The 72,089-nt window shown below is 32.0% G+C and overlaps 1 protein-coding gene across 1 annotated transcript; it reads left to right on the top strand.

Annotated features, from left to right (window-relative positions):
* The first annotated feature begins 35,783 nt into the window (after nucleotides 1–35,783).
* Nucleotides 35,784–52,392, top strand: LOC134699468 (uncharacterized). Its single transcript, XM_063561058.1, has 8 exons — nucleotides 35,784–36,124; nucleotides 38,921–38,947; nucleotides 39,564–39,677; nucleotides 40,487–40,519; nucleotides 41,976–42,008; nucleotides 46,539–46,571; nucleotides 49,566–49,595; nucleotides 52,241–52,392. The coding sequence occupies exons 1-8, from the start codon at nucleotides 35,812–35,814 to the stop codon at nucleotides 52,291–52,293; spliced, it is 636 nt and encodes a 211-aa protein (XP_063417128.1). The 5' UTR covers nucleotides 35,784–35,811; the 3' UTR covers nucleotides 52,294–52,392.
* Nucleotides 52,393–72,089: the final 19,697 nt, after the last annotated feature.

Genomic DNA, 72,089 nt, shown 5'->3' with positions numbered 1-72,089 from the left:
CATCAAGTTGATTCTAAAGAACCAGTATCATCTTTGTATTTTCATCAGCATTATCACCGACCAGTCGAAGGCTTTTCCTGAGTGCTATTGGCACACCATTCCCGGGTTTCAAAACCTTCAGAAAATAAATAGTATACCCCTCAATTACTTACTTTATCTACACATTTACGTACTAAACCAATTAGTCAGACATGCTGGACCGCGAGTAAGAAATGACATCTAGACAACAAAAAAGATATCAATGTACTCAAAAAAATAAGAAGGTATGCCTAACCTGAGTGTTGAAATGATAAGCCTTGGGTTATTCATGTCCTTAACTAACAATTCAAATACCTAAACGCTATTTTCACGAATTCTTAACTAAGTACAAGCGTGTCCTTTACTCAATCGCAATGTGTCGACTGATTTGAAGCTCACCCTTGGAATGTGTCTACTCACGACACACGAAAGGTCTGAATGACTATACAGTGCAGTGTTAGCGAAAATAGTCAATAAGATAAACTATAGTTCTATGTGAAATATATACTTCACATAAAGAAATAACTGAAATTTGTTACAGTGTTACAGCTCAGCAATAGACATTTGCGAAAACTCGCATACACCTACGATTAGGATTACGATTACACTTACAGTAACATTTAAACTTTGGTCGTCTCAAAGTGTAAATACAAACTGTCGTTCCAAACCAATGCTATCTCATTTATTATGATTTTAAATGTTGAACAATTGAGTTTTTAAGCAAAACATGTAACTATAATTAAAATATTTAATATCGGTCGTTATGTTAAACTATAGTTTAAGTATGCAACTCTAAAGTATGCATATGTTGAAGGCCGTACATTGACCCATAATGGTTTACTTTTATAAATTATTGTTTGGATGGATAGTTGTCTCATTGGCACTGATACCACATCTTCATATATCTTTATATGAAAAAATGAACGAACATCATTTCATAAAATGATTTGACAACTGAGATTTTTTTTCAGGAGAATGAGATTCAACAAGTTGTTGTTTAAGAACTACATGTACATGTATATATATTATTTTTTTTCGTGGTATTTCATTTCCCTTTCCATAAATTTTTATAATCTTTAAATTTATCTCAATCGAGAAAACAGTTTGTGTACGTTTCCTCTATCAATAAACATTCAAAAGTATACGAAAAAAAAAAAAAAACATTTTTTTTTTGGTGATTATTTTTATGTCGATCTTTTAAGTACAGAATTTGAACTATAATTCATCATCGTCAGACTCTGACGAAGAGACACCAAGACTACGTAGCAACTTCGGAATTAAAAAAATATAAAGTTATGGGGACTTTGTGGAGAAATCCAAGACAACGATTAACATCTGTTGTGACCATATGCGCTGTCTTCGTTTGCCGCCGTAAAGACTTATTTACATAATGAAAAAAAACATTTTACTATGTATCTTATTTGTTTTGTTTTTTTTTTCATTTTGAGATGACCTTTTGTTTTTTTTTAACTGTAATCGTAAGTCTAAGGTGTAATCCTAGATGTAGACCTAGTTTCCGCAAATGTCTAATAAAATAACATTACACACAGAAACATATACAGGAAAGATACCAAGTAATTAATTCCTTGTTTTCAACATAAAAACGGTAGCATACCCTAGTATGTCTGTTTTGTTCACGAATCGTTGTAAATATAATGGAATTTGATACGACTATCATATATGTGAGAACTGGAGCGCTATAAAACCAGGTTCAATCCACCTTTTTTCTACATTTGAAAATGCCTGTACCAAGTCAGGAATATGACAGTTGTTGTCCATTCGTTTGATTTGTTTATCATTTGATTCTATCATTTCATAAGGAACTTTCCGTTTTGAAATTTTTTCGGAGTTCAGTATTTTTATGATTTTACTCTTCATTAAATTGGGATATCATACAGCATAATTGTTAAAAGTGAACAAGAAGGTAAAGCATGCTACAATTTTGTTCATACATTGTTGTCAATATAATGGAATTTGGTGCGACTATCTTACAAGTGCGAGGTTTAGCTCGCTTAAAACCAAGAATAATCCACCAATTTCTACATAAAGTTATGCCTGTACCAAGTCAGGAATATGACAGGTGTTATTTATTCGTTTGATGTGTTGAACTTTTGATTTTGACATTTGATAAGGTTTTTCCCTTTTTAAATTTTCCTCGGATTTCAGAATTGTTGGGATTTTACTTTATTGCAGCATTCGTGATCAATCTCCAGTAAACAATGGTAAATGAAATGCCTTAATTAAAAATATATTTTATTGCATATATTATTACGAAATTGTTCATGTCAAGTTTAATTTTTTAGTATGACTTTGCTATTGAAATAAAAGCTATAAATTTCTGGATAAAAGTCATAATATGAGAAAGACTTTACTGTAACTGTTGTATCTGTTTGGTAGGAGTAGTATATACATGTTTTTGCTTGATTATAGTTGTTGTACCATTACATTTAACCCAACCTTGTAGTATATATTTCTGTGTTATTACTTTGTCAATTCTGGAATACATCTTGTGGTGTGAATTTATTCTATAAATATCAGTGGGTAGTCGGGATGTACAAGTATCCGGCATCTTCCACTTGTATGTTTGTCCATCTGATGAGTTAAGCTTTTTTCAACTGATTTTTATACTAGTTCGTTCTTATGTTGTACTGTTATACCACTGTCCCAGGTAAGGGGAGGGTTGGGATCCCGCTAACATGTTAAACCCGCCACATTATTTATGTATGTGCCTGTCCAAAGTCAGGAGCATGTAATTCAGTGGTTGTCGCTTGTTTATACCTTTATACCTGTATACCTGGATTCGCGTCGTTACATAAACCAATGGCTTCTACTGACTTCTCATCTTGAATTGTCGTATATGATCTCTCATCTCATAATAATATATTTATATATAATATATCAAACTTATCAAAAATGCTTATTTAGGTGTGCGCAGGTGAAACACTTAACACGGACATATGAATGTATATGGGTTTCAATTTTCGCCATTTAATGCAGACTTACAATTATTCAGAGTCTTTGTCGTCACAATTAAATCTGACAGGACTGAGGTTATTCCACTGATCCACTACTCTTATTGAAAAAGTATTTAGTCTATATGTAGTCGTAGACTGTTTTTCTTAAATTTTAAGGAGTGACCTCTAGTATTATTAAATGGTGCTAAAGTAATTAGGCTCATCCAGTCGATGTCATCTATACCATGCAACGCTTTGTAGACTTGTATCATATCATTCCTATCCCTCCGATATTCCAAGGTTGGCAAACCCAATGAACGTAGCCTGTCTTCATAATTAAGATGACAAATATTTTTTACCAGTTTTGTGGCCCTTATTTGTACAGATTGCAGTTTGCTGATGTCTTTTTGTGTTACATATTTTTTTTTTTCGTTCATTTTTTTATATAAATAAGGCCGTTTGTTTTCTCGTTTGAATTGTTTTACATTGTCATATGGGGGCTGTCTATAACTGACTATGCGGTATGGGCTTTGCTCATTGTTGAAGGCCGTACGGTGACCTATATTTGTTAATGTCTGTGTCATTTTTGCCTCTTGTGGACAGTTGTCTCATTGGCAATCATACCACATCTTCTTTTTTATATATACCGAAAAAAAAACCGAAATTTCCGAACTAAACTGAAATAAAGAAAGCATGAAAATAGATATAGGAAGATGTGGTATGAGTGCCAATGAGACAATTTTTCATCAGTGACACTTTATAAAAGTGAATCATTATGAACAAAGTACGATATTCAACACGATACAATGGCTTACTCCGATCAACCAGTCAAAAAGCGCCCCAAAAATTAATAGTATGAAACCATTTGAGCAGGAAAAACCAATGGTAGATATATATAGGATGCCGTGGTATGCGTTAATTCTCCATCCAAATAACAATTTATAAAAGTGAACTAGTATAGATATAGGAAGATGTGGTGTGAGTGCCAATGAGACAACTCTCCATACAAATAACAATTTAAAAAGTAAACCATTATAGGTTAAAGTACGGCCTTCAACACGGAGCCTTAGCTCACACCGAACAACAAGCTATAAAGGGCCCCAAAATATATATATAGGTCAAGGTATGGCCTTCAACACCGAACAGCAAGCTATACAGGGCCCCAAAAATTAATAAAGAGAAACACTTATTAACCACACCAGCACATAACAACTACTGAACAGCAGATTCATGACTTTGGACAGGTGCTAACAATTGCAGCGGGTTTAAACGTTTAAATGGTAACGAACCTACAGCTTTATCTGAAACAATAGTTAAACATCACAGCATAGAAAGACATACTATAAAATATCAATTAAAATGGCTTAACTCTATTAAAAGACAAAGTAACACAAGTACACATACACTTAACGAATAAATTTGATCTGTGATACAATTTCAATACAACATCAATACCATTAGAGAAGAATAATGAAAGTAACAGTATTACACTGCGTGAAATGATATACAATTTCAGAAATATTGCCTTGAACAATAATCCGCCTTAACACTAATATTATACACAGGTAAATGAAAATAATGTATACACTTCGACATATCTGATTTGGCTTACATTTTAAAGATAATTATAAATAATGTTGAACACACACACGTAATGCATGCGGTTATATCAGAAAAAAAAGGCCACCAAAAGATGAATGAATACAACTGAGGCAAACTTTACTGATATTTATATATATATATATGTAACACTCCCAAACGTGTCCTTCCCCCCAAACGTGTCCGATTCCCCCAAACGTGTCTATTCTCCCCAAACGTGTCCATAATATTCAATATTCCCCAAACTTGTCCGATACTATTGCTATTCGCCCAAACGTGTCCACTTTTAAACACCAGAACGTCTCGCGTCTTTTAGCGCTAATACATGTCCTAAACGCGACATCAATAACGTTCACGGTAGTTCTATGATGGGGGACACAGTTGATGAAGTGGTATTTTATTAGCATTAACTTGTTCAATGCCTGTTGTTAATGATTATCATTACTGAAAATTTAATATGTAACATATGCATTAACTTAATTTGCTTATTGTCCAGTTGCAAGTATTTCATGTTCATTTAAAGCGAACATACACATAATTCTAGTACAGTTGAATTAATCGTTTACTATGTAAATTATTTTATACTAATAAACTCCGATGATGCCTTTTATGTTAATCAGAATATTGCACGGTGGACTTTCAGTGGAATTGACCTCCCATCTTTTTTTAACAGTTTTAATTTTTAATAAATTTTAGGTTACGAGCATCACTAAAGACACACGAACAAGAGAACTAACGTCCAGTGCCAAATATTTCATTCGTTTTTTGAACGATATCATGTTAACGATATATACTGTAGATTAGATAGGTTATATTATCAAACCGGGAATTTAAAATTGGGTATTAATTTTTACGGTTATTTGGGATGACCACTTGTTTGGATTTTAATCTAAAGAAAAATAAATGCGAGTTAATGACTTCAGTAAGAAACTACTTCAAAGTCTGTTATGTAATATAGAGGCCGTTTTAAATTAAAGTAGCAGAAATTTAAAAAAAAATGTTGCCTTTAAAATAAGTATTTTTTTTTTTATCTTTTAATGAAATAGTAAAAGATCGTAAAATGAGTATACAATGATAATAATAATAAAAAAAACCACACAAATAACCTACATTTTTATAATATGAACACGAGCAATAGTTCCAGTAAAATAAAAAAACTTGATATGGACACGTTTGGGGGATTGGACACGATTGGAGGTTTATTAAAAAATGGACAAGTTTGAGCGTTTATACAAATGACACGCTTTGGCGCCCTTTGACAACTAGACATGTTTTTGCTGTACGTTTGGGGGAATCGGACACGTTTGGGTGGAAGGACACGTTTCTGAGTGTTACATATATATTACATTTTGCAGTTCATTCGTTATTCTTAGGATTACATGTCTCTGATATAGGAATTCCATCAAGGGTCATCCCCCCCTCCAAAAAAAAAACAACATAAAAACAAATCTAAAGCGTATATTGTTCGAACACCCATCACCATTATCATGTCAAATCAAGTGTTGTTTTTTTTAACAAACACACAATTGTGTCACAAAGTCCATGACTATTCGATTTGAATATCTAAGCTGTAATTGGACACACAGCATATAAAAATTATCATGGAGTGAATTCAACTAACTATACTTCTCATTGCCATATTTGATATTAACCTACATGTAAAAACAAACAAGACTAATAAAGTAGTAGGTCGTACTTCATAATCTGATTTGAATAATTGTGTCAATAATATTTTTGGTTTGCTTTGTTTTTTTCTTGTCAATAGTTATCAAACCAATATCAAATTAACAAAACCATTATAAAACACGTGCACGCAACTTGTCAAATGTCACTTGAAATATTGTTTTCTATTCTAAAGTCACATTTTTCAAATTTAAAAACGACATTCTCACACCGATCGACTTTTATAAAGATAAAGATGAGATAACAACTTCGCGTGAAAACTAAAACGCAGAAAGATTTATAAAGTACTTTTTGGACTTTTAATATTTATAATAAATAATAGTTGTGACATGACAGTCTTATTATTTCTCAGCAACTATTTATATAGTGGGTAATTAAATTTGAAAATCGACACATCTAAGAAGCTTATTACAAAGAAAAATGTCCGGGTATAATAAAACAGGTGTTACATGTATCACAAAAAAAACTAGTGACAATAAAAAAAAACACAACTGCATATTCAGTGTCAAACTCATTTGATGTTGACTGATTTAATGACGGTTAGAAATAAACATAATATGTTGGTTGTACATTCAACTTATAAACTACGTTTTTTAATGAAAAAGAAGGGTTGATCATTTGAATAATATAACAGATAAACAAAGACTAGCCGTACGTTGGTATAGTTATCGTTGTTAAAACATGAAGATTAAATCACGCAATTTACATAGAGTTTCACATCTCTTCAAAATAATACAAACTAAAACATGTAAAAATAAGATTAACTTTAAAAATACGCATATACGTCTAAGTATGTCAAGGATTTTGCTGGATAAAGAAAATATCTTCCTACAAAGAAATATAAAATTGAGAATGTTCATTATATATACAGTTTATCAATATTGTAAGCCACTGCTGTAACATATGTCCTTGAAGAAACCACATATGCAATATTAAATGTTTCATAGATGGCTTCTTCAAGTACTGATCATAAATGTACATCTTTCGCCTCTCTTCTTGTAAAGTTTACATAACAATGCTGAACAGGCTGGATTTATGTGAGTGTCTATACTGGATATCTTGCTGTAGACTACTAATCCTGCAAGAACGATACTGTTTACTTTTTTACTGACGATACGTCAAAACGAAACACTCTGAAACCTAATGGTAATGGTTACTTTTTGTTATTTTAATTTGTCATTAATAATGATGATAGTGGTTGTCTTGTAGTTCTTTTGTGTCGTTTGTTTCCTCTTATATTTGAGTGTGAATTTGCATTATTATCAGATTATAAGACGTGTCACATTCTTTTCTATCCAAAATTCATGTATTAAGTTTTGATGTTGTTTTTGTTATTCTCATCGGATTTTGTTTAATGCTTAGTTCGTTTCTGTGTGTGTTACATTGTAATGCTATGTCGTCATTCTCTTGTATTTAATGCGTTTCACTCGGTTTTGGTTTGTGACGCGGATTTGTTTGTTTTCTTTCGATTTATGAGTTTTGAGTATCGGTATACTACTGTTGCCTTTATTGAATATGCTGCAATATTGCAATTTCAAGTTGTGTTCATATTTTCATTGTTCATTGTTTATTGTTTTATTGATAAAGTAGTACTACCATGCCAAATTTGACCAACTGTAAATCATATATGCTCATTTTGATATTGCATTGTGGCTGTCTTCAAAAAAAGTATCCAAATTGAATTTCAAGGTAATATCTTAGCTTAAACTGTACAAAACAAAAGAACTACTACCATTCCAAATTTTGCTTCACATTTGTCTTCATATAAGTGATATTTGTTGATTTTGATACTTTATAGTTGCCACAATTGCAAGACTTATATGGTTTATATTGTTTGATACACCAAACATTACAACCATGCAAAATAATATGTGTTTTTTCTTAAACAAATCCAAAAGTCTGTTGTCACGAAATAAAAGTTTCATTATAAAACAAAGACTATCATGTACTGGGGTTAACCAACCAAGTACCACTACCATGGATAATTTTACCAAATATGACTGATAATTTGTTCATCTTTATATTCCATTGTGACCCTTTGGAAATAATGCCACGATGTTGAATTTCATTGTGGGCTCATAGCTTACATTGTTCCAAACACGTAGGGTGGATATAATGCCAAATTTGATCATACATTGACATACATAAGTTATTCTTGTTTACTTTTCGATATGTTATGCCGACCATCTTAAGAAAATCTGCCATATTTAAAATTTCAAAGTAGGTCTATTGCGTATATTGTTGAAACATTTAGCACTACTTTCAAACAAAACATTCGTGCTTTAATCATCAAACTCACAATTGTGTCACTAATCTGCATGAGTAAACGATGCGTAAATCTAAACTGCAATTGGACACACTGCATGTTATCATGGACTGGGTTTAACTGACTTTATTTACCCTTGCCATATTGGATACAAACATACATTTGAAAAATTGACCTCTTGGGCGATATATTTTCATGTATTTTAAAGCTGTTATTTTTAATTTTTGTTTTGTCATCCTCCCACCGATTAACTTGTAAAGATTTAGATGACATAACTATTTCGCAAAATCATTTATAAAGTATTATTTGGAATTATAATATTTAAAGTAATTAGATAGTGTTGACATGCCAGTCTTATAATTATAAAACATTATTCTTTTATTGGATATCTATATTTGAAACCCAACCCATCTCAAAGGTTTATCACAAAGAAAAGTGTTAAGGTATTAAATTAAATGTCTCTTTAATATAAAATAACTTGTGTCATAAAAAAAACACATCTGGATATTCAATGTCAAACCACTTTTGTGGTTGAATGAATTAATGAAAATAAGAAATAAACATAATATGATTTTTGTACATTCAATACATCAATACGTTTCTTCATAAAAAGAAGGGTTTATCAAATGTATAAAATAACAGGTAAACAAAGACTATCCGAACGAAGGTATATTTATCTTTGTTATAACATGAAGATTAAAGAACGTCATTAACATAGGGTTTCACATCTCTTCAAAATAATAATAACTAATACGTATATACGTCTAAGTATGTCAAGGATTTTGCTGGATAAAGAAAATATCTTTCTATATAGAATGTGTTCATTATATTGTTTATCAATTTTTTCAACCACTAATAGTTAAAAAATAAAGGCAACAGTAGTATACCGCTGTTCAAAACTCATAAATCCATGGACAAAAAACAAAATCGGGGCAACAAACCAAAACCGAGGGAAACGCATTAAATATAAGAGGAGAACAACGACACAACACCGAAACGCAACAGCACACAGAAACGGACCAAGCAACAGACAATACACCACGAGAATAACAAATATAACATCAAAACCAAATACATGAATATGGGATAGACAAGTACCGTGCCACGTCTTATCTCAAAAATAAGAGAAAACAGAAACGACTCAACGTTAAAATGCAACACACACACAGAAACGAACAATATTATAACAATGGCCATCTTCCTGACTTGGTACAGGACACTTTTAAAGGGAAATAAAAGTGGTGGGTTAAACCTGGTTTTAAGGCATGCCAAACCTCGCACTTTAATGGCACAGTTAAATATAACATTAAAATGAAAACAAAAAATTACAGGACTACAATACAAATAAAAAGCAGAACATATTAGACAAAGAAAAGCATGATCAATAGATAACAAAAAGCATCAGGTTTAAAATTCAATACGCCAAAAACGCGTCTAGTCCACACGAGACTCACCAGTGACGAAAAAAATACAAAATTGTACAGCACTGAAGATCAAAAGTTGAAAAGGTTTTGCCAAATACGGCATTGTTTGTATGCCCAGGATAAGAACATTCATATTATATAAAACAATTCACACTATTGCAAACAGTTAATTTTAACAAATGAATATGAAAGAGATATACATAATGAAACTGAAGTAAAAACTAATTACAGAAAACTAAACCCGAATACATAACGCCCAGATATACAAAAAACAGTTGTCACTGGAGAAACAACATATGCAATGTTAAATGTTTCAAAGATGGTTTATGCAAGTACTGTTAATAATTGGATATTTGATTAAACATTAAAGACAAAAGAGGGACGAAAGATACAGGGAAACAGTCAAACTCATAAATCTAAAATAAACTGAAAAAAATATAGCTTAAAATGAAAAAGACAAACAGACACACAATAATACACACGACACAACATAGAAAACTAAACAATAAACAACACGAACCCTACCAAAAACTAGGGGTGATCTCTGGCGCTACGGAGGGGTTAGCAGTTCCTGCTCCACATGTGGCACCCGTCGTGTTGCTTAAGTGATTACAAATCCTGTAAATAGTCTAATTCCGCAGGTCACATTCATGAAATGGAAGGGGGTTGTAGTTACGACGTAAGGAACATAAACGATATCATTTGTGAAACGGTTTTTGCATAACCTACTCGTGATGGCGTCCGTAAAATTTACGAAGTGATGATTTCAACTTCACCATTTGGAACTCTTGATTTAATAGCTTCCTTGTGAGCAACAACCCTCTATCAATGCAAGCACGGGAATATCGTATCAATTGGGAGATAAAAACACCGTATGCAGGTGCTGCTGGAATGTTGCTACTTAGAAATGGAAAGTGCACAATTGGAAGAGTGAAATCATCTCTTTTGTCGTAATGTTTTGTTTTCAACCGACTCTCATTGTCAATTGTTAGATGTAAGTCAAGATATGAGGCCGACTTAACTGTATCTGTTGTATCCTTTGTCTCTAGTTCGATGGGATGGATGCGTTCAACAAACTAATCTGTAGTCACCAATTTTTTAATCTTTTGTGAAAGAACATCATCTATATAGCGGAACGTAGAGTTAAAGAATATTGCTAACTTCTTATCTTGTTTTTCTAATGAGTTCCTGTCAGCCTCAAAATAATAAAGAAACAGGTCGGCAAGAAGAATTTTTTCCCATTGGAATGCTACAGTCTTTTAAAAAAGACGTCCTCCGAACGTAACACATATGTTGTCAATCAAGAAATCAAGCTACTTGATAATATCAGTTTCAGAGAATTTTTTGTTTGAATCAGAGGAGTGATCCCTTACAAAGTAGGACAAACGTTCACAGTAAATTTGCCATTTATTACCTCATTTCCTTGTACTAGGTAGGTCCCAGTTATAGTTTTTTTTCTATGTTGAATGTAATATTAAAAAAGAAAAGAAAAATGATACACGAGATATTGGTTACTGTATCTGAATATATATATATATAAGTTGTTTCAACTGATATCTCTAATGACCGTAATTCTACCTCTGTTTTGTTCAATTGAACTACCTTTATGCACAGCTTTTTATAGTATTATGGTCATACTTGTAGATTGTTGCATTTGTCGGTTCAATCCCCCCCCCCCCCCCCCCCCCCGCAACACAAAACAAGACTGAAGAGGCAAGCACCGCGTTAAGAAAGGCATAATTTAGATAACTGAAGGGATGCAAATGTTAAGTTCTTACTTTAGACTCCTGTTTTTGATCATACATTAATTTGCTCCAGTCGAGAAGAATACATTACGTCTTTTTTTCTCTATGTTGTGCTTTATAAACTGTTTATTCTTTGGGTATTTATCCTTATATTTTGACATAGTGTTGTCAGCTTATTTTGAAAGTCGATTTGGAATCTTTTGCCTGTCTTCTTGATAAGTTTACCTAAAAATGCCTCACATGTCTGACTTATGTCAGTGTCTGTACGGAATATCTTGCTACTCTGCAAGAACGATACCGGTGTAACGATTACCTACACTTTCATCTCAAATCTGTTGATGCCTGACTTTAGTATATTAATGTGGCACACTTATGATATGCTAATGTACTTTATATTACTGAAAATACGTCAATTGACGGAATAAATCTGCTATGATAATGTAACCAATATGCATGACAATAGATGCTTACATTTAAAGTACAAGTGATCACTCAGAATATTATCATGTACTGGGTTTGACCAACCAAGTATATCTACCAGGCCTAGTTTGACCAAGGATAATTGATACTGAATCATTTTTATATTCAATTTCGGCCATTTTGGAAAACAACCAACATATTGAATTTCAAAGTGGGCGCATAGCTTACATTGTAACATAAATTGGACCATAAGTTTGACATACATAAGTGATAATTGTTGACTTTTCGATATTTTATGCCGGCCATTTTTAGAAAAGCTGCCATATTTAAAATTTAAAAGTAGGTCTATAGCTTATACTGTTCAATATCAGCACTACTATCAAACAAAATTCGATTATACAGTAATGACAAACGTTAATTGTGAATTTGTCATTTAGTACATCATTTTCTGGTCCTAGCAACCAGTAATAGTTTTTTTTAATGTAATATTAAAGAAGAAGAGAGAAATGAATCCCCAAAAGAACAAAATTAAACTGAAGAAGAAAGTATCGTTTTAAGAATGGTATGACAAGCCTAAGACTATTGCAGGGATGCAAATATGTAGGCCTTGACCGTGCCCTCTTCTATTTGATCATACAGAAAATTGCTCCATTTGAGAAGAATACATTCAGTCTTTTGTTCTCTATGTTGTGCTTTATAAACTGTTGTTTATTCTTTTGGTATTCAACCTTATATTTTGACATGACCATGATGACGTTGTCAGATTAATGTGAATGTCGAATTACTATCTTTCACCTCTCTTCTGGTTAAGCTTACATAACAAAGCTGAACAAGCTGGACTTATGTCAATGTCTACAACTGATCCTTTACAAGAACGATACCGTTGTGACAATTTTCTACACTTTTATCGCAAATCTGTCGGTGCTTGGCTTTAGTATGTAAATTTAACATACATATGGTATGATAGGGTACTTTGTTTTACTGAAGATAAGTCAAAACGATACACTTTGAAACCTAATGTATTGTAATGTATCATAGCGGCCGTCTTGAATATTATGCCATATTGCCTTTTAAAGTTGTGTTCATTTCTTTAATGTACGAAGCATCAAGTATTACTACCATACATAATTTGACCGACTATACATGATATTTGCTCATTTTGGTATGGCATTGGGGTTGTCTGGAATAAAAACCGCCAAATTGAATTTCACGGTAAGTTCTTAGTTTAAACTGTTCGAAATAAAAGAGCTACTATCATGCTTAATTGTTCTCCACATTTGATCTTATATAAGTGTTATTTGTTGATTTTGATAATTTAGGATTTCCATAATTTCAAGAAGGGTCTATAGCGCAAAATGTTTGAGACACCAATATTCTGATTTGAATAAGTATGTGCATAACATTTCCGGTTTGCTTTTTTACCTGTCAATTGATGTAAAACCAATATTTAATTCCTGTTTTCTGCACATACCATTTTCTTTGTTGAACAAACTCATTATAAACACGTGCAGACAACTTATCAAATGTGACAAAATAATTAAGTATTGCTTAATTTTATAGTGTTTTCTTCTTGTTAGAGAAAAATCAAACACAATAATCAATATTAATGTAAATAAATTTTTATGTTTGGAAAATCTATTGATCAAAACACTTTTAATTTTAGTGAAGAAGTTCGATGTAAGTCACTCCATGAATCAAATGATTAAAGATTTAAGTAAAATCTGTTATCACATGATTTATTAAAACGGTATAATTTTAAAAGAATGATGTGTTATTGATGTTTACATCGATAGCAATAAAATGATCGCAAATCGACTTCTTGTAATATAATTTCATGTCGCTTTTTTCAATTATTGTATTGGCATTCAACTTGTAAAGATTAAGATGATATAACTATTTCGCAGAATCATTTATAAAGTAGTTTGTGAATCTGATGATACTGTTTATGGCAATTAGATAGTTTTGACATGCCAGTCTTATAATTATTCAAACATTATTCTGTCATTGGATATCTAGTTTTGAAACATTTCAGAGGTTTATCACCAAGACAAGTGTCCGGGTATAAACATACAGGTATTAAATGTCTCATTAATATAATATAAATAGTGACGAGAAAAAACAAATCTGTATATACAGTGTCAAATCAATTTTGATGTTGACATGTTTAGAAATAAACATAATATGATATTTGTACATTCAACACATTAATTACGTGTCTTATAAAATAGAAGGATTGCTCATTGGTATAAAATAACAGCTAAACAAAGACTAGCCGTTGGTATAGTTATCTTTGTTAAAACGTGAAGATTAAATCACGCCATTTATATAGGGTTTCACATCTTTTCGAAATAATACAAACTAAAAATACGATTGATTTGAATAAAACACATATACATCTACGTATGTCGGATTTTGCTGGATAAAGAAAATATTTATCTAAAAAGAAATGTGTTCATTATATATATTGTTTATTAATATTTTCAACCACTGTTGTAACAGATGTCCTTAAAGAAACCACATATGCAATATTAAATGTTGCATAGAAGAGGGACGAAAGATACCAAAGGGACAGTCAAACTCATAAATCCAAAACAAACTGACAACGCCATGGCTAAAAATGAAAAAGACAAACAGAAAAACAATAGTACACATAACACAACATAGAAAACTAAAGAATAAACAACATGAACCCCACTAAAAACTAGGGGTGATCTCAGGTGCTCCGGAAGGGTAAGCAGATCCTGCTCCACATGCGGCACCCGTCGTGTTGCTTATGTGATAACAAATCCGGTAAATAGTCTAATTCGGTAGGTCACATTCAGGGTAGGGAAGGGGATTGTAATTACGACGTAAGGAACATATCCTAAATCATTTGTGATACGGTTATTCCATAACGGTCAACCAACTCGTGATGGCGTCCGTAAAATTTACGAAGGGATGATTTCAACTTCACCATATGTACAAAAAAAACACACAAAGTCACGCGTACAGAACACACCAGTAAAAATGAGAGGTAATAAAAACTCATTGACGGGATGTATAAGTACCTAGCCACGTCAAATGGATATCACAGAAATCAAACCAAACACTAAAAGTTATAATAATAATAATAATAATAATAATAATAATAAAACAAGGACAAAAAAAAAGAACAGTATGACATGTTATTAAGATAATTAACAACGTCAGTACGCAGAATCTATTTATCAAAACCATCTATATTTGATATAGGAAAGTCAATTTGTTATATATACAACTATATTAGACGTAAAAAAATATGTCATACCAAACATGAATTTGTTTTAGTATTAAAAACGTTGCATTTTATACTAATTTTAAATGTTCAACATGATATATAATAGTGGAAATCTTTTGTTGAACTGAAAACAAAATGATTTCATGATCATGAATAACAAAAGATGAAACAAAAATGTTCAGATAATATTTTTTTTTTCATTTCTGCTTATTACATTTTCTCTAACATATAGTTATAGTATCCCAGATATAATCAGACAAAAAATTCCAAGTATCCAATATCCAATGAGTCCTGAAACAAATTAAATTATTCGAAATTTTGTATATTCAATTGTTTATCGACTTACATAATATATTTCATTAAATATATGTGTGTAGTACCTTTAAATTGGTATCATGTTGCTATAAAATAAAATAATACAATCTATGAATAATACGTTACTTATATATTTTTTCTAATATTTTGAATACTGATATGATTATTTTAATTTCATTGACTGTGACATAAATTGTTCTGTGTTATACTTTTGGAAACGATCTATTATTATCTACAAATTATTATCAATTATTATATATTAGTATGTATTCAAATAAGAATCCCAACTGTAAATAATGTGTTGTAAGATCAAATTAACTGTATATTTTGGGAATCAGTGTGTAAAAAAACTTTTACATTAAACATGATCTAGCATTTCCTAAAACGAAAGTACCCAATCATGTCCCTTTTAATAGGCAAACGTATGTGTAAACCATTTGTTTTTAATCGCTGTAAATAAAGCTATCAAATGAGACCGGACGCGACTTTTCCTAACCGGTAACTGGTATTTATTTCCTTTCTTTCAGGAAAAAATATACACAAACAAGTTGCATTTTTTGCGCCTGTCCCAAGTCAGGAGTCTCTGGCCTTTGTTAGTCTTGTATTATATTACTTTTAGTTTCTTGTGTACAATTTGGAAATTAGTATGGCGTTCATTATCACTGGACTAGTATATATTTGTTTAGGGGCCAGCTGAAGGACGCCTCCGGGTGCGGGAATTTTTCGCTACATTGAAAACCTGTTGGTGACCCTCTGCTGTTGTTTTTTATTTGGTCGGGTTGTTGTCTCTTTGACACATTCCCCATTTCCATTCTCACTTTTATATCATACATATACTAAACTCTGGAAAAAAATCAGAAAGAAAAGTCCCTAATAAAACAATTTATTAAATAAATTAGAACAAAGTTACTTTGAGTAAACCAGAAGTAGCTACTTTTCAATAAATAAAAAAAAATTAATGTTGAAAGTCCTTCAATGGTTCACTGAACAATCGGTTTTTATCTTATTTTAGGTGTTTGTTTTAAAATACGTGTACCCGTTTTTTTTTCAAACAGTTGTTTGACTAAAGTGTAAACATCAACGTCACCTTTCTATTTTCGAAATTGAATAATTGTATTGACTGAACTTCAAATCTTTTGATTTTTTTCATACCTTATGATGTTGCAGGTGAAATTGTTTTTAAACTATAGGGTGTTGTGTCAATAAATTTCGTGTAAAATACATCTGATTATGCCTTCCTACCAAGTAATCAAATAATGTTCGTGTCATGACATTTTGACCTCAAATTTTCAAAATATATCCCAACAAGCTTTTCTCCGGCATGTTAAAGGTAGGAATATACGTAGAAAAAAATAAGTAAGATCATCTGAATATCTCGTTGTTTGTGAAAATATTTCCGCCCGATACAATTTTGTTATGGATTGTTCTGTGCAGTTATAATGCATTATTATATTTCACAACAATAATGTGTATTAGATCCGATCATTTAAAGGTTATCAAGTATTTATAACATGCTAAATTAGGTACTAAATACTACTAGTATTGATTGCTGTCTGTATCCATTTAAAGCTATCACTTTCTTTACACTATACTTTCGTACCTGAATAAGTCTGTGTTCCAACTTTTCCCGAGTTGATATTATCATCATCTGAATCTTTGTCTGCGTTAGACTTGTGCTTTATAAATACTAGAATTACAAAATTCAAGATGGAATCTATCGATAACTTTGATTTCTATCTAGAGGGTCGTAACTGCATATTAAGTGTAAATAAGTCAAAAAAAAAAGTCCCTAAAAGTGTTAATAACTTGGACATTTGGCTTTACAAAAGTTCCTAAAATATATATACACCTTATTGTGTTATCTTTTTAATTCCAAACTTAGCTTATCAAATATATGACAATTATTTAGCAAACATCCTTTGAACTTAAGTTCATTTTACTCATTTTGAATATTGAAATTATATTAGAGACAAAAGCATCAAATAATGAAGAAAAGTGGAACTAGAATATTAAAGAAACGAAAAACAGCACATTGTCAAACAATGTCACCAATTTGACGGTCTTGTTGCTATCCAAATTATAATGTTATGAAAGCTTTACCACTCGACATATATTATCTAATTTATAACCAAATTGTGTCTTTTTAAACATTTTGAATTTCGGAGATGGATTATTTGGACATTATGTCATATAAGTTTTTTTTAACAATGTAGATGAAAGTAGAAACAACAAATTTTGTTTATAAAGTACTACTAGCTACATGAATCATGTCCTCTCATTTAAGTATTGCTAACTCATATATCCCACTGTGCAGAAAATGACGGATACGTTTTTGATAAGTATGTGTAACTGTTTACAACATAACATTTAAAAAACAAATATGTAGTTTTTTACTTGATTGTTTTAATACGTTTGCGGTTTTTATTCTATTACATATACATGATATAGTCTATGATATTGATAGAAGAAGAAAATATATATAGAAATTACCTGTTCCATTAAACGTTATGTCTGCTTTTTGATGGACATACATAGCTTTTATTTCGTCCTTGAATCTCATTTTACATGTAAACGTAATATTTGACAAATCACTTATGTAAGCCCAAGTAAAATTTCGTCCTTCGGCTGAGCAGGTGCATATTTGTGGTGAACATTCATTAAGTTTGTGATAGCATTGACCATCGACGTAGCGAATACTGTCTTCTAAGACATTATTCACAAAAATATCAACACCTTTCGTATGAGGTACCCAACAGGAAAAGCATGCCAGTATAAACCTGTTTCCTCCATCAATTTTCATATTCTCAGCAGATATGTCAATAGCAATCAAAGGACCAATACCTAAATTAAGATCAATACAATTGAACAACTAGAAATGCATAACATTACATGATTAACCACCCAATCCCCCCATCCCCCCGGCCCCCCAAAAAAAGAGGATTGTCGATAGACGCTTGTATCGTTTCTTTCATATATCAACAAAAACATCGTTAGTACTAAGTTTGACCGTCTGAATTTGTATTATGTAAAAATCTTACGGATATCATAACATCAATAAAAGTTTTGTTCATTTTTGAAAGGTTATTTCAAGGTCATGTATCAATTCAAACAAATACTGTATCAATACAGCAACTTATATAAAAGATGAAATTTGTTTACAACTAACAAAAAAGTCAAAAACAAAAAACAATAAGAATGTGTCCCAAGTATCCGGATGCCCGATCCGCACTATCATTTTCTATGTTCAGTGGACCGTGAAAATGGTTTAAAAAATCTAATTTGGCATTGAAATAAGAAAGATCATATCATAGAGAACATTCGTACTAAGTTTCAAATTAATTGGACTTCAACTTCATCAAAATCTACCTCGACCAAAATATTATAACTGAAGCGGAACAGACGGACGTACAGTCAAATAGACGAACGAACCAACAGACGGACGCACAGACAACATAATGCCCATTAATTGGGCATAAAAACAAAAATAAACAACTCAGTTGATACACTCTTTTCTGTACCTTTTTTGGCAAATCGATTCGTTCAATTTTTGATTTATCAACTGTATATCCCTCTTATATAAATCGATACTGGTTTATCAAACGTAATAATCTTATAAATATTACGACACTCACATACACATCAGTCTGATTCTTCACATATAACATTTTTATAACACAACATCACCTAATTGTCCAAACATAAAAGTTGTAAATCTATGTATAAATGCTATGCTCTAGGAATAATTTCTTCTGGCACTTTCGTAAGCGTGAATTTTATTTTCTTGCGTATTTTTCAGAAATCTTACAGACAAATCATAATTTCATGTTCAGCATTTGTTAAGAACAGTTATCATGGTTACTAATAATTTAACAAACAAAGTTTATTGAAATAACTAAATGTTACAACAACAAAAAACAGGCTGGAAACAATATGTTTTTTGCACTAGTTATCAGGTCACGAATCCCGGCTATCGCATACGGCATTTACCTGACTACTCGTGCAGAAAAACTATCCGGCAACGATTGTTACCGGCCTATGTTTTTGTTACCTTTGTATTGTTGCTCATACTTATTACAGATTTTTAAAAAAATACGACCAATGATAGTTCCGTAGTTCATGGTCAATTTAGACAAAGAACGACATTTCGGTAAAAAAACCTTATGAACTATGGAAGAATCATTCTATGGTTATTAGTCGGAATATTATATTCTGAATTTGGAATCAGTGTTTCAAATCAACTTATAAAAAATAACCTTTTGTAAAAGAGACCTGCGATGCTTTTTCCTCGTTCCTGTGTCGACATTTCCACTCCCCTTCAGCCATGTCCTTGACGGTGGTAAACGGAAGGGTTGTTGAATTTTCGAGTTTATCTACATCGTGTGTGAAACGCTGCTGCTCTTGAAAAACAGATTGTGCATGAACTTTACCAGCAGGATCAACAATTAAAATGTCGTGAGACGCAGACGGTACTGAACATTTAACGGTAAGATGTGTGTTCGAAGTGTTCCATGTCAAGCAAATGGGTATTGCTGTACCTATGAAAAGTAAATCTGAAATGAAGACTTTACAATTAAAACATCATACAGTTTACTTGTATGACTAGATAAAGATTGTAAAAATATAGCATGCTACTTTGTTAACATATTACACTTTCGTTGTTTTACAATTTCAATTTACATCAATGGATACAAAGTTGACTTTGATTTATTAACTGATAATTATTGGACACACAATGCTCTCTTGTGATGGAATGTCAAAGATATTTGAAATCAAATCAAAATAATAAGTAAACACTACCTTTTATTAGTATGGCATAAATAGTACTTACCTACTAAATAGCAGGATACTAGTATTGAATGGTGTGGTTTCATCTCAAAATTTTATTAGACCTATTCAAAAGAAAATGATGCAAGGATTATTTAAACATCATGTCACTGCAAACCAGACTTTACGAATTCAACCACATATTGTAATATACAAAAGTGTTTGAAAATGATGCATGCCAAAATATACATTGGATTTGTTTAATCAAAAATGAAATATATTTGACAGTTTAATAACGCTTAGAAGTCTTTATATACTCTGTTTATTGAATTAAAAATTATTTATAAGTATCAGCTTTTTCTGTAAAACATCCTAGTAATTTTATAAGAATAAAGTTTATTTGCTCAATTCTCAACTTATATTTATTTTTTTTTGTTTTTGCGAATACATTATCATAAGTATACAAAACTATTAAATATGACACATTAATAATTGCATGTACATTATTAAAAAAAAACTGTATTTACATTTGTATCGTAAAAATCTTTCTAAAAATCGTGAATGCATTCATACTGATTTACGAGTTAATTAAACACATTTTGAATCCACTTTTCCTTTCGTTCTACAAGCATGACTAGACGTCAAGTTTGGCAATTCAGGGGACGTACGAAAACAATCTACACATTTCTAGAACATACATATAGCCTTAGCTGATTTGTTTTACAGATGATGACCTCTTTTAAAAGTTGTATTCATATTCGCTCTTCTTTTTGTCGTCTCAAAATAAATTTAGATTTTTTTTTTGCTGCTTTCATGTATATCTTAAATATGAGTTAGATTATATACCAATAAGGAGATGTGGTGGGATTGGCAATGATACAACTATCATTAAACCCTTCTGAAGTGTATGTTAGCTATTACAGGCAACCGTATGACATTCAAAAACAACAAAAACATACCGCACAGTCGGATGTTAAAGGCATGCAAAATCTAAAACAATTCAATTAAGAAAAACTAAGGGCCTAATTAAGAATAAAAAAAATTAAGAATAAAAAAATATGATAGTCATGAACCAACCAAAAAGTTAGATCACAAAAAAACGGAACTCCGAGGAACATTCAATCGTAAAATTCCTAATCAAATGACAAAATCACATGATAAAATATATCAAACGAATGGACAACAATTGTCATATTCCTGACTTGGTATAGGCATTTTCAAATGAAAAAAATGGTGGATCGAACCTGGTTTTGTAGCGCTAAATCTCTCACTTATACGACAGTCGCATCAAATTTGATAATGACATTGATAATGATGCGAAAATCAAACAAACAGACACAATAGGTAAAAATGTCACAAATAGGGGTAAAAAGTCGAATTCGGTAGGTCACATTCGTGAAATGGGAACGGGATTGTAGTTACGACATAAGGAACATATCCGATATCATCTTGATAACAGATATTTTATTATGGTCAACCAACTCATGATGGCGACCATAACATTTACGAAGTAATGATTTCAACTTTATCATTGGTAGCTAAAATTAAATCTTGTGTCGTAAATTTTGTTTTCAACCGACCCTCATAGTCAATTTCTAAATATAAGTCATGATCAAGTGGCAGAATGAAGAGCTCAAACTGTCATATTCCTGCCTTGGTACAGGCATTTCCATTATAGAACATGGTGGATTGAACCTGGTATTATAGCGCTGAACTTCTTATTTATATGACAGTTGCGTCAAATTCCGTTATATTTACAACGATGCATGCACAAAACAGACATAATAAATAAAAGTCAAAATATAGGTACAGCAATCATCACTGTGTTGCAATCTCAAAACAAACAATCATTTACAAAAAAGCACAAAACATCTATTAAATTAAAAAAAACATGCATTCCTTCGAGTGTTTGCCGTCAGAAAATGTAAACGTCACAGAAGAAGAAATTTCGTTCAATGTTTATTCAAAACAATTATAATTTCACATTGAAAATGATGGTATACAGGGTAAAAACATCAAAAGTTATGTTAGAATTAATTAAAGAAATAGACCGATACTTGAAATTGTACAGAAGTTCCTTAGAATTTTCAAGAGTCCACATATGGTTAATACCGTTACGCGAGTAAAATAATTTTGTCGTTCAAGGTATTTTCAAACTAATAATAAAACTATAACATAATGACATATAACGGAACGATAACATAATGACGGGATCTTTGAAAGTCACGTTATAAGAACCAAAGAAACACAAAAAGTCGCATAATAAAAACACACCACCCAAAATGAAAGATAGTACAAACACATTGACGGCATGTATAAGTACCGAGCCACGTCAAATGGATATCACAGAAAACTGACCAAACAGTAAAAGTAATATTAATAATAGAAAAAAAAACCAACGAAATAACAATATAGCACGTTGTTAAAATGACAAACAACGTCAGTACGCAGAATATACAGACCGACACCAACATATATCATTTGTGACGTTGATACGGAATATTTATCAACAAGGTCTTGGTACCTTGAAACCACTGAACTACGGGCTACTGACTTGGGACTGGCACATATAATTGCTGAGGTTAAACAAATGTTTTAGTGATCAACTCTTTCGTAACCTAGGACAGTAGTGTAATAGCTCGACTGATCAGTGAAAAATTGAAGTCAATCCCTATTATTCCTAATAACAGAAAGACACTAAGTATAGATCTCATAGTACCCACAGTTACTTGCAGCTAGCTCAAAGTTTATGGAGCAGGATCTGCTTACCCTTCCGGAGTACCTGATATCACCCAAAGTTTTTGGTGGGGTTCGTGTTGTTTAGTTTTCAGTTTTCTATGTTGTGTCATCTCTACTATTTTTTATATGTTTGTCTTTATGTTGTAGCCATGGCGTTGTCAGTTTATTTTCTATCTATGAGTTTGACTCTCCCTATTGTATCTTTCGTTCCTCTTTCATGAACAAATCAAGTAATAAAGCATAATGTAATTAAATCAGTTCACGTCTCATATTTAAAGGCTGTGAATCAAATCACCAATTGAATGAATTTAGGGCTTCAACGGTAGCACGACAATAATATTGCAAGTGATGTTTACAGATTATGATTATTTCAGATTCTAAGTATAAGTATAAGTTTTTTAATTTGTTACACACACATGACAGTTTTAAAAGATCTATACAGTTTGAAATCTTAAAACATAAAAAATATGAAGAAGCTCAGCTGCTGAAAACCTTTAACGTTTTTCCTAAATATTATTTTTTCGTGTATATTGCTGAGTTGCAAACACCATGATTACTCTAGAATCTCAATCTGACAATTTGCTATACTATAAAGCTTGCTTTACGGTATAGGTTTGCTATGGTCATCTTTGAAGCCGGTACACTGACTATTAGTTGCAACAAGTAACATCTATTTAACGTGGTCGTTGATTAAAAGTCATCTAACAGGCACACATACATCATATATTTACAAAAAGAAACGGTACCCAGTTTTTATCAAAAATATTATTATTATATTTTTTAACAATGATATTTTTTTTATTTTTTTTTGGAAAAGTAACATAAAAACAAACAAAATTAAGGCATCAGTAGTATACCGCTGTTCAAAATTTATAAATCGATTTAAAAAAAACAGATCCGAGAAACACATACAATATAAGAGGAGATCTACGACACAACATTAAAATGTAACACACAAACGAATTATAATATAACAATTGCCTTTTTCCTGACTTGGCACAGGACATTTCAATAAAAAATAAAATGGTGGATTGAACCTAATTGTGTGGCATGCCAAAACCTCCCTCTTTTATGGCAATGTAAAATATAACATTAAAATGACAACATTACAATGATAGGACTACAACACAAATAAACGGGAGAACCTATAGGACAAAGAAACACGCGAATCATAGATTTAGAATTGTTATAAGCTTCTCTTACTAAAGGTGCCAAGTTTTAATAGTTGATACGCTAGACGCGCGAATCGTCCACACAAGATGAAAAAAGTTGAAAACCCAACAAATGTACAAAGTTAAAGAGCATTGAGGACCAAAAGTTCCAAAACGTTGTGCCAAATACGGCTAGAGTTATCTGTCTGGGATAAGAACATCCTTATCATTTAAAATAATTCATACTTTTGCAAACAGTACATTTTTATCAAATGACTATATAATAGATATAAATGATAAAAGCAGTGACTTACTACAAAATAAAAACGGTTAGATAAGTGACCTAAACCAGCATATGAAAATTTACAGCCGCGTAAGCCTTATTGATAAAAGCACAAATTAAAGTGACGTCACATTTAAATTTCTAAAAATATCCCCAAAAATAGGATAGAATAAGAATAGAATTCAAGATTAGGTTTGTAATCATAATGAAAATTACAATACTAATAAATATCAAATTTTGGTAGTAGTTAGATAATTAATTTATTATCTAGCTATGTCGATATTTTATTCTAAATCAAACTGTAAACGAAATATATCGTATGAATCTAGTAGGACCAAACTAAAATCTAATAAATGAAGTGGATAATTAATTATCTCTACCATAACAGACGAATACAACAAGAACAAATAAGATTTACAACTACAAACGATAAGACATTTGACAAAATCCAATGAGAATAACAAATATTACCTAAGAATCTAAATACATGGATTTCGGATAGAAAAGTTCCGTGACACGTCTTATAGCAATGCGAAATCACACTCAGCAAAACAGTCACATCGGGAATAAATCACGTTCGGTAATTAAAAGATCAGACGATGTAATGACAAACCACAATCAAACACGTTGTAAAAATGTCCTTAGGTAGTTGGGATAAACACACATCGTATGGATCAACGAATTCGTGATGGTATGCGTGAAATTTATTTTTAATCTGTCCTCCTCATAACTTTGTGGGAACAGTTTCTGCGTTAGAAGGTCACTCCTGTATATAAAATCCTTATAGTGTGAACATGAACGAACACAAGGTATCAATTGAGATATTTAGACACCATCCGAAGGGGCATTGGGTATGTTACAGCTGAGAAATGGGAAATTGATAATTGGGAAGTTAAAATCGTCCCGTTTATTACATATTTTCGTGAGAAGTCGTCCATCTGTGCCAATAGTGAGGCAAATATCAAGGTATGAAGCAAACTTAACAAATCAGAATTGATTTCTCTTATTGAGTAGACTGTGTCGAAACCAAAAGTTTAAGAGTTAATATCGCGTATGACCACCTCTTGCGGTGAGAACAGCAATCAATCTCCGACGCATTGATCCAATTGATTGCTAAATAAATACTTGAGGGATGTTACTCCACTCTTCCAGCCAGATGGCTCGTAGCTGGTTGACTGACTCTGGTGGCCGATGACGTCTGTGTACACGTTTGTCAAGTTCATCCCATAAATGTTAAATGTGTGATAGATTTGACGATAAAGCTGGCCATGGAAGATTGTCTATATTTTATATATCAAAGATATTGTGTGCATACACGTGCCAAATAGCATTTTCTTGTTGGGAAGTATGCCGATTTCCGTGCTTTGCAATGAATCGTTTTTTAATTGGAGAGAGGATTTCGTCCCGATAACGAATTCCATAGTTTTCTCGTTTAAAAGTTTTATATTGTCATTTCGGGGCCATTTATAGCTGACCATGCGGTATGGACTTTGCTCATTGTTGAAGGCCGAGCGGTGATCTATAGTTGCTTATGTCAGTGTCATTTTGTTCTTTTTTGGAAATTTGTTTCATAGGTAATCATACCACATCTTCCTTTTCTATATCCAGTAAGACTTCCATTCATGAACTTCAAGTCAGTGCGTTCACAATGCGTCATTCCTGCCCAAAACATCACACCACTACCACCAAAACGATCACATTCATGCATAGATGCATCTGAATAACGTTCATTGTTGCGTCTGTATACTCTCATACTGAAATCACTCCTACGTAACTAAAATCGTGACTCATCACTAAAAACTACCTTTTGCCGATTTCACGGTTTTAATACAAACGTGCATTTGCCCAACGTAGGAGTGCAGTTTGATAGCGCCTGTTAAGAATGGTTTCTTCTACTGAACGCCGTGGACACAAACCAGCCTATTCAATAAAATTGAGAATGGAAATGGGGAATGTGTCAAAGAGACAACAACCCGACCAAATAAAAAACAACAGCAGAGGGTCACCAACAGGTCTTCAATGTAGCGAGAAATTCCCGCACCCGGAGGCGTCCCTCAGCTGGCCCCTAAACAAATATATACTAGTCCAAAGATAATGAACGCCATACTAATTTCCAAATTGTACACAAGAAACTAAAATTAAAATAATACAAGACTAACAAAGGCCAGAGGCTCCTGACTTGGGACAGTTTGGGCGGATATTACTGGATAATGCCTCCCTGGTGTTTGTCTTTTGGTAATGTAGCTGGCAGAAAACGATCTCTAAGATGAGTGTATCCTTTTTGGCTATCTCGACGTAACGGCGTTTGTCTTAAATGGACATCCACGTCTTTTGTCATCTTGTTATTATCAATTTGGAAACACCAAAGTTGTTTGCGACGTCAATATGACGCATAATAGTACCTGCTTACCATTCCCACTGCTCTATCACGCTTATTTTAGCTTAGATGAAACATATGCAACCGCATTTTTTGAATGTCACCCTCAATCATCTTTTGTTTACCTGTGTTGATCGTACATTTAATCGCTCTCCTTAAATTTAAAACTTGTGTTCGGACGACATAAAAATTCAAAAAAATAAAATGACGTAATTGTCCGGAAAAGCAAAAGTGCATTAACATACAGACTGTTTTCGAACACATACATATTTGTTTGTTAATACAAATTACTTTGTAAAAAGATTGGGTATCGTTTCTTTTTTTTATGCCCCACCTACGATAGTAGAGGGGCATTATGTTTTCTGGTCTGTGCGTCCGTTCGTTCGTCAGTCTGTCCCGCTTCAGGTTAAAGTTTTTGGTCAAGGTAGTTTTTGATGAAGTTGAAGTCCAATCGACTTCAAACTTAGTATACATGTTCCCTATGATATGATCTTTTTTATTTTAATGCCATATTAGAGGGTTTACCCCAATTTCACGGTCCACTGAACATAGAAAATGATAGTGCGAGTGGGGCATTCGTGTACTGGGGACACATTCTTGTTTACTAGTTAAAAAGCTTGTATGACATCACACTATAAAAACAATCTGACCAAAAACTTTGGAAATAGCTTTACTCATCAAATCTTTTTGAGGCATTCAAAACTAACAAACAGGCAAATTTGGGTTGCACATGAATACTAACAGTATTGTGCAAAACTAAAATGTTATACATCAAATATTGATAGTTGTGTAACTTAGTTGTCAAAAAGCAGCTGTGATCAATGGTTATATCAATGAAATTATACTTATAATTATAAATCAATATGCCTGAGAGGTTTACAATGCCAACCTTTAGTAATTGATTTCAAATATCCATGAATTTCAAACGTGATGCGTTGAATCTTTGAAATTATATCAATCCGAATTTAGAGACAAAAATATCAAAAGGACATTCAATTCACAAGTCGAAACTGATATCGCCGTAGTTGAAAAATAAATGACAAACATACTTTACTCAATTTACTGTGTGCTGGTTCATATTCTGGACGCCATTCTTTGCTCCTTTCTAATAAAAATTGGTTCTCAATAATGACGACTTCAGTGTGTATACTGAATAAATTTATCCTGTTGAACTTACTTTAAATAAAGCTAATACTAACAATTACCACTGCCCTTTTCTCGATCTTGATATCTATATCATTAACGGAAAGACTAATACAAATAAAAATTTATGATAAAAGAGATGATTTTTTTATTTCCTATCGTTAATTATCCATTTTTATATGGTGACGTTCCCTTGTCACCATCTTATGGTGTTTATATATCTCAACCTGTACGATTCGCTCGTGTATGTAATAACGTATTAGATTTTAGCGAGAGAAATGTATGTATTAATGAAAAAATATTACACCAGGGTTTTCGATATCACAAACTAGTTAAAACATTTACTAAATTTTATCATCGGTATAAGGAAATAATTCGTAAATATAACTCAACATGCAGACATCTTATACGTTCGGGTATTTCACATCCAATCTTTTATGATAATATTCGTTACAAAGCACAACAATGTCAGTATTCACCTCAAAAACTTACAAAACCTTTAAACAGACTTATTAAGAAGGGATATAGTTACGATACTATTGTCAGGTCATTAAAGATTGCATATTTTGGCTATAATATTGATTCACTTATAGGGTCTTTGCATCGGAACTAACCACATCTATTTAAAAAAAAACAGTTGTTGACATGACAAGGGTTATGTTCTTCTCATATATTTTATGATAGTATGTTACTAAACCAATAACGGGAGGGATTGTGCCTGATATTCATATGATGAAGACATAATCTTTCAATCAGTTTTATGCTGGCATGTCAGTTAACTGCTAGTAGTCTGTTGTTATTTATGTATTATTGTCATTTTATTTTTTATTTTTTTGTTACATGCTCTCACATCGGACTCGGACTACTCTTGAACTGAATGTTAATGTGCGTATTGTTATGCGTTTACTTTTCTACATTGGCTAGAGGTATAGGGGAGGGTTGAGATCTCATAAATATGTTTAACCCCGGTGCAATTTTGCGCATGTAACAAGTCAGGAGCCTCTGGCCTTTGTTAGTATTGTATGATATTTAATTTTAGTTTCTTGTGTATAATTCGGAGTTTAGTATGACGTCCATTACCACTGTACTAGTATACATATATTCTTAAGGGGTCAGCTGAAGGACGACTACGGGTGCGGGAGTCTCTCATTACATTGAAGACCCATAGGTGGCCTTCGGCTGTTGTCTGCTCTATGGACGGGTTGCTGTCGCTTTGACATATTCCCCATTTCCTTTCTGTTAATTTGTATAAAAACAAATGACAATAGTATTGTGTTTTGAGATGTTAGAATATTGACATGACATAGATTTATCTGAAACACTTGATATTGTTCTCAATGGATATTGCAAATCCTCAAATTCATTATATTAAATCAAAACATTCGGATGAAAAAAGTAAACATAACAATAAATTCTGAATCAGAACAAAATTTGGTTATATATTTTAGAGAAACTACATATATCATTTTTGTGAAAGAAAAACCAAAATTTACGACACTATTTATAATTAATTTGCTGACATCAAATGTTTTATATGAAAGAATTTTGGTCTTAGATAAGTGTGTATGTCTACACTGTATCGATTACATAATCAAGTCACGAAATTGAATTAAGAGAGTCACGAGAAAAAGTTTATATTAAGAAACAGGCTTATATTTGTAATATTTTCAAATTTGTTCATTTGCAAACTTATGAAATTATATGAAAGTATAATTTTGGCATTACAATTTTAAATATGAAAAAAAACATCAAAATTATATAATGAAAACTGTATACTCACTCGACAAATTACCAAAAATAGCATTCACTTTCTGCTGCATGTAATGATTGAATGTGTAATTACAAGACTGGTATTGTGCATGTATGTATCATTCACTAGTCTAAGATTGAGTGTCGTGATGTTCTTATGCATGAATACACACTGTTTAAATGCAGTGTATGTACAGTATAAGCAAGTTTTGTATTACTCGGTCACCTTGTAAAGTGTTATTGAAATTGCTCAGGTGTAACACAGTTTAAAAATCGCAATTCCAAAGAATATGTGTCAGTTTGTCTTTAAGTAACTATACGTGTGTGGGAAAGTATATGTTTTTGTGGATGACAATCGTATTGTGTATTTTAAATGTTCGAATATTGACATGAAGTAGAACTTGAAGAAATATTTCAACAGCATTATCCGGTAAGTAAACTAAACAGTATTTAACTTCTGTCAGTGTTATTCCTTTTACAATTTTAACATACATACCATTGTACATGTAACGGGCTGTTCAATGAGATTTAGATAATTGGGCTAATGGTGGGGAAGAAAACAATAGAACTAGAAAGATAAATGATATCACAGAATTATTTGTACTGATATAATGTCATTGCCAAAATTTAAAAGGATTGAAAAACAATCAATGGTACCCAATACACAATATAAAATCACTGCGACCCCTTAAAAAAATAAACCGCATGTGATCTGCCAGGATTAGCACATGCTACTCCATATGTGACACTCTTGTATATTTCTAATTATCTTTTTATCATATAGCTCTCTACATGATTCAACGTATAAACCAATTGGCTTTGAAATATCAAGTGAGCATATACTTGCTATTTTGACGAATGTAATCTATTATGTGTTTGATCAATCAGTTTTAAATATAATGATATTAATTAAACATCTAATGCATATGTTGTATGGCGCAAAAACATAGCGCGTACGTAACGTTCGTCATGTATTATATCGTAAAGACTTTGTCACGTTTACTGGTAAATTTGAGCATTCGAGATAGATTATTTATATTATATACTCTCGGCAGCACACATAAGAGTACAATGAATGTTTTGTAGATAATAACTTTTTTAAACTTGTATCTGCTAAACTGATACAGCGGACAAAAATACCAAAAATATATGTTAAAACTAAACACCCCTGCTATAGAAACATGTTAAACATTAAATATGTAGAACTAGTACTATGTTCAAATCATAAGGCGTGTTCCACGCGATGTTAATTATAAAAACAATTTCTTTAGCAGGGGTGTATAGTTTTAACATATATTCAGTCGTTTAAATTGTTTATTTGGAGTTCATTCCGCATTGGATTTCATAACTACCTTTTTCCTGTTCTTAATTCTTAATGATTGACTTTTTGGTATTTTTGTTAGTTCAAGTCTGATTTGCTCTTTGTTGTTGTGAAAGGAAATGTGTAATCAATGCAACATTTTCAATTGAACATATGTAAAAACTTATTTATTCAAATACCCTCAATGAATTTATTACCGCCCCCCCCCCCCCCCCATTTTCATATCAGGATTAACCTAACGCTGTTTTTAATATTTCTTTTAAAAGAACAAATGAAGAATGAAGACATCAACTAAACAAGAAAAAGGATTGTTTGTATTGCTGATTATTTTCATGATACAAGGTAATTATGTCATTATCGTTTCTTGACAATTATAATATAAAACCCTACTACGAAAGGGAAAGTATATTAGTTTAGGTCTGCAGTCTTTCTGTCGGTATTACAGCCAGTTAGTTCGTCAGTCTGTTCCTGCAACAAGAAGCGGGATTAGATTGTTCCATTCCATATGTGGAACCTGTCGTATTGTTCATTGTGTTCGCGTGAAAACTAATTCAGTAATTGGTATAGTACTGTAGGTAACTTTTCGAAAATAGGACAGAAATATTGTTCCTACAATTTAATTATATTCAACTCGTGCTTAGTCCGTAAAATAAATAAGTTATACAAAAAGTATTATTACAAGAGTACTGAACTCCGAGGAAAATTTAAAACGGAAAATCTCAAATCAAATGGCAAAATTAAATTATAAAACATATCAATCGAAAGGACAAAAATGTCTTATTACTGACTTGGTACAGGCATTTTTAATGTAGAAAATAATGGATTGAACCTGGTTTTATAAATATTGACGATTCAATAAACTGTTATATTTAGAAGAAACATAGACAAGAATCGTGCAAATTTATGTTGTCGTCTTAGTTGTAGTATTAATTATATCTATGGGAAAGTGAAACAGTGAAACCAGGTTAAACCAGACTATATGTTCTTAACATCGGCCAGGTTTGAAAGATTGAAGTTGTTATATAGACAATAACTGTTTAGTGTCTTTAAATATCAGCTGTATTTGTACGAGGCTAGGAAACAAGGTGTATGCGAGCTTTTAGCGAGCTACTACACCTGTTTCGAGCCGAGTACAAATACAGCTGATATTTAAAGACACTAAACAGGTATTGTCTTTATCCTGCAATTAATTCTGTATATTGTTTGTGTTTTGAAAGACACAAAAACTAACATATTTAGCATTTATTTTCGATTTGTAATCCCTTGAGGCCCGCGTAGTAATATCAAAATCACACATAACGCTGTAGACGGGTTTGCAAAAAAAGAATCTAGAATGGTAAGCAATAATACAACGCTCAATGTGAAAAATTTTCTATTTTAACATAACAACTAATTTCAGCAGTAAAAATAAATAACAAAACATTGTCAAATTTGAAACAGAAGTGTACTAGTTGTCCTACGCTTCAGACTAGACATTCACTAAACATGCATGCTGAAATTGACATGGTTGATTTTGTAACACAATCATACACATTAAAGTTTTGAAATCGACAATTGTCATCGTCATTGGAATGCAACTGGAATACACATTCTGAGGTCACACAGGTTCAAACAATACTCAGTCCGGCAGTGGGCGGAGCTTTAAAGCGATATCTGTATAGTATACAGATACAGCAAAGCGATATCTGTAGGACTGTATCTGTATAGTAGGACACCTAATTGCAGGATAAACAAATGTTCATGTATATGTACTTGTGTGTTGCTTTGTCGTTTGTTTTTGTTGCATTTTAGTGTTTATGTTTCTCCTTTGTTTTCCTTTTTGTAGTTTGTGGGCTTTTTTCGGTTTTGGTTTGTAACCCGGATTTATTTTCTCTCAATTGATTTATGTCTTTTGATAAGCGGTATACTATCATTTATCATCGTCATTACTCAATCAAATTTTGAAATAGAAATACATTATGGAATTAGGTTAGACTCAAACTTAAATATTTTAAATATACAATTTCGCCAGAAAAACAACAATCAACAACATTTAAAATAAAGTGAATGTGAATAAGTGTATGCAACTGTGTAGCCTTCATTAGGGAGACAAAACGGATACCGTTTCATCGTATATCAAAGGCTCCTTCGATAAATATTTACTCCACTGGCTCGATTCTACTGCTGGTGGACGTTTCGTTGCAAATTTTATCACCAGCCCAGTAGTCGGCACTATGTTGACACGAATATCAATTAAATTGTCATTTTAATAAATTTACTATTTGCCAAAAATATGAATTTTTCGAAAAACTAAGGATTTTTCTTATCCCAGGCATAGGTACATTTAGTCTTTAGCAATGGTAATGTCTTGAGATAATTGACCCCAGAATATAGTTATTAAATCATTAGTAAGTGGACCAAATTATTTCAAACTAAATAAAAACAGTTTTTACTCACAATAATGACAATTTTCACGTCTATTAAATATATGACAATATTAAAAATATATATATTCAATAAAACAGAAAACAAATATAGAATTATCTCTATTTTATGCATTATAAAACACATTACGAAATATCTCTATTTTATGCATTATTTCGTGTTATCTCTATTGTGGGAATTATTTTATGTTGTCTCTATTGTAGGAATTTGTGCATTTTGTCTCTATGATGGGAATTTGTGCATGTTTTGTTGGAACTATTTCATGTTGTCCCCATTGTGGAAATTATTTTATACTGCATCTATTGTGGGAATTATTTCATGCTGTCTCTATTCTGGGAATTTTTTCATGCTGTATCTATTCTGGGAATCATTTCATGTTGTATCTATTGTGGGAATTATTTCATGAGGTATTTATTGTGGGAAGCATTTCATGCTGTCTCTATTGTGGGAATTATTTCATGCTGTCTCTATTGTTGCAATTATTTCATGATGTATCTATTGTGGGAATCATTTCATGCTGTATCTATTGTGAGAATTATTTCATGCTGTATCTATTGTGGGAATTATTTCATGCTGTCTCTATTGTAGGAATTTGTTTATGCTGTGTCTATTGTGGGAATTGTTTTATGCAATATCTAGTGTAGGACTTATTTCATGCCGTATCTATCTATTGTGGGAAGTATTTCATGCTGTATCTATTGTGGGAATTATTTCATGTTGTCTCTATTGTGGAAATCATTTTGTTTTGTCTCTATTGTGGGAACAATTTCATGCTGTATCTATTGTGGGAACAATTTCATGCTGTATCTATTGTGGAAATCATTTAATGTTGTTTCTATTGTGGGAATCATTTCATGTTGTCTCTATTGTGGAAATCATTTTGTTTTGTCTCTATTGTGGGAACAATTTCATGCTATATCTATTGTGGGAACAATTTCATGTTGTCTCTATTGTGGGAATTATTTCATGTTGTCTCTATTGTGGAAATCATTTTGTTTTGTCTCTATTGTGGGAACAATTTCATGCTATATCTATTGTGGGAATTATTTCATGTTGTCTCTATTGTGGAAATCATTTTGTTTTGTCTCTATTGTGGGAACAATTTCATGCTATATCTATTGTGGGAACAATTTCATGTTGTCTCTATTGTGGAAATCATTTTGTTTTGTATCTATTGTGGGAATCATTTCATGCTGTTTCTATTGTGTGAATTATTTTATGCTGTATCTATTGTGGGAATCATTTCATGCTGTTTCTATTGTGTGAATTATTTTATGCTGTATCTATTGTGGAAATCATTTCATGTTGTTTCTATTGTGGGAATTATTTTATGCTGTATCTATTGTGGGAATCATTTCATGCTGTTTCTATTGTGGGAATTATTTTATGCTGTATCTATTGTGGGAATTATTTCATGTTGTTTCTATTGTGTGAATTATTTTATGCTGTATCTATTGTGAGAATCATTTCATGTTGTATCTATTGTGGGAATTATTTCATGCTATATCTATTGTGGGAATTATTTCATGCTGTATTTATTGTGGGAATTATTTCATGCTGTCTCTATTGTGGGAATTATTTTATGCTATATCTATTGTGGGAATCATTTCATGCTGTATTTATTGTGGGAATTATTTCATGCTGTATTTATTGTGGGAATTATTTCATGCTATATCTATTGTGGGAATTATTTCATGCTGTATTTATTGTGGGAATTATTTCATGCTGTCTCTATTGTGGGAATTATTTTATGCTATATCTATTGTGGGAATCATTTCATGCTGTATTTATTGTGGGAATTATTTCATGCTGTATTTATTGTGGGAATTTTTTCATGCTATATCTATTGTGGGAATTATTTCATGCTGTATTTATTGTGGGAATTATTTCATGCTGTATCTTTTGTGGGAATCATTTTATGTTGTCTCTATTGTGGGAATTATTTTATGCTGTCTCTTTTGTGAGAATCATTTTATGCTGTCTCTATTGTAGAAATTATGTCATGCTGTAACTTATGTGGGAATTATTTCATGTTGTTTCTATTGTTGGAATTATTTTATGCTGTATTTATTGTTGGAATTAGTTCATGCTGTGTCTATTATGGGAATTATTTCTATATTGTGGGAATTATTCTGTTTTCTATTGTAGAAAATATTTCGTCACCATCCTGCTCAATAAAAATGTGCCTGAATTGTACATTAGGACCAGGCATTTTAAAACTAACTTGTAAGATTGATAAACTCCATCTGCCAGTTTCTTTCCACAACAATTTCGGAAAGGAAATTGCATTCTGTAGTCTTCCTTTCCCGTCTCCGTTATGCATATCAGGTTATAAAAATACAACTGTACGACAAAACATTCACACAAATGAAACTGTGGTTACAATCAGAGAAATAATAGATCAAAGAATAAATGGTAACTGGTCATGTTTGCATGGATATGGAAGAGATATGTATGAAGCAGATTTTGAAATCAACATTCCAATATTAGAAGGTATTTTTTAATTCATTTTTCATATATACTTTGAACAAACGGCTTCATTGAAATATGTTTGTTAAAGTTGTCTACATAAAAAAAAACCAATGCATACATGTATTTATCAAGCTTGTTACGAGTATATGATGAATATTATACAAAAAGGCTTGATATATCTTTATTTTCATGGAACCAATGCATGACATCGGTACATAGATAACAAGTACTGTACAACAATACATATTTACAATATGCACTCAACAAATGAAAGTAGAAACATTAGTTACAAGCCAGGAGAACCAACATGTATTTATATTTTTTATACCAAAGCAAACCTTATCCAGATATGGTTTTCTTGTACTTGACATAACTATATGATATTGGCCCTGAAAAATCCATTAACATGAATACAATGTAAACACTATTGACAATTAATTTCATTCTTAATTCTACTACATGCGCTAGCACACATACTACTATATATTCTTATTGGAGGTGTTGTGATATGATTGAAGCTGTTAGTGTTGTCCTTGACAATTGTTATTTTCGTTTCGGCAACATAGTTTATCGAGGTTGTATGTTTTCCTATGATCACTTGATTCACCCCTTTATTAGAAGGTTTGTTTTTGTACTGAAATGCATGACAGTTTTTGACCAAACTCCGTATAGACCCGTTTAAGTTGCATTTACTGTGGGTTCATTGATTTACGTGGGTACCAATTTTCTTGGAGTGAGGAAAACTTGCATATTCGTGGATATTTAAATTCGTGCTTTTGGCAATTTCTGCATACATTCCTTTAGCAAATTTAAAATTCGTTGAACATTTAATTTGTGGTTCCCCTGAAGCCATGAAATCCACAAAAATGAGTATCCAACGAATATTAATGAATCCACAGTAATTGATAAATTCAACAACTTTTACTGTTATCTTCATAACATGTATACTATTATTTCACTGAACAATCAAGAGTTATCAAAATATACTGCCGAAATATAACCAATGGAACAGAATATACATCAATCAAAAGTAAACGGTAAAAACTGTCCTTTTCTATATTTAGATATTTCAGTTTTCCGTGTGGCAAATTCATCACTAAAATTTACGACAGAAGGGACGATTTTTTTATTTCCTAATGTTGATTATCCTTTTCATAGATGGATGTTGCTTTGGCACCATCTGACGGTGTTAGTATTTCACAAGTCGTTCGCAATATCCGTGTCTGTTTTGACGTTTTGAATTTCAATTAACTTTTTCTATATACTACTGATTAATTATCAAGTCCAAATTACCACAAATTATTTCAAATGCTTTCTTAGTTCTTCCATATCAAAATTTGGTTTTAAAATTTGGTTATTTTCTGTAGAAAAAGTGTTTCAAACGGAATACCATCTTTTTTTTATTTTTACAGAGATGTTGCTAATCGTGCAAGGAAGTTAAAAAAAAAACAATCCTGGAAAACTTATCGATCCTTTGAATTAATTTATACTAAAAGGTTACTAATCAGCACTGTAATTAATTCTTGAAATATTTTATTCATTATTATGAAATTTGATTTCGTTATCAGCAAATAAAACGTTTACTGAACATTATTATTATACACATATGAATTTTCTTTACAATTTGCAATACATGTCAGTTACTGAGAGTACTCTATGATCTGTACTTTGTGTCTTTTTGTTGTTGAGATATATATAGATACCCGACCACGACTACTTTTGCTTTGTATGATATATTTTTATTTGAATTCATATTTTTTACATTTTTTTTTATAGTTCGTTTTTTTTTATATTGTACTTTTACACCACTGTCCGAGGTAAGGGGGGTCCTGCTACTATGATTGAATCCTCCACATTTGTATGTAGGTGCCTGTCAGGAGCTTGTAATTCAGTGGTTATCGTTTGTTGCTGTGTTACATATTTGTGTTGTGTTCATGTTTTTGTACATCAATTATGCTGATGGTTTTTGTCTCATTTGAATTTACATTAGTCTTTTGGGGGCCTTTAATAGTTGAAGCTGCGGTATGGCTTTGCCTATTGTGGAATGCCGTACGTTGAATTTAGTAGCAATTTCGGTATCATTATGTCTTGTAGAGATATGTCTCATTGGCAATAATACCACATACTTTCAATTTAAAATTTACTAAGCAATCTATAGAAATGTATTCACACAAATATTTTGGTCTTCTATAACCAAAAACTATGTAACAAAAAAAAATTGTGTCATTCATACGACGAGCAGTAAAAAAAAAAATAATGATAATATTCAAATGGACCATCATTTCCTGCTTTAAAATTAAGGTTTCGATCTGTATATTGCATATTAAAGTGGCCTAAATAAATGGAATCGAGATATTTTTGGATTGATTTTAATGGTGTTTAAATGAAGAAAGAACATACAAAACGTGGTGCATGTGAACCGGGATTTTATACAGAATGTTTAGGTAACGTTTGATAGATATAGGAAGATGTGGTGTGAGTGCCAATGAGACAACTCTCCTTCCAAATAACAATTTATAAAAGTACACCATTATAGGCTAATGTACGGCCCATTAACACGGAGCCTTTGCTCACACCGATCAACAAGCTATAAAGACTCCCAAAATTACTAGTGTAAAACCATTCAAACGGGAAAACCAGCGGTCTAATTTGAGCATTTTTAACGTAGATAAAAATTGGGAGAATATTTCTGAACACATTTATTAAAAAAAAATAAAGTTCCAGTTGTTCTGATAATTATCATTGGTAGGAATATATAATTTAAGTACAGTTTTTTTTCTATTTATGTAAATCCATAACTACCATGGTATTTTTCAGGACAACACAAAAGAGAAAAGACGGATGGTAAGAAAAAAATGTAAAACATTCCGTATCTAATTTAATTCTGTATTGTTTTTTTTCACAAATTGTTCTGGACGTCAAATGTTTGGGTCATACAAAGTCGAAATGGGACATTAATAGTGATATATGATTGCACATGCATGGTAGTCATAACTGGTATCAATAACATGAATAATGAACTTTATAATCAAGAATATCCCCTCATATAATATTCCAAAGTGATCACTCGATCTCATTTGTTCGCCTCATATATTTGAATTATATGTAGATGATAAAGTCAGGATCGATGCACAAAACCTTATAAACGTGTGAGCCAATGATGATCTTTGACCTATAATGATTTTCCTTTCGCAAGTTCCTTGTAAACGTTAAATGCTAACATACGGTGTATGTTTTACCTGTTGACATCTCAGAGCTTGTTTGTCCATAAGTACAAAGTATTCCATTGTTGTTTCAAAAGTTCAAATGGAAAATTTAGATTGTCAATTAATACTACATTAGGAAGGTTTTTCTCTTCAAATTAAAATAAACACCAACTTATTGTAAGGTATATTATAATGGCCTTTTATTTACCAGACAATGTGCAATCTTAAATCATATTTGAATCTATGTATTACAGACTTGCGTTTCCCGAAGAAAGTATCATGGTATACCATAGCAGGAATCAGTATTACAGTTATAACTTTAACCATTGTATGTGTGTTAGGCATATATATATGCAAAAAAAGGAATGGTGAGTATTTTATATCTATCATGATAAATATAATTTAAATTATTACTAGTGTATCTTATACAGATGCTAAAATTGGTTATTAACCAATTTTGATATATATTATCCAGACCAAATTATTCTTTTAGATCAGGCATGTTTTTAAAGTCAAGGTCGAAGTTGATATTGGTGGTTTAATTGTTTTGACGTAGACTTCATCCCGATATCACTCTATTTTTATACCAGCCTTATGTAAACTGTTGTAGTAGTCATACACAATCAAAGGACTAGCGTCGTTGTTTATCCATGATTATTTTTTTTATACATATTCATTTGTTCGTCTTGCTGGTTCCAGATTCTATAATGCTCTTACAAGTGACATATGAACATTGCGTTGAGACACATGATTTAAAAAGAGGCTAAAGATACTCAAATCAAATCCAATCTCATAAGTCTTAAACAAAGTGAAAATGGCACATTAACCAAAAAAAATGTGAGCAGTGGGTATGTCCGGAAAGTTATGTAAGAGAGGCGAAAGATACCAGAGGGACAGTCAAACTCATAGATAAAAAAAAATTGACAACGCCATTTTATAAAATCTCAAAAGATCACCTGATCGTTGACAGTGTATATTTTTAATTTGTTGATAACATTTCAGTTTAAATATATTTTTATCACCACTTTTTATTTATTGACATTTCATAAGAGATGGCCGATAAGCTGTGTGGTTTTTATCCTATATATTTTTGTTCTACTTATTTTTTATTTAATGGCTATCATTATAACTATTACAATTTATAACATAGTTTTCATATCTTCTTTGTAATTTTTAGTGGAAGATGATTCTACGAAACATGGGGACACCGGTAAGTAGATTTGACAGCATTGTGATTTCGTAAGATTGGATACGACATATTATGCTACTCAACATTGAAGCCCACCTGTAACCAAAAGTTCTACTTTAGAACAATAGGAAAGTTATCCACCATGCAAGTAGTGTGTTAAAACTGCCACAAACATCACACTTGTTGTATTTTTTGCATGTTGCCAAAGTATAAGTTATATCCAGCAATATTTAATACTACTTTCATGAGAAAGTTTAGTGTGAATGACACAGACAAATAAAAGCAAACCTTATAGCCTTTTTTTATGTTCTGTCTGATTTTAATTTATTGTAATTGTATTGCTAGTTTGTATTAAACTAAGTACGGGTTATAATCATCTTCTTCTCTTAAAGATCAGTTTTGTGAATTTAACAAAGTTAACAATCTCTATGCATCATTAACTGTAAATGTTAACGACAAAAAAGATTTAAAAAAAACGACTAGAAATTACTTATCATTGGAGTATGCCTTAATCATGTTAATAAGAAAAATAAAACAATGATACGTACTAAACTAACCATAAGACATTTATGACAGACATAAAGTACCCCCAATGAGTGGAAAAACAATTTGATTACTGTATACGGATGATTATTGTTTTCAAAAGCTTTTTGTGGCGTATAGATATGATGAAATCGACAATGTCTGAATTCGTATTTCACGTAAGTTGAAAATGTCATCAAATCAAAACATGACATATGAATATTCTAATCTGAGCGTCATTGATGAGTCTAATATTCTGAATAGACAAAACGCAATCCAGGTGTATTATGATATAGCCTGGGTACATTAATCACTATTTCCGATGAGTTATTAAGTATGCCTTGTAATATCCATAACATTGATACAATGACAAACGAAACGAGACTGTTGTAGATTTTAATTATTTTATGTATGAATATGAATTTTAAAAACAAGATATTGTATGATTGCCATTAAGACAACTCTCCACACAAGACCAAATGACCCAGAAATCAATACATATAGGTTAAAGTAGGACCTTCATATCTGAACAAACCCCTTACCATATAGTCAGCTATAAAAGGCCCCGAAATCATAATTTTTTTAACACTTTACATATGTCGTGTTGACGCATTTGTCACATCACTTTCATGATCGTCTTTGCAAATCACCATTTATCTTTCGATACAAACACATTTTAAAATCGGTTACAAATCGTCATCAGAGGGCGTTGTATAATTGAAAGAGGTCTGACGGTTTAAGATAATTGCATAACTTGAAATTGCTTTAGTCATGTCCAATAAATCGTTTTGCGCTGTCTGTTTTATAAAACAAGTCCCTTTAAAATTGACTAAAGGAGATTGACGTTATTGTATTAAATGCAAATAACTGAGCCAGTTTTTTTTTTATGTAATGGCTATCATTATAACTATTATAATTTATAACATAGTTTTCATATCTTCTTTGTAATTTTTAGTGGAAGATGATCCTACGAAACATGGGGACACCGGTAAGTAGATTTGACAGCATTGTGATTTCGTAAGATTGGATACGACATATTATGCTACTCAACATTGAAGCCCACCTGTAACCAAAAGTTCTACTTAAGAACAATAGGAAAGTTATCCACCATGCAAGTAGTGTGTTAAAACTGCCACAAACATCACACTTGTTGTATTTTTTGCATGTTGCCAAAGTATAAGTTATATCCAGCAATATTTAATACTACTTTCATGAGAAAGTTTAGTGTGAATGACACAGACAAATAAAAGCAAACCTTATAGCCTTTTTTTATGTTCTGTCTGATTTTAATTTATTGTAATTGTATTGCTAGTTTGTATTAAACTAAGTACGGGTTATAATCATCTTCTTCTCTTAAAGATCAGTTTTGTGAATTTAACAAAGTTAACAATCTCTATGCATCATTAACTGTAAATGTTAACGACAAAAAAGATTTAAAAAAAACGACTAGAAATTACTTATCATTGGAGTATGCCTTAATCATGTTAATAAGAAAAATAAAACAATGATACGTACTAAACTAACCATAAGACATTTATGACAGACATAAAGTACCCCCAATGAGTGGAAAAACAATTTGATTACTGTATACGGATGATTATTGTTTTCAAAAGCTTTTTGTGGCGTATAGATATGATGAAATCGACAATGTCTGAATTCGTATTTCACGTAAGTTGAAAATGTCATCAAATCAAAACATGACATATGAATATTCTAATCTGAGCGTCATTGATGAGTCTAATATTCTGAATAGACAAAACGCAATCCAGGTGTATTATGATATAGCCTGGGTACATTAATCACTATTTCCGATGAGTTATTAAGTATGCCTTGTAATATCCATAACATTGATACAATGACAAACGAAACGAGACTGTTGTAGATTTTAATTATTTTATGTATGAATATGAATTTTAAAAACAAGATATTGTATGATTGCCATTAAGACAACTCTCCACACAAGACCAAATGACCCAGAAATCAATACATATAGGTTAAAGTAGGACCTTCATATCTGAACAAACCCCTTACCATATAGTCAGCTATAAAAGGCCCCGAAATCATAATTTTTTTAACACTTTACATATGTCGTGTTGACGCATTTGTCACATCACTTTCATGATCGTCTTTGCAAATCACCATTTATCTTTCGATACAAACACATTTTAAAATCGGTTACAAATCGTCATCAGAGGGCGTTGTATAATTGAAAGAGGTCTGACGGTTTAAGATAATTGCATAACTTGAAATTGCTTTAGTCATGTCCAATAAATCGTTTTGCGCTGTCTGTTTTATAAAACAAGTCCCTTTAAAATTGACTAAAGGAGATTGACGTTATTGTATTAAATGCAAATAACTGAGCCAGTTTTTTTTTTATGTAATGGCTATCATTATAACTATTATAATTTATAACATAGTTTTCATATCTTCTTTGTAATTTTTAGTGGAAGATGATCCTACGAAACATGGGGACACCGGTAAGTAGATTTGACAGCATTGTGATTTCGTAAGATTGGATACGACATATTATGCTACTCAACATTGAAGCCCACCTGTAACCAAAAGTTCTACTTAAGAACAATAGGAAAGTTATCCACCATGCAAGTAGTGTGTTAAAACTGCCACAAACATCACACTTGTTGTATTTTTTGCATGTTGCCAAAGTATAAGTTGTATCCAGCAATATTAAATACTACTTCCATGAGAAAGTTAAGTATGAATGAAATAGACAAATAAAAACAAACCGTATAGCCTATTTTTATGTTCTGTTTGATTTTCATGTATTGTAATTGTATTGCTAGTTTATATTCTACTATGTACGGGCTTTAATCAATTTCTTCTTTTAAAGATCAGTTTTGTGAATTTAACAAAGTAAATAAACTCTACGGAATTTTAACAAGAAAGATTAAAAAAGAAAATGACTAGCAATTACTCATCATTGGAACATGCCTTAATACAAAAAAGAAAACAATGACACATACAAAACTAACTCTAAGACATTTAAGACAGAAATAAAGTTCCTGAAACGAGTGTATAAACAATTTGAATATTGTATACGGATGATTATTGTTTTCAAAAGCTTTTTGTGGCGTATAGATATGATGAAATCGACAATGTCTGAATTCGTATTTCACGTAAGTTGAAAATGTCATCAAATCAAAACATGACATATGAATATTCTAATCTGAGCGTCATTGATGAGTCTAATATTCTGAATAGACAAAACGCAATCCAGGTGTATTATGATATAGCCTGGGTACATTAATCACTATTTCCGATGAGTTATTAAGTATGCCTTGTAATATCCATAACATTGATACAATGACAAACGAAACGAGACTGTTGTTGGTTTTAATTATTTTATTTACAAATATGAAGATTAAAAACAAGATAGTGTATAATTGCCAATAAGACAACTCTCCACACAAGACCAAGCGATCCAGAAATTAACAGATATAGGTCAAAGTACGACCTTCAACTCTGAGCAAAGCCCATACCACATCACTTTGAGCGCATTTGTTTTTAACCTAAACGATGTAAACGATAACGCGCGTAGTCGTTTAATCCATGTGTTTCTTACATTTTTTTGTCAACGTTGACATTGTTCACATAAACGATGTACGCGCAAAATAGTCGCGTAGTCGTCGATCGTTTATCGTTGAGACGAGTAAACGATAAATTTGTTTCTGCATCTGTCGTTTAAATAATTACGAGCACGTGTTGTTTTCGAAAAGTCCTGATTATTTATTTTTCGCACTTTTACCTGTTTGTTTACAGTGCGTGAGTGTAATCTATTTCTGTCTGACTACGTGGGGTCGATAAAGTTTACCAAACGATTTATTTGTTTACTAAACGATAGCCATCGATGACAAAATTTCGGGTTAAAAACAAATGCACTCTTTGTCTTCCCCCGACTGGCAGTAAAACGCTTGCCGAAGTGGGGCGTCGGTTTGGCTGTGCGGGATGTATTAAGTTCGCAGTCACGTCCGGTCCGATTGGGGACGTTAAATCCAATGTCTCGGGTAAAGAAAGTGCCACGCTCTTTGCACGTTAAGAACCCTTGCAACAACTCTGTGAGTGCCCGTAGGTGGCCTGTTGCACGGCAAAATTTCTGTCCCTATCCGATATACCCTCATTTTCCAGTGGCAGTCCAAATTTCCCCGACCATCATCACAAATGGCCTCTATTATGACACGACCTACCTATTGTATTTACTGTGAACTTGTTCTCGTCCTGAATATGCATGAACTATTTGACAGTTTCATAACTTGAATATTTCATAACATAAATATTCTGATATGAGTGTCACTGATGAGTCTTATGTAGACGAAACGCGCGTCTGGCGTACAAAATTATAATCCTGGTACCTTTGATAACTATTTAAACCAATGGGTCGATGCCACTGCTGGTGGACATTTCGTCCCCGAGGGTATCACCAGCCCAGTAGTCAACACTTCGGTGTTGACATGAATATCAATAATGTGGTCATTTTTATAAATTTCCTGTTTGCCAAACTTTAAATTTTTTAAAAAAAATAAGGATTTTCTTATTCCAGGCGTAGATTACCTTAGCCGTATTTGGCACAACTTTTTTGGAATTTTGGACCCTCAATGCTCTTCAACTTTGTACTTGTTTGGCTTTATAAATATTTTGATATGAGCGTTACTGATGAGTCTTATGTAGACGAAACGCGCGTCTGGCGTACAAAATTATAATCCTGGTACCTTTGATAACTATTTACACCAATGGGTCGATGCCACTGCTGGTGGACGTTTCGTCCCCGAGGGTATCACCAGCCCAGTAGTCAACACTTCGGTGTTGACATGAATATAAATAATGTGGTCATTTTTATAAATTTCCTGTTTGCCAAACTTTAAATTTTTGAAAAAAATAAGGATTTTCTTTTTCCAGGCATAGATTACCTTAGCCGTATTTGGCACAACTTTTTTGGAATTTTGGATCCTCAATGCTCTTCAACTTTGTACTTGTTTGGCTTTATAAATATTTTGATATGAGCGTCACTGATGAGTCTTATGTAGACGAAACGCGCGTCTGGCGTACAAAATTATAATCCTGGTACCTTTGATAACTATTGAAACTGCTTTAGTCATGTCCAATAAATCGTTTTGCGCTATTCGTTTTATAAAATAAGTCCCTTCTCGATTGTCCAAAGGAGATTGACGTTACTGTGTTTAATGCAGATAACTGAGCAAGTTTAGTCCTGACAAATGAGTATATCCACATTAAATGCGTTACTACTTCAGTCTGTAAAATGTTATTATGTCTCAAAAGATCAGCTTTACGTTGAAAGTGTATATTTCTAATTTGTTGATAACATTTCAGCTTAAATACATTTTTGTCACCACTTTTTTTTTAATTGATATTTCAGAAGAGATGACCGATATGCTGTGTGGATCTATCTTATATATTTTTTTTCTATTTATCTTTTATTTAATGGCTATCATAATAACTATTACAATTTGTAATGTAGTTTTTATATCTTCTTTGTAATTTTTAGGGGAAGATAATTCTCTGAAACATGGGGACACCGGTAAGTAGATTTGACAGCATTGTGATTTCGTAAGATTAGATACGAAATAATATGCTACTCCACATTAACATGATTAAAGCCCATGTGTAACCAAAAGTTCTACTTTAGAACAATAGGAAAGTTATACACCAAGCAAGTAGTTTGTAAAAACTGCCACAAACATCACACTTGTTATATTTTGTGCATGGTGTCAAAGTATAAGTTATATGCAGCAATATTCAATACTACTTCCATGAGAAAGTTTAGTGTGAAGGAAACAGACAAATAAAAACAAACCTTATAGCCTATTTGTATGTTCTGTTTGATTTTCATGTATTGTAATTGTATTGCTAGTTTGTATTCTACTAAGTACCGGTTATAATCATCTTCTTCTTTTAAATAAAATTGAGAATGGAAATGGGGAATGTGCCAAAGAGACAACAACCCGACCATAGAAAAAAACAACAGCAGAAGGTCACCAACAGGTCTTCAATGTAGCGAGAAATTCCCGCACCCGGAGGCGTCCTTCAACTGGCCCCTAAACAAATATATACTAGTTCAGTGATAATGAACGCCATACTAATTTCCAAATTGTACACAAGAAACTAAAATTAAAATAATACAAGACTAACAAAGACCAGAGGCTCCTGACTTGGGACAGATCAGTTTTGTGAATTTAACAAAGTTAATAATCTCTATGGATCATTAACTGTAAGGAATGTTAACGACAAAAAGATTAAAAAAGGAATAGCAATTACTCATCATTGGAACATGCCTTAATAAAAAAAGAAAACAATGACACATACAAAACTAGCACTAAGACATTTAAGACAGAAGTAAAATAGCTCAAAAAGTAAAATCACAAAAATACTGAACTCAGAGGAAAATCAATTTGGAAAGTCCATAAGCACATGGAAAATCAAATAACAAAACGCATCAAAAACGAATGGACAAGAACTGTCATATTCCTGACTTGGTACAGGCATTTTCAAATGTAGAAAATGGTGGATTGAACCTGGTTCAAATGATTGGACAAACAATTAGATTACTGTATACGGATGATAATGGTTTTCAAAAGCTTGTTTGGGCGTATAGGCATTATGAAACCGACAATCTCTGCATTCGTATTCCACATTAATTGAATATGTCATGAAATCGAAACATGACATTTAAATCAATTTCCAAACGTAGACTTAATAAATATTCCAATGAAACACAAAATATAGAAACTGTTCCCTTCCCCGGTATGCAATCGTAGTATTTGTTCATACTGCAGACAAAGATATAACAAATGTAAAGTTTTTTTTAACAATATGTACGTGTTCCTTCTTCCTGGTCCTCTATGTATACGTAGTGCTTACAATTCGCGTGATAACATTGCAATAAGACACATGATTTAAAAGGAGGCAAAAAGATACCAAAATTATATCCTAACTTAGAAGTCGAAAAAAAACTGACAATGCCATAGCCGAATAAAGACTGACCAACATGAATTTCACTATCGTGTGATTTCGAAAGATTAGATACAAAATATTATGCTTCTCCATATTGAAGCATACTTTAGAACATATAGAAAGTTATCCACCAAGCAAGTAGTTTCTTCACTCCGTCACAACCAATACACTTGTTGTATTTTTTGCATGTTGTCAAAGTATAAGTTATACCCAGCAATATTTGATAATACTTGCAAGAGAAAGTTTAGTGTGAATGCAACATAGAAATAAAAACAAACCTTGTATAGCCTATTGTTTTTGCTATGGTTGATTTTCCTTTATTGTAATTACATTGCTAGTACCGGTTTAAATCATCCTCTTCTCTTAAAAATCAGTTTTGTAAATGTTACATAGTTAATAATCTATATACATCAAAAACTGTACGGAATGTTCACCACTAAAAAGAGTAAAAAACGATAGCAATTACGCATCATTGGAGTATGCCTCAATAACAAAAAGAAAACAATGACACATACATAACTAATCCTAAGCAATTTTTGACAGACATAAACTACCCCCAATGAGTGGAAAAACAATTTGATTACTGTATACGGATGATTATTGTTTTCAAACGCTTGTTGGGGCGTATAGGCATTATGAAGTCGACAATCCCTGAACTCGTATTTTACATTACTTGAAAAATTTCATTAATCGAAACATGACATTTAAATCAATTTCCAAACGAAGACTTGAAACACAAAATATAGAAAATGTTCCCTTCCCCGGTATGCAATCGTAGTATGTTTTTATACTGCAGACGAAGATAAAAAAAAAATGTATAGATTTTTTAACAATGTTTATGTGTTCCTTCTTCCTGATCCTCTATGTAGTTCTTACAAGTCACGTGTTCACATTGAAATAAGATACATGATTTAAAAGGAGGCGAAAGATGCTAAAATTATATCCGTGACAAAGTGACAATATCATAGCCGAATAAACACTGATCAACATGAATCTGACTAATAAGTAGGGGTCATATGCCTTTGAATAGTATAAAGATCGTGCTCCACATGTAGCATCCGTTGCTTAGCTAACGTACGTAAAAAAAATGGTGAAAAGGTTAATTCAAAGGTACCCATGGTAACAATCGAGTAAAACAAGACGGGTTACCACAATTAGAACAAATCCGATGTCATCTCTGAAACACATATTCCAGAACGGTCAACCAATTTGTGATGGCGTACGTGACAACGTAAAAAGAATGCAGATAAATGACGGAGATTTCGTCAGGTGAATCTTATTATGTAAAATGTTTCGATATCATGAAAAAAATAAGCAGTATGTTGAGATTGATTTTTTGAAAATATATGTGTCATCACTTTTAAAAAAATGATTTTTAAAAAGTTATGGTAGATAGGATGTGCGGTTTATACCTTATTAGTAGTTTTTTTCTGTGGTTATCATTACCACTTTTACAAAAGAGGGACGACTGGCACCAGAGGAAGAGTCAAACTCATATATAGAAAATAAATTGACAACGCCATGGCTAAATTTATAATGTGATTTTTTCATATCGTTTTAGCGAGATTGCTACCTTCAAATTATAATAATGGTAAGTTAATTTGACAGCATTGTGATTTCAATAGAAAACCTTATGGCAATAGTTAAAGACACATCATGCTAAACAACTCAAAGTCCACCTTGAAACCCACATGTCGCCACCTATTATAACTTGAAAAACAGAGAAAGTTGAAAGTTGAACATGATTGTTAAACTTAATAGATGATTTTTGTGCTTCTTAGTTAAATATTTGTTTGTCTTGTTCTAATTATTATTATGACACAGTGATGATAGCTGTATCCCTATTTTGACAATTTTACCTATTCTGTCTGTTTTGTTCACGCATCGTTGTGAATATAATGACATTTGAAGCGACTATCATACAAGTTAGAGGTGTTGTTTTAAAAAAAAACAGGTTCATTTCACCATTTTCTACATTTAAAAATGCCTGTACCAAGTCAGGAATATGACAGTTGTTGTCCATTCGTTTGATATGTTTGAGATTTTGATTTTGCCATTTGATTTTCCGTTTTTAATTTTCCTCGGAGTTTCGTATTTTTGTGATTTTATTTTTAAGAAATTGAGAGACGAGATATAATATCTCTAAATAAGTCAACCTAAATAATAAAAAAAATATTACAATTGTATCAACAGGCCAAATTAACAAGAATGAATGATTTGATAGTACTCACAGTTACTTAAGGCTAGTTAAAAGTTAAAGAAGACATTCGTTCTGTATGCCAAACATAAAAGTATCGACAGGCTGTAGGAGTTAACCTCTAAATAGACAAATAAACCCGAATGTATATTCATCCGCTTGAAATAAAAATACAAATTATGTAATGTTTCAATATGCTGATGACAAAATCGATATTTGTAAATTAAACTATATTCAGATATTACATGTAACTTACAACATTTGTCCCACTTTTGTAGGATGACCTTAACTGATTAGTTTGTTTAAAGGTCAAGGGACTTATTACGGATTTCCGCGCTTTAAATACAATATTATCGTAAAAGTTATAGGGTGAAGTACCGGTTTTGGTCACTTTTATAAATTAACTGATTACAAAAGTAAGAATTCTTTGAAATATTAAGGATTTTGATTTACCAAACACAGATTACATTAGCCGTATTAGGCACAACTTCTTGGAATTTTTGGTCATCAATGCTTTTCAACTTTATACTTATTTGGCTTTCTAACTATTTTGATCTGCACGTCGCTGATGAGTCTGATATACTTAGTAGACAAAAGTAAAATTAAAAAATTCCAAACCCTGAGGAAAAACTCAATCAGAAAATCCATAATCACATGGCAAAATCAAATGACAAAACATATAAAAAAAGAAATAACGATTACAATGTCATATTACTGACTTCGTACAGGCATTTTCAAATGTAGAAAATGGTGGATTAAAGCGCTACACCTCTCACTTGTACGACAATGTCATAAAATTTCGTTGTCTTTAAAACGATGCGTGAACAAAACAGACAGGCGTAAGAGAATATAAACTGGGACTTTAATCACAATTTTCGCTGAGTTATTTAGTATTCCATGTAATATCTAATGACAAACGAAACGAGACTGTTGTTGATTTATATTATTTTATGTATGAATATAAATTTTATCGTATGATTGCCAATAAGAGAACTCTCCACACGAGACCAAATGAACCAGAAATTAACAGATATAGGTCGATGTACGACCTTTCATACTGAGCAAAGCACATACCACATAATCAGCTAAAAAAGGCCCCGAAATCATATGTTTTTAACACTGCACATATGTCGTGTTGACGTATCTATTAACATTACAATTTAACGAGGTCTGACGGTTTCAAATAATTGTACAACTTGAATTTACTTCGGTCATGTTTAATAAATCATTTGTTTGCGCTGTTCGTTTTATGAAATAAGTGCCTAATTAATCATCAAATCTAGATCGACTTTATTGTAATAATTGCAGATAAATGAGCAAGTTTAAACCTGACAACTGAATATATATGTTTTGTTTTGCAGTTGTATTTGCCATGTGATATTCATAACATTGGAAACAATGACATACGAGACTGTTGACGATTTTTATTTGATGTTATTGGGCTTTGATGCATCTATATGCAAATGATACGGTCAATGAAAACAGCAATCACACGACAAAAATTTTCAAGAATACCTTTTTTAAATACTTATACAAAGGTCAATAGTATTACCTGTAAATCGTTCTGTTCATACAAAGTCAGATCAAATTTAGCAGAGACCAACACAAAAGTATTAGACCAATGTGCACTAAGCCGGCTTAAACTCGTTAATTGATATTGATGGACAAAACATGCATTACATACGTCTAAGGTGTTTGTCTATCCTTCCATTTGAATGATATGTATAACCATGATGACTTCTTCATGCACTTGTTAGTTTTTTTCGAAACAGAACAAAGAAACTTTTTGGAATAGAAATTACTTTCCAATCAGGACACATTGAATTATTTTTACTATTTGGTTCTTGGCTTATTAAATATTTTGTAACCACTTCGTTTCTCATTTGACAGTTGTTATACATTCGGGTGTTGGGTTTGGGCTTTGGGTTTTTCTATTTCATTAGAAACGTTTCGTTATGAATTTTCAAGTTTAAAAAATATGAAAACCACACAAACAACATAATTACTAAAATATGCCACTAATTTCAATTTTATTCCAGGTGCACCATCTCCAGAAGTGAATGAAATAACCACCTCGAATTTTGATTCATAAATTTTCCATATTTAAACAAATATCTCAAATAGTATGCTCTTTCTTTGTTCTAACTTAATAATGACACTTATGATTTAATCTTGTACATGATAAACTCATATGTATATCCAATGTATTTTTGATTCAATATAACATAATTATATTTGAAGTTTTCTTTTTTTTTCATTGGCATATAATGTTTTCAACACAAACACATAAGAAGCTATAAACACATTTCATCAGCAACAGAAAGTCGATTGCATTCTTTGATTTGAGAATAAGAAATGTAACAAAAAATATGGAACAGAAAATTCAAGTTGTATATAAAGGGATAGGTTCGTGAAGGTTCTAAAATGGCACCCTTTTAGTGTAGATTTTAAATTAGGATTTATTGACCAATAGGACAAAACATTATAGCTAATAAAGTAACAAGATAGGAAAACTAGCTATTTTGTTGAACATTTATGTTCCTACGTTTTATTAGGACGTCACAAGTAGTATTCCAATTGGTTTTCCAAACAATGATCAATGAAAATTGGTAACTTTCCATAGACAGGAAACAAAGAGCGCATACTTCGACAACACATATCTTTTAAAATGATGTGACATACTATGATATAGTAGTACTACACCTACAAAATTAATAAGCTGTTTACACACCAAAAAAGGTTTGTCAAAGTTGTATCACGATAAACAGACAGCTGCAACCATGTGTCTCAGCGAAAAACATATTCCAATAGTCATACAGTAACACTAAAAACTGCTGTGAGTCTGAAAAGACCATTGTTATGCTCTACCAGTAACGTCGAACACACATTTTACTCGACTAGTCTCGACATTTTCTTGACAGTACTTAACTGTTCTTAACTGTACTCGACTAGGTCTCGACTTTACTTAATGAGTCTGAGTCAGTACTTAGTGATCTTGGTGTAGTCTGAAATGGCTTCGATCTGTCGACTCGTCTTGATTAAGTTTCAACCAGTCTCGACCTGTCTCGACTAATAGGGACCTTGACATTTAGTCTTGACTGGGAAAATTAAAAATGAAGCTCATCTAACTGAAAACTGCTGTGAGTCTGAAAAGACCATTGTTATATTCGACCAGTAACGTCGAGCACACATTTTACTCGACCAGTCTCGAAATTTTCTTGACAGTACTTAACTGTTCTTAACTGTACTCGACTAGGTCTCAACTTTACTTAATGAGTCTGAGTCAGTACTTAGTGATCTTGGTGTAGTCTGAAATGGCTTCGATCTGTCTCGACTCGTCTTGACTCAGTCTCAACCAGTCTCGACCTGTCTCGACTAATATGGACCTTAAAATTTAGTCTTGACTCGGAAAATTAAAAATGAAGCTCATCTAACTAATTAGATATATAGATGTAACAAATTTCCAGTTTATTTGGTAGTCTGGTATATTGCTGTGAAATTTAAAAAATAATTAAAAAAAAAATTTAATATTTAGTTTTGTTTAAATTTGTTTTGATTTCCAAATTTAATTTTTATTTTTGTTTAAATTTGTTTTGATTTCCAAATTTAATATTTAGTTTTGTTTATATTTGTTTTGATTTTCAAAGGAAACTATACAGCTATCTCAGTTATTTATAGTTTGTTAAAAATCCAAGTTGATTTGAAGAAATTGTAAAAAATAAGTGTACTATTTGAATTCAGTCCGACGAGAAAATTCTAGCTTTTTTCGTATTTTAATTAAATCCTCGAATATTACAGCAATGAACACAACTACATGACTACATGTGATTCAATAAAAACTATATATACACTGATATATCTGAGAAAACTGTTCGAAAAGTTATTACAAAAATTAAAGTGTACAATCTAAATTTTGTCCAAACTGTAAGCTCTCCTTTTTGTTTATCTACATTGTACATTATATTGTTGTGTGTTTGTTTTTTCTGCATTCGCTAGAGGTATAGAGGGAGGGTTGTTTACCCCGCCGCATGTTTGCGCCTATCCCAAGTCAGGCACCTCTGGCCTTTGTTAGTCTTCAATGATTTTTAGTTTTAGTTCCTTGTGTATATTAAAAAGTTAATCATGACGTCCATAATCACTGAACTAGTATACATTTTTGTTTAGGGACCAGCAGAAGCACGGGTGGGTGAGTTTCTCGCTGCATTGAAGGCCCATTGGTGGCTTTCTGTAGTTGTCTTGTTTGTTCGGATTGTTGTCTCTTTGACATACATGTATTACCCATTTACATTCTCAATTATATAATTTAATTCTTGAATTTGACAGCAATAAAAAAAAACTTACATAACGACCCAGGGTTCCCTAAGATCACTATATAACTTAGATAGATGTATAGTTTGATGAAAATCCAAGTTGATTTGAAAATGTTCTAAGAAATTGAAGTGTTCTATCTGAATTAAGTTTGAATTGCAAATTCGAGCTTCTTTTACCTAGATAAACTTTATCCTTAAATTTGATAGCAATACACCAAACTGCACAACGACTTGGGGTTCAGAATAGTTTGATGACAATTCAAGTTGATTTGAAATAATTAAAGATGACTATCTGAATTTATCCAATTTTTGTGTACTTTTTACTAAATTTAGTTAGATGGACTGATGTACACCAGTCAAGACTAAATTTGAAGTACCAAATTAATCCAGACCGGTCCAGACAGGTGGAGACTGGTCGAGACTTTGTCGAGATAATTTTAGATTACACCAAGATCATCATGTACCGAATCAGACTTATTAAGTAAGGTCGAGCCCTAGTCGAGCACACTAAGTACTGTTAAGTACTGTCGATACAATGTCGAGATTAATCGAGTAAAATGTGTTCTCGACTGTCCTGGTCGGGCACAAAATATGGTCTTTTCAGACTCTGAGCAGTTTTTAGTGTAAACTTTTAAAACATCGAAAAGCTTGGTATCATTCAAATATGTGTGTTACAACCATTACATAGTTGTCGCAATGTCTAAACATTTAACCAGTATTTTAAAAGACCTAAGAATTAAGGATACAAAATTGATGATATTCCGAGATAGGTTAAATCATTTGTCATACAATTTCACCCTGTGAATATTGTTTTCACAACAATAATAAAACTGTCACTTAAATGTAATACACCGATATACATGATATAAATAGAAACTGTTTTCATACAAAAACTGTATGTTGAATTAGTTGGCACTGAACACTTCTGTGTTTGCCATTAAACTGGTAAATGAATTAAATATGTCAACTTAATCAACACTTCCTTGCCCTTTATCTCTTCGAACAAAATCCTAACAAGCACAAGATTCCTGCAATTATTTCACTTACATGTATTAAATACTGCATATAAAAAATCAAATATCAGGTAAATCGAAATACTGACATTGAGGAACGATCAAAAACAAACTTCACGACAAAAGAGATGATTTCAGCATCCCAAATGTTTAATTTCCATTTCTATGTAGCAACATCCAAGCAGCGCCTGTATACGGAGTCCCTATTGATACGCTAGTCCAGGCATGTTTTTTCCTATCGTAGTTTACTTGATATAAGGTTGATGTTCGCAAGGAACTAAGAAACCAAGAGTTATAAATAATTAAGTTGAAATCATCCCTTCATAAATTTTACGGACACCATCAAGAGTTGGTTGACCATTATGGAATATCCGTTTCAACATGTTCACAGATTATATTGGATATGTTCTTTTTTGTAACTATACAATCCCATTCCCTTTTCACGAATGTGACCTATCGAATTACATAATTTACCGGGTTTGTAATAATATGAGCAACATGACAGGTGCTACATGCATGTAGAAAAGGATCTGCTTATCCTTCCAGCGCACCTGAGATCATCCCCAATTTCTGGTGGTGTTTGTGTTGCTTAGTCTTTAATTTTCTATGTTGTTTCTTGTGTACTACTATTTGTCTGTTTGTCTTGTTTTCATTTTTAGCCGTGGCGTTTGCATTTTTTTTTTCGATCTATGACAAAGAACAACAAAAACACATGTACCTCTCTACAAATGTTTACATCGAAACTTTAGATGGTCATTAAGCAATACTAAACCGTCCACAAATTCAGAGTTATCTTATATGCTTCGAAAAATATAAGCTGATCTTATTTCTCCGGTGGCGCACGTCATATTACTCTCATTCTGTTCTAATGTCCTAATGTGTTTCACTCAGTGACGTCACAATCGACGACAAAATGAAAACGGTAATTTGAGCACATCCGGGTCATCTGTAACGCAAATTTTCAATAACGGTCAACCGAATCATGATCTCGTTAGTATAAAAAGATGTTAACGTTATCTTTAGAAACCGCTAATCAAAACAATTGTGTGTACGCAGCAACAATCAGAAATTAAATCATTTTATTACATTGGTTGCAATGAATTACATTGATTTCCCAGTCAAATAAAAACCAATAATTTCACATGTGAAATAAACGTGGTTATTTCACTCTCTGACGTCATACAACACACTAGTAGCACGATTTCAGTCTGAAACGGTCATGTTGGTCTGTTCATATCTTAATTGACTGGATTTACCGCTAGAGGAAAACGTCACGACTTGTCAGATCGTTAAGTTACCCGTTCCGATCGATAGTCTCATTAGGTAAATCAGTCCGTTAAGGCATGTCAAGATAAATCAGACTGAATCTTCTAGCGAGCTGTTTAGATCCGTTACGACTGTGTCAGACCAAAACAGACCATGGATACAAAGTTACGTCAAGATGTTGTCAGACCGTGTCCAGTCGTGTTCAGATTTTAATAATTTGGACACAAAACGAGTTAAACTTTCCCGTTGGTTATCAGGGGTTGCTCCCCTTTTAAGAATAAAATTTAAAAAAAATAGAAAGAAGACGGTTTATGTTAACTGAGAGTCTATCACGTCCCTTTAATCATGTTAATTAAATAAAAAAATACTCAATTTGAATTCTTACTTCTTCCTATTTAATAATTTAACAATTTTGTTTATATATTTTAAAAAGTAGCTCAGAGACATACTGCTGCACAAACCGCCGCGAATTGACTAAAAAAAATCAACAGATTGCCGAAATAACATTTATTTATTTAATAAAAGCACCTGAGCCTTTATATTTTATGGTTAACAAGTGATTGCAATACATGGTTATGCAATTACAGAGTGAGACTGAAGTGGTGAAAAATGTGTCATCTTGACGCAGCAGATCATTTTTACACCCTTATTAAATAATTACGGATGTCGGCCGTGAACACTTGAAAACGTAATCTTAATATGTTTAATTAAATTTAAGATGTAACATTTTTTAATATTGTAAATGAATGCATTCTCATTTAACTTTTAATGTTAGCTATATAAATTGCATTTGAGTATAAAATTTGAGGCAGGGAAAAACTATATCTTTTATCGTTTTCCGTTTATTGTCTGTTCATTTTTGCCAGACTCATGCGTTTGACTTTCCATCTTTACTTTTAATGTGTCTATAATTCGAGAGCCTCAATAAAACAAATTATTACATTCCAGAAGACTGCGTTAAAAAATAAAGTTTGAATATTTATATAGCAGAAAAAGGCTTATGAAAGCATTCAATTTACATATATTTGAAATTGGTTTGATAAATTATCAAAAAAATGTTTATACGTCAGTGTACCTGAAGTACATTTAAAGACCAGGTTATATATATTACATGAATACAGCATAATAAAGCTGGTTTAATTTGAATTACTATCTATTAGGGAAATAAATTTTCCGACGATAATCAATCAAATCTGACAAGTTTTATTAAAAACGGAAAATAATTCTACGCCCGTAAACTATTTAACGTTACCGTACCCTCTTTATTAAAATACCTCTCGCATGTCGGCAGTGTCTGTCAGCGCTTCAAATGGCAAACTTATTTTGCACACAATCGTTGACATGGTAGATGGACACTGTATGCAGCACAATATTTAAAGCTGAACTGGAAATTACAATTGGTGAGTAGAACATGCCTATCAGACATGAGAATAATCATTGATCCGGCCAAGAAATTGAACAGTTCACAGGAGGTTGAAATCCTATCAATGAGGGTCTATAAATATGTCAACTCGACTATCACAGTAGAGCTTCTCTCGTGAACAGTTGAAGGGAACATGTTTACATTTGTTACATTTGTGCATACAGGTATGAATCGACTTTCTAATACACAACATTCTTGCACAGTAACTTGTTCAAAGGCAAAGTAAGAATTTGGGCTTGCTAAAAAATTCTTCCTGTGATTGGACCCCCTCCTTTTTTTGGATGATCAATGCATGATTTGAAAAGGGCTGGATCCACACCTGTTTATTGCCTAACATGTGGGGTATTCACTATGGTTTGGTTGTGTGGGATGGCCTATTACAAGACCTAACCCCCTGATCGAGTAACCCTACATATTTATAGAACAGAACATATTTTATTTCCAATTAAGGGCCCACAAGGCGCACACAGAGCATACATGAATAAGGGGAAAAAAGAATATTGATTTGCATAGATACAAACATTTTTTTGACATACAGATACAATACAATTACTAACTCCTATTCACTTTTATAAATTTACCAACAGCATTAAGGACCTGATTGTCTTCACAGTTTAATAAATAAATAAATTTATGCTGATTATCAAGTATAGAAAAATTTGGAATTCTTTGTATTGTATGCCTAATAATGTATTGATAACTGTCACGTCCTAAAATTTGCATGAAATATTTGTCACTGGATTTTTTTATAACCCATAACCAACCAATCTTCACATGTTATGATGATGATGTACTTAATTTATATAGCCACTGGTGGGTGATGTACACTAATTATAATTTATCACATATTTCATGTATTTGTAATGAATACCTTAAGTTTTGCATATGCAATAACCTCAAAATTGCATGGGGCAAAAAAAGAGTATATTAATATTGTGCCCTGATTCCAAATGATGTGACGTCATTGCCTCCTTAATGCCACATTTGTGATAAAATGTTTATGTTTCATTAAATTGTTAAAATTGACCTTTTTTTCTCTTTTCTGCAGAACTGAAATATGTGATAAACAGATTATAACATGTTTTTTCCATATTGGCCTGGGTATCATCCCTCGACCCATATCAGCCCTCGGCTAAAGCCTCGAGGCCAATATGAGAGTCTTGGGATGATCCCAGGGCCAATATGGAAAAGGGCATGTTATAATCTATACTAATTGCTTTGTCATGTTTGTAGTAATATTCAACAAATTCTATTTAAAAATAAAAAAGTATTATTAAAAGAATTTGTTGAATTATTATTTATACTACAATTGTGACAAATCAAATACATGTAGTTATATATGAAATAGTATTAATGCTATTGACTTATTTAATTTTAGATACATGTAATAAATACTTAATTCTTAATGTATATTTTTTTTGTAGATAAGATATCACATTGGTTTGAGCATGATTCCCAGCCAAATTATGAAGGGGCATATATCATGTATACATAGGAAATATATAGTGTCACTAAATTACTCAAATACGGTACAAAATGTACCTCATTTGTACCTGTAGCTGTAAATTGTGAAATGGTGGATTCATTCATAATTTTGAGTTACTTATTGCGTTTAGAAATAAGGTTGATAAAGCTAACAGCATTATGCCATGATGTTGATGGGATGTTCTGATTGTACAAAAAGGAAATTGTGAATTGAACAAATAGCAAACTTACAATTCATAGGAAAAAATGTAGGAAATTGGAATAATGGAAATTCATGGTTTCTGTGATTATCTTGCAATCATTGTCAATACTAAAAGTGCATCATCATGATCATACATGTATATATCTGAATTCACCTTGGATAATTATTCATTTAAAATATTAAAGAATTTGGATATAATAAAAATTTCTATGCTGCCATTGCTACTGTTGGCTACATGTACCACCATGGTGTGTTAACCTTCTTGACCTTCCATGAGGGTCTGTCACGGTCCGTCACTATTATTTAGTGTCATATGCATGATGATGGAAGTTTCACCAACCTAGACAAGCTTTACAGCCCTGGTACAGTTGTTGGTTAGAGTCAAATGACAGCTTGCTGTATACATTTGTAGTTATAATAGTCTGAATGTACAATGATGTATCTTCGTGTATTTTGATAATCTTCTAAACTACTGTTCATTCTAAAACTGGCATTTTATACTAGTACATGTACATGTAGTAGTCGAACATATTAAACAATACATGTACTTCAAAGTATCATTTTATTTTGTCTCGCCTTACACGAAAGTCATGAAAGTTGGTTTTATGCAAGAAATATGTATTACAGTCTTAGGGGGATGATGTAAGCTATTTTTATAGAGCTTTACATTTTAAAAGCTAAAAGAGCTGGATGTGTCTTGTCTTGTATTCAGATACATGTACTAGTAGCTAATATGTTATGATGTTTCAGTCTGTCATTATATCATCATGTCCATTGTACTTGACCTCATTTTCATGATTCAGTGACTGCATGTAAAATATACTGTTATTTAATCAGTGAAATGATCTCTTATACTTTACATTTTATTATATGTAATTGATACATTTTATTGTATATGAGTATCTTGCAAGGTCTACTTGTCTATCAGGTTAGGTTAACCTGACCTTGACTTTATTTCATGGATAATTTAAGTGATTAAGGTTATTTCAGTTTAATACAATGTTAACATGGTAAGTATATAAAAAAGATGTGGTACTATTGCCAATGAGACAACTATACACAAAAGACCAAACTGACACAAACATTTACAACTATAGATAACCGTACGGCCTTCAGCAATTAGCAAAGCCCATACTGCATAGTGGTTTCCCCTGGGTCAATTATTTTTTTCGCCACCTCTTTCGCCAAAACAATATTTTTTTCGCCACTTTATTATTTTTTTCGCCAAGTCACAAAAATGTATTTTTCTTTTAATTTTTTTCTTTTTTTTCAGACACCCCCCCCCCCTAACTAAGAAGTGTTTTTTACAACAAAACGAAGCATCTTATTACATGGAATTGATCCCTCGTTTAAGGTGTAATCATTACATTGAAGGGTTACTCTCATGCCAACCTTTTGCATAGATCTCTTCATAACGACAGTTTTCTTTTCTAGACCATCGTAAATAAGTAAAACTATATGCTTAAAACACGTGTCTCTCTGAAACGACTTTGAAGTAACCACTCAAATTAATGATCTATATGAAAGTTAAATGATATAGTTTTAAATCAGAGACTTTTCTCGGTTTTGAACATTTTTCGTCATAACAACAATTTTCTTTTCTGGACTATCATTAAAAGAAGAAGAGGAAGCGTAAAAACTTTGCTTCAAACACGTGCGTCATAAAGTGGTTAAGAAATCCCTTTTGTGACATGTAACAGAAGCCATTTAACTATATCATTTTGTCATATCATACAATCAACACCTTTATTAATTAATCCTTTAATGTCGATAGCTATGAATGCAATCAGCTGATTATTGATTTCTGTCAAAATCTTTTAAACGAGTTCAAGGTGAATTCCGAGTATTGTAAAGTCGGAGAAACCCCAAAAAAAGTAAATAAACAAGATGGCTGAAAATCAATCGTTATATATATTTCTTTCGCCAAATTCTTTCGCCAATGACGAATTTTAATCGCCACAATTATTATTTTTTCGCAAATTGCGAAAATGGCGACCGCCAGCGGAAACCCTGAACTGTCAGAGCCTATAAGAGGCCCCGATAAGACAATGTAAAACAATTCAAACCAGAAAACTAACGGCCTTATTTATGTTAAAAAAATGAACGAAAAAACAAATATGTAACACATAACAAACAACAACCACTGAATTACAGGCTCCTGGCTTGGGACAGGCACATACAAAAAAAAATGTGGTGGGGTTAAACATGTTAGTGGATTAAAGGTTTGTTTCTCATATACTTTGTAATAAAATTAGAGACTGGAAATGGAGAATGTGCCAACAAGACAACAACCCGACTACAGAGCAGACAACAGCAGAAGGTCATGAATGTTTTGAATTGCTTTTACATGTAACTACATTGTACATGTATAGGATCACTATTTTTGGCATATGGAACGAATCTAAGGTGAACATGTTTGACATTTTTTATTAGCTGATTTCATCTGACTATGACACCATTTTCATGTTTTTTATGTTTAGTCTGTTTCTCTGTTACCATGGTTTCTATAAACGGTTAACCATAAATTTGGGGTATGGAAGAACTGTAAAGTGTACATTATTTGTCATCTCTGTCTGGCATGGTTGTTTTGACTGGAAATTTTTTTTAATGGATTATTGATAATGTAAAGTATATGTGATACTTATAGACTAGTAAAATCTTCTTATTACAGAATTTCAATAAAAAAAAATATGAATAAGGCCACATTTTAAAGAATGTCTGTTTCCCATCCCCATGGTCTACCCTTGTAAACAGACCAGGAAGGTTTGAGGTTATTTTTTTTTAACTGGCTGTCATAGCATGGTTACATGAATGGATTGACTTGTCCAGTCAGCGCATCCTTTGAGTTGTTTGTGCTGAATTTGAGTGTATTTTTTTAGATGATCAATCCTTTTGCCTTCAACACTTTTCAAAAATAGAAAAGATTATTTTCATGATTTTTGGGAACGAAAATAATTTCGATTGTTTATGGAACATAATTTTTTGACCTGGGTGTGGGGAGGGGAAACAAACATAATTTTTATTTTTGCCTAAGGGAATATGGTATCAGGGGCTGATCCAGCCTTCTCAAAAAGGGGGTTCCAAACCCAGGACAAAGTGGGGTCCAACTTAGTGTGCCCATTCAAATGCGTTGATCGTCCCAAAAAAGGGGGGGTTGCAACCCCCCGGAACCCTCCCCCTGGATCCGCCACTGGGTTTGAATAATTGATGAGACGACTATCATAACTATAAACCATAAACCATGTAGACCAAGTGATTTTCTTGTTAGCCACTATATAATAGGTCACTGCACACCCTTCATCAGCAATGACCAAAAACTTAAACTTCATAATGAGACCCTATAAAATACTCGGCTTGGAAAGAGGCATCTAACAGAGTTAATGTAAAAATTCAGACGAGAAACCCAACAGTGATGACAACTTGGTTTATATGATACTAGTATACAGGAGCTACAAACAATCAAATATATGACAAACCGCAATCAACAAAAACATTCAGACAAAATTAACGGGAGATTATTCAAACATTATTTATTTACTTATATTACTTTATATGTAAAGTAAATAAAATTAACTTGTACAAGTTTGAAATTTACAAGAAATATTGATTTAACAAAAATATACGCACTTATCGACCATTCTTTTATACGCTTTGATAGAAAGTTACGGAACTATAGATAGTTGCAATTTAAAATTATATACATTTTTACATTGAACATGCATAAGAAAGAAATGTATCTTGTAGGCCTTCTTCCACCTCCCGACTGTGAGCAGGGGACAACAGTTATATACATGTTATGATTGACAATTGGCTAATGGAAGAGGTCTATAATGTTAAATGAAAAATAACATGACTTGGATGGAGAGTTCTTCCATTGGCACTCATATCACATCTTTTTATATCTATTTACCTGTTATTTACCTATATAAAAAATCGGCGCAAATGCAAAACGCCGGAATATTTTGCTGGAAAAGTATTGAGTATCAAAGTTTCAAATTAATTTCGGGAGTTATAGTTATATAAAAAAAAGAAAATATGACATTAAATTGGTTCTGTCTTGTTTTTTTTTTGTTTAATCGACAAGTTTGGTAAAGTTGGATACTAATAAATGAATTGTTGAAATTGTATTAATATTTTTTTTCAGAATGAAGAAGTATTTTCTCAAGTGTAATTTTTTGGTAAATAATAAATTTCACACGGTCACTGGAGCAATATATCGAATGTTCATATTAATAAGTGACTAAAATATATATATATTTTTAAATATTTATTTCACATTTATATATATATTTTTTTAAGTACGTGTTGAAGTTTGGATTTGTTGCTTTTTTTTTTATTTATTAAACTCATCTTGAAATTGAGCTGTGAAAAGTCCGGTAGAACCGAAAATTGGATCTAATACTTCGTAGCGTTTTTTGTCGTTGGCACCAATTTTATTTTTCAGGTGATCGGACAAATTATCTATAATGTGTATTGTACCCGTATCTCTATACTGTTTATTATTTCTTGCAAGCGTGCTTGAATGTGATGACAGGCGACGACGGACATGCGTTTGAAGAATAGACTGGTATGGAGCTGGAACACTTTAACCAGTTTGTTTCTTGTGGTGCACTTTTCATAATTTATTTTCATATATGAAGACATTAAAAATCGGGAAATTATTTTTATGCCCCACGTACGATAGTAGACGGGAATTATGTTTTCTGGCCTGTGGGTCCGTTTGTTCGTCCGTCTGTTCGGTCGTTCGTCTGTCCATTCGTTCCTCTTCAGGTGAAAGTTTTTGGTCAAGGTAGTTTTTGATGAAGTCATAGCATAGCAATCTGACCACACTCTAACTTGTTAGTCATTTAGTTGGCGCAAATCAAAGTCGTGCACATGTGGCAAATAACTTTGTCGGGAAAGAAGTAAAACAAAAACAAAATGCCATGCTTTTGTATTTTAGAATTGAATTTAAAATTAAAAATTATAAATCTGTTTTAATCTCTATACATGGGGAAACATGAATCGTGCTTAAGATTCTTTCTAACTTTAATCCTATAACATCATGAAATTGACATCGTAATTAGTATTATAAATATACTTTTCTTTTTCGGCGACGTAACCTGGATATGGGTGGATGTCGCCATTAGAAATATGTGCACTTACTCTGTTAAAAGTTTTTTTCATTCATTTGGTCAAATTTACTTCTCATGCTAATTATATAATACAATGTTGTTTCTCGTCTGCACAAAAATCTTTTATTTCAAATAATTTTTGGCAAACACCTTTGAGAGTCTTGTAAGATTTGTATTTTATGATCTCTTATATTTTGGATTGCTGGTGGGTTTTTTTTTTTTTGACGAATAGACTACGGAAAAATTCGAAAAACTTTTAATTTGTATTTGTTTTTAAATTTATATTTTTTCATCACTAGATAGCTGAAATTTATTGGGAAACTTGCATCTCGAATTAAGAGTTTATAAACTTTTTCACATGTTGAATACGCAACCAAATCTCATATTTATTATTTCTGTTTCTGGTAAAGGCGTTTGATTGGGTATTAGTTTGAGGTAGGCGTGTTTTCGGTAACATTCCTCCAATCAACTGACCTATTTGACATACATGTGTGCACTGATGCGTGTACACTGGCTATTGTAACGGCACGTGTGACTGTCTCACGTCGGAATCTGTCGTGCGTGACTAATGTTTATTGTAGAATTTCTTGTCATGTGGTCAAATTATCTGGCATACAAGTTTTAAAGGCTAAAACTTAAATTTGCATTTTGAAAGATTATTTTCAGAAATGGTCCCGATATACTATTCTAAAGTGTTAGAGAAAAAACAAGACTTTTAAAGACCTTAAAAGAAAGATGCATATCAACAGAGAATATAATCTGAGAAAATTATACTAGTACTAGCATAGATATAAAACATGAATTATATGGCTCTGATATTAACTTTAACGTGTTTTGGAAGAAAAAAAAATAAGGGTCCGATTATTTGAATTACCTGATAAGGGCATCTCGATCACTTTTAACAAAATATTATTGCATGAATTTTTAATCGATCGCTGATCTTTAATTTTAGAAGTGACTTGTGACTGTTATAAACATGCAGAGACATTTCGACGCATTCTGGTTTAAGTTTACAATGAACACACTGTAGTTATACATTTGCCTTTGAAATATCAAATTGACAATCACCTTTCGGACAGACTTGCTTTTTTCTTTCTATTCGTAAAAATTATCATTCGTTCATTCAGAGACATAAATTACAAGTTATGTGTCTCTGGTTTATTATATTGGAACACTTCAAAAAATGATTCAAAATACTGTAAGCCTGTATTGTTGTTACTAGTATTTATTTTAGGTTCAATGCCCCCTTAAAAACGTAAATTAATTGTATATTTAATTTGAAGAATTGTTTTAAACAAAATATCAATTAAGGTCAGTCAAACCCAATTTCAACAAAAATGAGTGTCATTCGCCGGTTTTGTTTTCTTTAAGCGGATTTGATCTGAATTTTAATTGATTCAATAAACAATACTAAAATTTACTTTCAATATGCATATTTGAAATCTAAATAACACTTGGAAAATAATTTTGAACAACGAATTTGTCCCAATTATGCATTATAAAGAAATAAACTTGATCGTTTAAATCTAATCTGGATTAAACTACATGTAATTATTGAATTTGCATACTTATATGTCAGACGTTAAGCTACATATTTCGAAATAGTCCGGAAATTGCTAGAAGACAGAAGAAAGTTCAGAAAGCTCAATGTGGTATATTCTTTACATAAAGAGACTGTCCTTAATTATTTCTGCGACTTAATGCTCCCTATTATTGGTGAAATTTAAATTATGATTTACGAATTATTAACAACTATATAGCAGTTCCCCGCGTCATGATAGACATGATATAAATATAACCAAACACCTTTTCCCCCCATCTTCTTCTATTGAATGGGATTTAAACCCCGACATATGGAAGTATAAAAGCAGCCACCCTTCTTCTGTGGTTGTAGTGTTAAAAAACTTTATATCATTCATTGTTATTTCCGGGCCTTTTATAGCTTACTATGAGGTATTGCTCATTGTTGACGGCCGTACGGTGACCTATAGTTGGTAATTTCTGTGTCATTTTGGTCTTGTGGAGAGTTGTCTCTTTGGCAATTCTTCTTTTTTTATATCTATTGTACACATTTTGTTTTTGTCTCTGGTATAGTTACCTTAAGAGGGTTCCTTAAAATAATCTTAATTGTCAAAATGACTGGTTTTGTGCTTATTTTCATTTCAAATACCATAGATGAATGTAATAGGACAGACAAGGAACAACCAATGCAAAGCATATGCAATGTATTTATTATTTAATAAAATTGACCAAGCAATTCTACAGGAAAGTTCAAAGTGATTGTACAGGAGGGCTCCGAATAATTGTACAGCTAACTTGCAAGCGAGTGTACAGTCAATAAAAATATCTGACACGGAGAAAATGAATATATTTGGCACCTTTTTATTGTATATTGTAAAATAGTCATTTACTTTTTGCGTTATGGATCATTGATTTTGTTTCCTGTTGCCTCGGTTGATTACTATCACGTGCCATTGAACTCAAGTATTTTAGCTAAAACAGAAATTTTTAATTTACGCCAAATATAACAGGTGCGGATCCAGATTTTACTTTAGATTAATATAATACGAGTAAATTTTTTTTCGGGGAGGGGAGCTCAGATCATCATTTCTATATATCTTTTATTTTTATACCATTTATCTTTATACTGAATATTTGCCGGGTGCGTCTAAACACTGCTAAGGAGTCCTTAGTGCACTAGGGACTTATAACATGCCACTAAGGACTAGGTGGAGTGTTGTTACATGTAATTTCTTTTCATATTATGGTAGAGAATGATATTTAATGCATAAATTTCAATTTTTGTAGAAAAATAATCATAGATAAATAAGATATTCAACATTATTTAGACACGTGCCTGTATTTCTTTGATGTGCCGAAAATCAATGAACCGTTTGACACGTGTCAAATTACATAACTGATTACACGGGAATCATGCTATTTGTTGTGTTTAATGGACAAGATTGGTAAAGTTGGATACTAATAAATTAATTGTGGAAATACTATTAATGTGGGTTTTTTCAGAATAAAGAAGGTTTTTTTCTCAAGTGTATTTTGTAATTATTTCTTGTAGATAATAAATTTGATGTTCATATGAATAAATAACAGAATATATATATTTCTTTTAAATATTTTGATTCACATTTATATATATACATATATTATACAGATATTTACACAAATGACACAGAAATTAATAACTATAAGTTACCCTATGGCCTTCAACAGTGAGTTAAGCACATATCACGTAGTCATAAAAAAGAATATAAATTGGATTCGCTTCTCACAAACAATATCTTCTTAAAGGAAAATGAATTAAAGAAATAGTATTTGAAAATATTTCGGTTGGTCTTTTTCTTTTTTTTTAAATTTTTACATCATGTGGTTAAGGCATATTTTCAAGGCATTTGTACAAAGCATTCTCTTTTTCTGTCAACATTATATCTTTAACTCTCAATTCACAAATGCAGGAAATTATGTAAATAATGTACTAAACACTGTGGAAAATTTTGAAAACATTTATCTCTTTCAAATATATCTTTGAAATAAAACCTTATCTGACTAAAATTCGTTAAATGATTATTTTAAATTTCTTTTACTTATAAAAAAAACATGTCAAACAATTTCAAATAAATAAGTACCGTACGAAGCCTTTGTAAACTGATATCAAACTGGTTGAAAACTAGTGGTTTTGATAAACCCCAAGGACGCCAAATGATTTTTTCCCCTTTTCAATCGTTATTCGTACTAGTACGTATAAAGCAGTAATAGAAAGTGGAAAAATGAAAATCATGATTTATAGTGTTTTTTTTCGAATTTACTCATGTTTTAGAGAAGCCATTTGTATATACACGCATCTTTGTCGGAATTAAAATAAAAACAAAAAAGTTATAAATATATATATTCATTTCGTCTTCGATGTCTCTTACATAAACATTTTTACCAAGCTGACCACACTCTTACTTATGAGTTGGCGCACATCAAAGATAAAACCTATGGCAAATAACTTTGTCGGGAAATAAATGAAACAAAAGCCTATTAATCATTTTAAATAAGAATAACACATTTTATTATGAAAATCAAGTACATGTATTAATCTTTTCGATACAATTATTAATTACTTAAATTAAAGAATATGATTGTGTAATCAGTTGTTATATTATTTGGCACGTGTCAATCGGTTCATTGATTTTCGGTATATCAAAGAAAAATAGGCACGTGTCTAGAAAATGTTGAATATCTTTGTTATTTGTGATTACTTTTCTGTAAAATTTGAAATTTATGCATTAAATATCAATCTCTAACATAATATGTAAAAATAACATGTATACCAGTAGTCCTTCTAGTCCTTAGTGGCATTGTATAGTCCTTAGTGCACTAAGGAGTCCTTAGCAGTGTTTAGACGTACCGATATTTGCCTGCCTTAAATGCATCAAATATTTGCCACTGGATGTAAAACAACCAAACAATCAATCAATTTGTTCTTTATATTTCATCATCTATATATTCTTTCTATCTTTATAAATGGTGACCTATTCTTATCCTCATACATGTACATGGTAATTTAGACAAGAAAATACACAACTTTTAGAACTGTATGCTTTTAGAGAAATGTATAAGTCCAAGATTCTGCTCCAAAGTAGATCTTGTGAAAAAAAATCGCATTTGATTATTGCCAATAAATTTTCCTGGACCGGAGGAAATAAGAGGGGAAGGCAATACAACATTCCGTTTAAAAAAAAACAAATATTGTACATGTATGGTATTCAAAACAAATTTAGCCAGTTTTTTTAAATATGGCCTTCAACAATGAGCAAAGCCCATCCCGCAGAGTCAGCTATAAAAGGCCCCGATAAGACAATGTAAAATAATTCAAACGAGAAAACTAACGGCCAAAAAAAAATGAAATACATTAAACATATATATTTGTACCTATTCTTTAAAAACACAGATCAAAAGTTTCACTTGTAAATCAATCTTAATCTGTATTGTACTATAAACTTATATAACGTACTATTCAAATCAACATGCATGTACATGTATTTTACATTAAAACTTAATTTTGCAGAGACATTACACACAGGTGTCAATATTTACACCCCACCGATAAGTTGTCATTTATCGCGTATGCGGACGTTTGTATGAATTAACGGCCAGTTTTAGAAGTCAAATCAACCTGTGATTAATTTCCGCTCTAGACAAGAAGTGTGTGTGTTTGGGGTGGGGGGGGGGGGGGGGGTCGGGTAATCTGCCACTTGTGCATATGGGTTAGACAATAATCATCAGGATATATATATATACACTCATTATTTGAATGAAAATCTTTATACGATAGTACTTTATAGTTTAAACACTGATTCGACTAAGACTGAATGCAGTATCATGATCAGCTTCATGGACGTTGGCGACCTTAGTGGTCTTTAGACGCACCGTTGTGTAAAATGAATAATTGTGTAATGATATGTTGTACAGTACAAAGCTATGATAATAGAAGCGATTCCGAGTTTAACAGAGTAATAAGGACGAACATAATAATATAAAAAAAACCAGCTCCAACGGTAATAGTAAAGTAGGACATATCAACAGAATACGAATTAAAACAAAAAATACGCATGTGTTAATTTTTATTGATTGTCTCGTTGGCAATTATACAACATCGCCTTTTTTAGGTTATGTTTAAGATTTTTACGTTTCTGATTTTCAAATACAAATATGTTCTCAAAGGGTTCTCACATTTTAAGGTTAAATGTATGGCAAACATGTTTATGTGTACCTATATAATTACCATGCGTCCTTGCAATTTATGGTTAATATAAATAAATAAACTAATATTTATTAAAAAATAAGCAACATATATAGACGAATTAATTATTAGTTCCTCCACAAGCTACAACAGTAATAAAGAATCAACAGAGAATTTAATCTTTAATTACTTTTTTTCTATTTTATTCATACTTCAAATATATATATAATTAATCTAAAATGCACTAATCAAGCAGAAGGGGCGTAACTCGTGGTATCATACCGGGATACTGAACGGATCTAAACATGGTCTGACACTTTTGAACGTTAATTTTGAGATTTGATCTGTTTTGGTCTGACACGGTCTTAACGGATCTGAACAGCTCGCTAGAAGATTCAGTCTGATTTATCTTGACATGCCTTAACGGACTGATTTACCTAATGAGACTATCGATCGGAACGGGTAACTTAACGATCTGACAAGTCGTGACGTTTTCCTCTAGCGGTAAATCCAGTCAATTAAGATATGATCAGACCAAAATGACCGTTTCAGACTGAAATCGTGCTACTAGTGACAATAGACCATAATTAACTACAACGATATAAAAATCATATCGTATATATTTTTAAGCGACATGCCAATGATTCAATCCTTTTTTAACTAAATTATACTTGTATTTGTCCTTAAGTTTGGTAGTGTATACGGTTGGTACATGGCTGATCGCTGGCAAACATGTTTTACCAAATCGCATGTTGTTTATGCCTGTCTTAATTTAGAAGTCTGTGATTCAGGGGTGTTTTGCTTGCTGTCTGTCTATTTTGTTTTTTGGGTAATTGTTTTAACATTTCTTAGGCTTACTTGAGCACTGTTGCAGAAATATGTCGATGAGTTATACGGTATTGAAAACAAGTATTTTCACAGTGTATAATAACCTATAGGTCAATTGGTTTTCAGAAACCATTAGGAAATAGACACAAAAGTGTGAAATATTAGAATGTCAGCAAACAAAAAATAATACAAATTCAAAGTAGTAAATAAGACAAACATAATTTCCCAGATGTTTGAATTCATAAAAACAACACATCAAGATTAAAACCTAAATGTCAACTATTTAAGGAATCGCATAAAATTCTAACGAAGCGAGACCGGTGTATCAACATGGTAGGTGTCGGTCTGTTGGTCTGTTTCTGTAATTAATTCAAACATAACTTTTGATTTTATAACTCTGCATACCACCATTCTCGTTGTGAAATTATAATTGTTTTGAATAGACATTGAAAGACAAAAAAAATCTGACGCCCAACACGCGAAACAAGAAATGTGTTTTTTAAT

This window comes from Mytilus trossulus, unplaced genomic scaffold (genome assembly GCF_036588685.1).
Source record: "Mytilus trossulus isolate FHL-02 unplaced genomic scaffold, PNRI_Mtr1.1.1.hap1 h1tg000070l__unscaffolded, whole genome shotgun sequence".
In the NCBI taxonomy this organism is placed as follows: Eukaryota; Metazoa; Mollusca; class Bivalvia; order Mytilida; family Mytilidae; genus Mytilus; species Mytilus trossulus.
Note: the sequence above shows the minus strand (reverse complement) of the source record. Positions and strands in the feature narration are given on the sequence as shown.

Excerpts from the sequence above, each read along its gene's own strand:
- LOC134699468 (XM_063561058.1), top strand. The coding sequence starts at position 35,812 with ATGTGCCTGAATTGTACATTAGGACCAGGCATTTTAAAACTAACTTGT. Across the intron at positions 38,948-39,563 it reads CAAAAGAGAAAAGACGGATG|ACTTGCGTTTCCCGAAGAAA; the intron begins GTAAGAAAAAAA and ends TATGTATTACAG. Across the intron at positions 39,678-40,486 it reads TATATGCAAAAAAAGGAATG|TGGAAGATGATTCTACGAAA; the intron begins GTGAGTATTTTA and ends TGTAATTTTTAG.